At 41.2% G+C, this 72,089-nt stretch overlaps 2 protein-coding genes across 3 annotated transcripts; both read right to left on the reverse strand.

Annotated features, from left to right (window-relative positions):
- Positions 1-838: 838 nt before the first annotated feature.
- Positions 839-11,046, reverse strand: pmp22b (peripheral myelin protein 22b). 2 transcript variants are annotated; one of them, XM_034107442.2, is made up of 5 exons: positions 10,882-11,046; positions 7,710-7,800; positions 7,359-7,452; positions 4,074-4,214; positions 839-3,159 (listed from the first exon to the last, which is right to left on the reverse strand). In XM_034107442.2, the coding sequence occupies exons 2-5, from the start codon at positions 7,785-7,787 to the stop codon at positions 2,999-3,001; spliced, it is 474 nt and encodes a 157-aa protein (XP_033963333.1). In that variant the 5' UTR covers positions 7,788-7,800; positions 10,882-11,046; the 3' UTR covers positions 839-2,998. The 2 variants fall into 2 exon arrangements, with proteins under 2 accessions (XP_033963333.1, XP_033963332.1); XM_034107441.2 differs by lacking the exon at positions 10,882-11,046 and adding an exon at positions 8,605-8,782.
- A 5,059-nt stretch (positions 11,047-16,105) lies between these two features.
- tekt3 (tektin 3) lies at positions 16,106-24,330 on the reverse strand. Its single transcript, XM_034106694.2, has 7 exons — positions 23,761-24,330; positions 23,014-23,097; positions 22,856-22,926; positions 22,611-22,754; positions 17,732-17,954; positions 16,738-16,892; positions 16,106-16,338 (listed from the first exon to the last, which is right to left on the reverse strand). Exons 1-7 carry the CDS (start codon positions 24,328-24,330, stop codon positions 16,122-16,124), a joined length of 1,464 nt encoding a protein of 487 aa, XP_033962585.1. The 3' UTR covers positions 16,106-16,121.
- Between the last annotated feature and the right edge of the window lie 47,759 nt (positions 24,331-72,089).

The following is a 72,089-nucleotide window of genomic DNA, read 5'->3' on the forward strand; positions in this document are numbered from 1 at the left end:
AATGATGTGTTTTTCCATAAAAGCCTTCATAATGGGTCTGGAGGAGGAGCATCCATTAGACGGACTGAAGGGTAATGCACAGTAGACAGGTTGGAGAAATCACCTCTCTCTATCACATGCATGCATACTAATGGTGAGAGTATCCGCCCTAACAAACAAGCTCTAGACAATGCTTAATGATCATATATAGAATTAATGAGGTTAATATTATCAGCTGAGCCCAAGGGAGACATTGAAAGTCTTATATTAGCATTTCCTTACATGACATTAGATTGGATGGCAAAACCCACACTGGCCATTTTATACTTGTACTGTATACTATCAGATTTGACTGTAGTACCTATATTTCACCACATAGAGGCAGTATTTGCTAACCAATTGTGATATAATAATGAAGTTGCAGTTACTATGCGTCCACCAGATGGCGACATTACCCCAAATATGATAATCTATCTAAAAGTGCATTTTACGGATGGAATTACACCTGTATACCCAACAAAAGATGGATATTTTTGAAACATGGGGAAAATGAATGATCACACAGACTTTCTCAGACATTTGAAGTAACACACTCAAACATGCAGCCTAGAATGCAGTGTCCCAATTTCAGTTCCCAAAGTCAGGGGGGGTACTCATTCAATGCTGGAGATTTATATACCTATCATCAGCTCGGTGCAGATTAACTGCTGGTTGTAGACTGACTGTCGTATTTAAAATGAATGGATATCATCGTCATTTGAGTCTTGAACAGAAAGATATTACCTCTGTGGGACATGGATTGGACATGTTTTGCATAATGTGTAGTGGTATTAAAAGACACAAAAAAGCTCCATCGTGGTTGTGAGAAACATCCTTTAATGAGTTCAGTCAAATTAGCTTTGGTAACATGAAGAGCATTTGGAAGTTTAGGTGTAAACATAGCATAGACAATTGAAAGGTTGCTTTTACAGAAAATAAAAAGGGCAGTTGTCATTAGAGACATTCTCTTCTAACTGAACCAAATGATGAACATACAACCACAGCAGACTAGCTAGTGTAAACTCTGAATTAAATACTTTAATCCACCACAACATAGCTCGGTTTTTTTGGAAGGCTACAGTATGGTACAAGAAGATGTCAAGTGGAGGACAGACCCCTGCTTACGTATTCGAAGCACGTCAAAGTCGTCTTATTTCTGATGCCATGAGTCTGAAACACTAGCTGCATGTTTTACATAACTGGCATCGGGTGCCAACGGCCATGCCTCTGCACCAGTGTGTCTAACACAAGTCACGTATAGCATTTGCAACCAGGCAGCTTATTTGATCTCCCGTAGTATGATGGCATACTCTAAGGTGGACTAGAAAGTACACAGGAATTTACACTGCATTTCAACACTTTTCATCCATCAGATATTTACATGCAAAACAAATTCATAAACCACAGTTGGATCAGAATTTGATGTATATTCCCATTAACTGGCAGTTTTCTTATACCATGCTTTTTTAGCCCAGAGATGTGTGTTTTGGATTTTACAGTTTGACAGCACAACAGCCTAAACAATTAAATTCTGCATGCATTATGATTAGCGTGAAACCAGTCCCTTGTAACAGTTCAATACACAGTATTAGATCATGTGAGAGTAGTTTTATTGAGTGAGTGTTTTTAGGCTATATTGTAATCCCTATCTGTTATGCACAACACATGAACAGCGTTTTATACAGTGGATCATCGTGTAGACGTCAGTGGGCAGGAGTGCGGCGTGCCACACTTCAAGTATGTGAAACAGACATTTGAATCATCACTGCAAACCCTCTCTGTCCTTTACCTTGTGTTGAGTTAATCCTACATATTATGTTTTCCTATCATCTCATATGGCTTTAACTCAGTGGCACTTCATTCTAATAATGTTAAATGTAGACTTTAAGGCTATAATGCCCCACAGTGTTATTTGTTTATGGTACTCTACTTAATAGGCAATTTGGCTTCTTCATCTGGAGACTTTATCACCCAGGTGAACATGGACATCAGAATGACAATTAAGGCAAACAAAGGTAAAATAAAGCTAATAAGAAGTATTGTTGTCTAACTTTACAAACTTACAGAATAATACTGACATTACACTTTTGATTTCTTCAGTGCACCACCTCAATTGCATTTTAAGTACAGTTATAGATGAAGAATAATGAAATGGTCAGACACTGCTGTGTGAATAGACTGTGTTCCCTACAGAAGCAGTCGGGCCCTGTATGTACAGGTGCACCTCTGTCTGATTCTTACTCTAATGAATGGCTGTTTGACTCTAAACAATTACAAAGTGACTCTGTTGTAAATGCTATCATTAATAGGAATGATAAATACATAGCACCATCTTTTGTTGAAAATAAGAAATTAAAAAAATACTGAAAATAAAAACACTGAAACTTGAAATGTCACAAAATAGAAAAAGGATCCAATCTATACTTCCTGGCTATGCTACATTACCGGATGTTACCACTCTGTCTTTGTCGAGCAAGCCCATACAAAACCCTCTAACCCTTCTATTTCTATACATGCACTTTGGTTAATATACCTTTATAGCTTTTTTTACTAATTCTTTGGCAGTTACCAAAACAAAAAAGGCAACAAAAAATAAAGGAAAACATGACAAAATAGCATCTAATTATTTCATCATTACAAACAAACAAACACTGAGGCACTTAATCAGCTAAAACAAAGCTCTTACACATATCCTTTGACAGAGCAACACAACTATGTACATATATGTAAAAAGTGTTATAAATAGGTTTTAAACCATAGATACTATATACATATTTTAACTGAGACAGTATTGGTTGTTTTTGTGTTGGTTTGCTTGTTGATTTTTGGTATTACCCCAACTCGCTGTGATTGGGGTGAATTGGCCTGCTGGCTCCAGCGGCCATTGCTACTCAGGCATCAAATCTTTAACTTCAGTGGAACTGATGACACTTGCAGTTTGGTAGAGGGTTACTGGGAAACACTGGGATGGAGTGATGGCTCATTCTCGCTTCCTTAAGATGACATAGATGAGTCCGCTGATCAGAGCCAATGGGAAGGCCACCCACGCCAGGATGTAGGAGTACCCGAAGGCCTCCGTATCCGGCACCCACTGCGGACTCATCACCGTGTAGATGATGGCTCCGCTCATCACGAACAAACCTGCAGGGGAGGAAAAAGTGAGCACTTAGGACATAATCTCCATCAATTATCAGATCATGTTTCTCTGCAGTCTTGTGTCCTGGACCGAACCCTGTCTGGCAGAGCAGGTTTCCCAGAAGGCATCCTTCCACAACAACACAATGGTTCATGCTTATTGATCTCGGAGCCAGCCATAGAAAGATTTTCCGGCTCTGCCCACCTCCCTGGTACGACATGACATGATGTGTTTGTCGGACCCCCACACGGCCAGCCCTTCTTGACATTTCAACTTGCACGGCTGGCAGTGTGCCGAGCGCCAGTCCCTTTTGGCTGAGTGGGCACCTGGAGCCAGTCAAGGCCCACTATAGAGAGCCAACCTGGGATGTTGGAAAGGGCTGCCAAGAGGGGACACAATGGGCTGGCAGTGGAGCCACTCTCTGGCCAAAGGGCATGGAGAACAATGGACAATTAAACCATTAGCTACTGGCTCAGACTTCATCTAATTCTCTTCCACAGTAGATGCAGTGTTATCATCTGCTTCTGATTTTTTTTCAAGGAGGAGGATTTGTTGGAGTGCAGTATTTTGAAGACTACTCAAGTCTTACTGTTCGAATTAGAGTAATGTTGAAACTGTATTTAGTGAATTGTAAAGTGGCTGAGAACTCATGTGTACAACTTCTCAAATGTGAGTTGTTTATGTTATTGACAATGGAATGCCTTTGGGTTCAGGACTGTTGGTCGAACAAAACAACTCATTTGAAGATGTCACTTGGAATCTGGGATATGGCCATTATGATATTTAGTTTCCCAAGCTGGAGTCATACCAGATTCAACATAAATCTCTTGGGACATTTTGTGTTGACACTAGCTAATATAATGTCCATCTGATATTCATTAATTTGGGGAGAAGACGTTAAAGGGAGAATTGAACTTACTGGCAAGGATCTGGAAGGTTCCAGTGAGGAAGAAGCGTCCGCCCTTCTGCAAAGTGAAGAGCTGGCAGAAGAAGAGCAGGAGAGAAATGCAGCTGAAGATGATGGACAAGATCATGAGAGCCTGGACTGCCTGAATCCATTCTGCAGGAGAGAGGAAGAGTGTTTAATTTATTACAATTGTCCTAAGGAGCGCATGACAATGGAAGGCTCGTATAAAAAAACGAAACGCCAAAGCCTGCTGGTTTTGTCCCTGCTGAATTGAAGCATCCTCTGAAAGTAATGTTGACTTCTGAGAATGTGTAATGGATCAATAACAATGAAACGTAGGTATCTTGTTCCTAAAAGCTCCGTGCTACCCTCACAGCAGGACCTTTGACTGAATGTACCATCGATCGGCACTGCTAGTTCTCCAAGGCTATAAGCCCACTAACCCATTAGACACCTGTGTTGATGGGGGAGACCATCTACATGTGCTCTCTTTGGAGTGTGTGTTTGTGCTACAATCGTGCCAGGAAACCAACGTTTTCCAAGCAGGGTCTATCACTTATCTGAGGGTCATCCATGGTGCCTTGTTGTCCTCTTTGGTTTCCTTGGCATTTACTTTTACTCCTCTGTATCTATCTAACTCTTCTCTTTTTTGGTATCTGCTACTACTGTCATGGTTTTGTGGCACAAAAAGCTGCCATGTCACAAGATATTGAACAGCAAACAACTGGCTCAATGTGGTTATGCGTTGGCGTCCACCGTCTAGCATTAGCAATTATTCCAGACAAGCCCTATAAAAAGAGCGGTTTTATTATATCTCCATTTGTATGCACGCCACTGCTGATCTCTGACATCCATATTGGATGTGATTGCTTCAACATTCTCAAGCATCTTTGGTTTATCGATCCTTTTGCATTATGTTAATCACAGGCGTGTGGTGGTTTAATGGGGGGCACTTACAACATGTTGTAAAAAAAAAAGGCACGATGGATGATTTATTACCGCTCATGTTACAAAAATAATGATTAATGAATGATACGGCTGTGTGATATAATGACTTACACTAACCACATTGTAAGCTTAAATGAAAACATTTAATATCCCTGAATGTGTCTATCTGTTCACATTTATAAAGAATCATGCCGTTTTCCTGGAAAACAAAGAACTGCGTTATAGATTTAAAAGGAAACAAGATCTTGAATGATGGCACAGGGTTACCAGGATAGAGTCAGGTTACCAGACATAACAGCGCTATAATATGTCCTGATGATCATTGGCTCGAGGGGGGACGAGATATGGGAGGAAATACGACACGCTGCAAATCTCCATCCATAAAATGCAGCCAGCAGAAATACCACACCGGAGCAACAATTAGATTCCCTTCTAATGATGCTGTTTTCAGATGTTACATAATACTCGGTGATAACACTGTGAGAAATGGGTGAAATGTTCCATCCCTGCCCCTATGAATAGTGCTCACCTATAAATACCGACAATCCATCACTGCTCTCCGATAAACAGACATCTTGTTGTCCTTCCTTCCTTCCTTCACTGACCACTAGTAGGAAACAGTGACATGGGGCATTTCCTAACAAGGGGCGCGGTTCAGGACTCACTGAATATCACTGATAAGCAAGTCTGACTCATATTTAAAAAATGTACTTGAACGCCATGGTGTTGTTATTGTGTTGTTATTACAATGCAGACACTTAGTTCTTCTACTCAAGCGTTTTACTGTAATACCAAACGGGACACAAACTGTTGATGGTTTCTGTATTCTCTTCTGAGGCCCTACACCCCATTGGCCGCACAGCTCAACAACAAACCACTGTAGTATTTACTTCACTATGTTTATGTGTAGTTGAACTGCATGGAAGCAGAAGAGATTACATTCTATGAAGTAATTTCCCTGGCTGTACGGAAGTGATATTGAACTGGGATGTGATAACTGTGACATGTGCATCTCTCACCTTGGCGTCATCAAAAGTAAATGGAGCCAATATGTTGGTAACCAAGGCACCTCACTATGATGATTATGATTCACTTCAGAAGGAACTTGACAGCTCAGCAAAGCTTCAGAAAACTCTATTGAACGCAGGCTTGGCCGCCACGTCAGGAGAGTCCACTATCTTCCATCTCCCACAGCCAAAGCGCAGACCCAGACCTGCGGGGGCCTTCTTGAACAAACACTGTGCGTCAGTGCAAATAATGAAAGCAAGTCAAACAAACTGGCCGTGCCATGAAACTACCTGGCAGGCGCTGTGTGTGTGTGTGTGTGTGTGTGTGTGTGTGTGTGTGTGTGTGTGTGTGTGTGTGTGTGTGTGTGTGTGTGTGTGTGTGTGTGTGTGTGTGTGTGTGTGTGTGTGTGTGTGTGTGTGTGTGTGTGTGTGTGTGTGTGTGTGTGTGTGTGTGCGCGTGCGCGCGCGTGCTGCTGCCCCTGACAAAACACACACTGGCTGAGCACGGCTCATTCTAGACAAATGACATCACCTACATGCAGCCAGTACCTCCTGCACCACTGTGACGGCACATTTAGTAGCAAAGCATACAGCTGCCAAACAGTGATCTCACGTTTATGCTTAATAATACATTTTAGGAGAATTAAAATGTTATTAGGTAAGGGTTTTTAAAAAAGAGTTGAATCTTATGCCATCTAATTCAAACATGAGGGGGCTGACTGTCTAAATAAATATGTAACCCTACAGCTGCTGCTGCCTTAGATTGTCCCGATGATCCCTGCAAACTAACACTGGACACTATGATCTGACACTGGGTGGGACCCACCGTCAGAATGCTATGTTCTGAATGAGGTAGTCCAAGGTCTCCCTGCTTTCAAAGACTCTGTCGCAGGCATGCCGACGCACACACGTACATACATAGATGTAACACTTTAAATACTCTCTGCAGCCCCACCCTGATCCTCCACAACTCCCAGGCTCCTGTAACTATGGACTCCCAACACGGGACCTGAATATGGACATCACCCCACCCCACGACTATTTATACAGTGGCAGCCTATCAGCTAGCACTTGAACACAGCACTGGCACATTCTCTGCCCTAGATGGCGCCAGAGTCCCATAGGAGCTGTGACACACCCACCATCATTAACATGGCAAATGTTGTTTTTCAAGTCATTTTTACAAATGTACCATTTGGATGGTTTAAACTGGTTTCAGTGCTATTAGGGGAGACTATTTTGCTCAAAGTAAACTTGAAGGGTGACTTATCAGTGGGAAACAAATCTTGAGATGTTTTGTAACAATAGTTGGCCTAAAGGAAAATAGTCAAATGAGTCTTACCTCCAGCTGATCCTGGATCACAGTGGGATCCCACACTGATAGTAGAGCAGTTTTGCCAGAGGTCTGAGGTGCTAGTTTCACCTGATATCCATACCTGTTGTCAAAAACATACAACTTGATCAGTTGTGTGTGTAGAGCGTCAGAAAAAATATATGCCATATTCAAAGACACCACTATAAAGTGTGGGAGGCAAACAATCTATTAACCTGTATTTATTTCTGATGGTTTTACATTTCAGTAAGCTTCAACACTGATTCTGCAGCATATGTGTTTTCGTATATTCATCTTTAATCCTTACAATTGCATCTGAACAAAAACGGGGGGGGAAAGCATAATAACAGTTTTACTCACGCTGACAATTGTTGACACAAACAGGAGAACCAGGCCAGCAATGTGCAGGAGGACGATTCCCAGGAGCAGGAGCAGCATCTTTTCAGGCGGTCTGGGCAGTAATGAGAAGAGGAGACGGTGTCTTTTAGTGTGTGCGTGTGCGTGCGTGCGTGCGTGTGTGCGTGTGTGTGTGTGTGTGTGTGTGTGTGTGTGTGTGTGTGTGTGTGTGTGTGTGTGTGTGTGTGTGTGTGTGTGTGTGTGTGTGTGTGTGTGTGTGTGTGTGTGTGTGTGTGTGTGTGTGTGATTATTGGGACATGGGTGTGTCGCTGCAGCACGTTAAACACTGACAGCCTTTTTGGAGAAACTTCTCTGGATGTTTCACGTTTATGCAGTATGTCAATTACCAGTAAACATATCACCATTTAAAAAAAAAAAAAAAAAGTAATTGTTGGTCATCTGGAAAGTTTGATTTACGTTTAGCTAATTTTAAGGATCTCATTTGTTGTTTTTATCTATAATAATAGAAACATTTCTTAAAAGTTTGATTATTTTGAATTGCGGTGATTTTTCATGTTTTAAGTTCTGTTCTTTTGCGATTTGCCTGAAATTGACGGTTTATCTAGTCATGGAAAGAAAATGAGTAATAAGAAGTCGATCTCATAATTGTATAACAAAGCAATGAAGAACCACTTTAAAGAAGGTAACAAAGTAGAACAATATTCAGTGCATTTATTGAATAAAATAATTTCTAAACGACCAAATAAGCTTATTTTCTGCGATGACAGCCCAATCATCCAGTCTGTGCGCGCAATGGAGCGTCGGGTGTCCCAGCGAAAGGCGCGTTCCCTTCTTTAATCCGCCAGGACTGACTGAGTGCAGCTGAATACAAGGAAGTTAGGAAAAAAGGTCCACTTACTTTGAGCGGCGAGCTTGTATTTCCACAAAAAAAAAGGGGTTGAGGCTTACAACAAGCAAAAGCACGTCTTCACAAACGAGTCCAACAGCGGTAGTTCCTCAGTCCTAAAAGTTGCTCTCAGACTATTGATGCCAGTACTGACGTTCTGTTATAAAGTGTCTCATTATGGGAGAACAACGCCCTGCGTGCGTCGCTACGTCATGGAGAGTGACCCTCTGGTGCACGGCCAGGGTTCCCAATATAGATGCGCCGTGCGCAATAGCGCATGGGTTGCCTTAGTTACTAACTTTCTGTATCTGTACTGACCCGACTGTTCATTGTTAAGCTGTCATGGTAACTAAAACAGCTGTCTGCTTTCTAGTATTTATTCCTGTTCTCTTTGACGGAAACACATTTTTATAGCACTTTAGAATAGTGCACTGTACTGGGGAATTCCTTTTTTTTTTGCTGCTCAGTTTATGTTAAATAAAGATATTTCCATATAGATATTATTCAGAATAATATCAAAAATAAATGTAAACATTTTAGAGAATCATATAGTGGTTTTTAATGCACTCTAACAGCTTGATTTCGACCGTTATATGTTTGCTTGTCATTCAAGATAGCTGTTTTAGCAAAACAAGCATTGTCATGCATTTCATTGCATATATCTCACAGTATAGAATACAAAATCTTGGACTTCTTCCAAGATGCAATGTTTCTCTGTAAACGTAGCTTCTCGTTGCCCTGGCAATTAGAAACAAAAACATTGTTGTGGTGTGGGTCTTCTCCCTCTGGTAGTCATCTAGTCGGCTTCGTGACTCACAGTATGTGTCGAAGTGTGGATGGGTATGCCTCGGACAGATAGCATCTGGGGCTCTCCTCTGTTTGACATGACTAATTTGCAGTGGGAGTGAGATACCGTTCTACCCTGACCTGGGACTGCAGCCCCTGTTGGTAATGTGTACAAAAAAGTATCCTCTGAGGTTAGGCCTATACATATGGGTGGTGTTGCAATCAAAGGAATTCCAGGGAAATGTATGCAGGCAGGACAGGGAGTGGTCAAAAGTGTAAATATTTGAAAGTATGAATCTACTACCTTATCTTTTCAAGGGTTAAGAGATACAAAAACCACCTGCTGTAAAAGAAAACATTCTGTTGGTGATAACTTAGCTGTTGTTGGGCTTCTTCATTCTTTAGCATTTTTGAAAATACACTATAATTTTCATTTGGTCATAATACAACTGGACTTATCAAGGTCATCGAAATGCAAGCTCCTTCACTGATTGTATACTCTTCACAGCAAAAATACTGGGCTTCCTCGATGCTGCAGCAGATTTTGAAACATACGTGTTATATGCATTAGCCGGCTTAAGAGCTGTCCGATCTCAGATAACCCCTGTCAACATCCACTCTCTCTATTCTTCACCACTTAGCTCACACTTCCTGGATGCCTCTGCATGTGTTTCTCACACTCACATGAGACCAGAGGCCTTTCTGCTGGGCTCGTGCACACACACACATGAAAGGGACAGTTACAAGGCCATGAAGTGCTCCGAGTGGATGCGTTGTAGCTCAAAGTATGTGACATTCTCAACTAGTGCAGCATAGAAGAACCTCTTTGTCTCTCAGATATTTGTACTCGTGTAATATGTTTACTGAATTATCAGGTCTTAACCCTGATCATATGTGTTCTGCTCCAAAAAAATATGCGACTTGTACAGGAGAACTCTGCCGGCGCTCCCCATCCCCATCCCTTATATGTCAATGTTTGTAAAAGACCTACAATGAGTGGACATGGGAGTGTTAAGTTTACTGCGTTTGTGAAGCCCGGACTTGCGGCCAAACTTTCCAGGGAGAACCACATAACAAACATTCAGGCCGAGATACTGAATGTTACATCTGGAACGGCGTCTTACATTTCACCTCTGTCGTTAAAACGCTCAGACTTATCTTCAAGTTAGTGCGGCAGACGGTACGAGTGCATACCAAAACCATAGATAAGACCTCGGCCAGGAGGGTAGATTAAGTTACAGTGACACCATCCACATACCAACAACACGGATTAGAGTGTAAGAGCAGATGCAAGCGTGCATAACTGATGTTTTTGTTTCTACCAAAACCAAATGAATTCAAGATTAGAGATAGCAAATGGACCGGCACTTTGCCTTGGCATTTCCATTGTTGCTGATTTTAAAACAATGTGACAGGCTGCTTTCACTTGATTCCATTGAATGTAATATTGCTTATCTAGACTAAGATCCCATTAGCTGTGATGAATGAATGGCTCATACTCACAGTATATATTATTCAGCTGGACTTTGAATCAGTGGATCCAGCTGATGATATGTCAGAGGGAAGGCCTGTCTGCGTCGCTGTTTGTCTTTAAGCCGTGTCGGTCAGGTTCTGACAGCTGTCGGTCAAAGGTGGGTCAGCCCTGGTGTCCTGTCATCAGCATGGGAAGTGCCGCTGACTGTCGGACCTCTGAGTTGCAGTAGTTTAATAGCTCCCCTCCTACTGCAGCCGCGACTGCCCCTCTCTCCTCTAACGTCAGATGTTTCTGGCCAGAACTCCCTAACTGTTTACACAAACGCACACATACAGCATAGTTGTTAAGCAATATAAAGCAAGCAATTGCATGTAGGACAAGAAAGTTGGGGATACTAGAGATGAGAGGTAAATATTTTGTGTTTGTTTATTCTGATAAGTATTAAGCTACTCACAATCCTTGTCTTGTCATCACACTTTAATCAAGAGACACAGAGTGATGACAACACATGTGGAAACCAAGCCCTGTCCCTTAACTAAACACACTCCTGTGATGTGAGTACAGACGTCTGGGGGCCGAGCTCAAAAGATAATGATATCATTTCCGGTGGAAACATTAAGGGTTTTACTACCAACGCTTTGTTAGGAAATCTATCAAATAATGAAGTTACCTAATTATAATGTTCAGCCTAGAATATCACTGTTTGTGGAAAGCCTCATGATTGCATCATTGCCTTGCTTGTCAGCAAACTCTTGCATTAATCTTGAATAACCGTCTCTTCTGACATGACTGAAATCACATGGCCCTGATTCACACATCACCCTGTGACATTTAATTGGTCAATAGTGACATATGTGGTTGGAGTAAAAGTATGCAAGGTCACCATCCATGAGAATAGGCAAATTCTATTAATACAAACAGCAATTTGGACCAGTTACGTTTTTGTATTATGCTGTGCTTGTTTCCTTGGTTCCAGAGAAAAACTCTTTAAAGATAAATCTAATAAATGTGGCTTTTAGTCTGACCATAGTGCATAACTCACAGTCTCCCTCGCCCCACTATGATTCAGCACAAAAGACTGCAGTACTGTGTCTTGACGTCTGTGTCGCTCTATTTTACTCCCACTCCTCTTTCGGACAATGTGAACAATTGGACTCACAGTTAAACGTTATGGATTTTTCCAGAATTCAACTCAATATTACATATGACCCAAAAGACCTTTGTCTTTTCCACATTGTACTGTGTGTGCCAGTCTTTGTGGCGGACCCCTGAACTTTGGTTAGCAGTTAGGCTCCTCTGGTTTATTTCCAGTGCCTGATTGGAGACACAGTTATGTGCAGAATGCTGGGGGACACAATGTTGATTGGATACATGTTTAAGGAGGCAAAGATTTCTCACATTGGTTATCATCAGCCACACAGAGCCGCTGCATGTGAGGATGGCCGTTGGGACGGAAAACCACACAGACTATAAAATGTTCCTTATCTGTCCGTCTCCAGCTTCCTCTCTCTATCCTCGTAGCTGTAACTTGGCCGATTACTCAACGGATTCCTGCTTAGTTTATTTTTCCGTTTTATCCTTGCTTACAGTGATAGACACACTTCATAGTCCAATAATGGAGCAGTGAAATAGCCTCTTGAGAAAACTCAGAGCTTTGGCACGGATCCAGAAGCGGCAGGAAGAGCTGGTTCCCATGAATGTTTAGTGTTCAGTCCAAACTGAGCTCTGCAGCAGTTTTCAGAGGACTGGAGATTAAGTGATAAATGTTTTATATAATTGAGCGGTTTAAAGAAGAATTTCCAGTAGAGGCCACATTTAGGTCTTTTGGGGGTTTTATCCATCATATATCACCCGAAACATTTGTTCATGATTAATTTGTGACTTGCATGTAATCAAGTTTTGTTTTGTATAAAGTCCAAAATCACAAAGCAAATGGTTGCCTCGGTTCAGCATACAACACCCTCTGTCCTTTTTCAGCCCTCGCTTGGATATGGAAAAAATGCCCCAAAACTCTATTATTTAATAAGGAAAAAGATGGAAGAAGCGTCAGTTAAAGCAACAGAGGAGGCATCGCTCTTCCAGAACAGACAGGTGAGCCTAACATTTAGACTAACACTTAAAAGTTACAATACAAACAATGAATATGACAAAAATGATGCACAGTATTATTGCCATTCCATTCAGGTTTTACGTTTCTGTGTAAGATTGAAGTTAAAGCTGCGAGGAGAGGATTCAAATTCAATTATACTTTGTTACTATGGTTACTGCAGCAGGGTATAAGACAAACGGCCCTAATTGAATTTGGACAAATTATATACTTCATAAATCACCTGTGAAGAGTTTACACTTTGAATAGTGTCTGAAAAAGAAAAACATGGTACAGCTAAGGGAAATGTTTTTTAAGAATAGTTTAGACTGAGTTGAGCACAGATTACTAAACCTGCATTCATACATGTTTATATTAACATTGAATACATATTACTATGTGATATGGTAGGGGCTAATCCTAATTATTAATACATTTTAATTATCATATACATTTTCAGTTCTTCAAAGCTTTGTAATTCCTTATTTTTATTGTAAACACTTAGTAGACATTTAATGTAAAGATATGGTTGACTTTCAGAACTCTTAACAACCTTTTTGCAACTTCCAAAGTTAGTTCTGACATTTCTTTCAGTTGTTGGTGGAGAACAAAATGGAGCTAAAAAGGAGGCTAAATATTTGCACTTACATGTGTCTGTCCAGACAAATTACTTGTGTAGGATGATAGTAATGTCCTGTTATTGCTGGAAGTGTAAATAGGCCATTTTGCTAACACATAAACTTACAAATGTGAGGATATGTCAGGGTTGTGTTTTACTTTTAGAGATCTACAACCCAGTAGCCAAATGATAACCCAATCAGCAGTAATACAATCAAGTAATGTTTTGGTCTTTTGAGAAACAATTTAGAACCAAATTCCCCAAATGGTGTAATCAGTGGTCATTAATTGTTGAACTGTCATACTTTGAGTAAAACAAATAGTCTCCATGACATCAATCACTTTTCTCCTTCAACGATGCACTCTCAGTCTAAGTCTGTAATTACAGCGCAGAGTAAGAAACCCTGGGCCGTTGAACACACCAGTCTCAAGTGATCTGCGATCAGCTCTTTAGTATGGCATGGTGGTATGTAAGAAACATAAAATAACATGGGGCACAGGGCATCTATAACAAGAACGGGCGTTAAGAATAAACCGCCAATATGTCTGGACTGCGGTAAGAATTCCAGAGTACATTCCCCATATGTGGGGGTGGGAGAGGAGGTAAAATAGGGAAACCTATTTGTGTCCCATGCAAACAGAGACCCTAACCTCAAAGGGCCATAGAAAGAGGGGTTCATTCTACTTAAGTGGCATTTCATGAGTATATCCACGATGTGTTTCTGAGCGGGAAAGCAGAAAGGACAGATTGGGGGGTTGGATCTGAAAAACTCAACTCTGTGCTATCTGTCAGTGTGTTTAATCACAAGGTGATGAGAGCAGGCAGTCTTTTGATGTGAGCTAGACAACAGGGGGCCTTTCTTTGCAATACAAGGACTCAGGAATGTGCCTGGGCACAGGAGAGGGACTACACGTTAAACACACACTGCATGCAGGAAACCATGGCAGAGACCTCCTGCCATTGACTTGCTCCTGAGGGTTACAGTCAAACACAATGCTGTTTGCTCTGCAGACAGCCCACTGTGACGGTGACTTGTAAAACTTTACACCTAAATCAAAGTGCAAGTTTCACACAGACACAGAGTGGTTTATCTTTATGTCCACTCCCTCCCTCCTGTTTGGAATCTGTATAATGAAACTGTGTTCATGCTTTTATTTAATGCCTCTGAAAGGATTTAGGGTGGAAGTAGATTCTATGATAGATCTGAGAAAAGCACATACGCCTGTTGCATCTCTAATCCTTAAGTGTTGCCAGTGGAGCTAGCGACTGTCGTCAACTTCCATTAACTTTGATTAAAGAAAGGAATAACTGAGACGTATACCATCTTCTCGCTGATGCTACAAGATAGCAAGGATATTGAACAGAAATAAACTGCAGGGGAGAGAATGACCAAATGAACACATGGAACCAGATACAAGTCAAATGATGTCGTCTCTTCTTTGTTCTGATAACGTTGATCAATGTACTGATTGGAGACGTAGTGACTATTGTGCGGACTATGTTAGAACTCAAACAGTATTTGTGTTTGCACATTCCTCGGTGAAGCCAAAGGTTTGGGTCAAGAAGTGTGATCGTGTGTTTTTGTGTGTACATGGTTCAGGCTGCAAAAGGTGTTGACTGAATAAACAAAATGGAATGAAACAACATCTTTAAATGTGTGGGATCAAGTCACGGTTACATCTATAGTAGCCATGAAGGCATCAGGGACGGAGGGGTGCATAAGAAGGGGAAAAGAAAGACGCCAATGAGAAGCGAGTGGTATGGGTCTCGAGTCCTGTAAGATGGGTGTGGGGTTTCATACATAACTTAGAAGTTGTTTGCACAGCTTCTCCTATGGGCGAGGCATTGAGTAATGGCTCGTTAAAGAAAGTTGGTAAAAAAGTCCTTCACAGTCCACATCCATAGTCAACTTTTCTGTGTTTACCAGACCGACCTGACAAAGGGTGTATCTCCGTGTCACCATTCCCTCAGGGTCGCATTTGGGTCAAACTGACAGCTCTGATTGTGTGCATAAGATAATCTCAACTATTTGTTTTAAAGATTACTCGTCACACGTGCTTCAGGACCACCGTTTGTGCAACACTGTCCAAACGGTAAAGACAGATCAGAAAATACAAGTTATTTGAATGCCGTCACAGAACATATCAAGTGATTGATTTTCACGGCAATGCTCAGCTTTGACTGTTGAGGGATCTTTTCCTGTACGATATTATTAGATTTACAGTAGACGTGAGGGTTGTATATGCATTGATTTCTTTTGATCATCAACTATTCTTTTAATTTGCATTTGGTAATATCTGCCAGCATTTTTAAAGAAAAACAGTTAAAAGTATGCAGTGAAAAGTGCAAAATGAAAGCATCAGGCGACAATGAATGGTGTTTATTGTCTTTTTATACATCTGGTTAATAAATTGTTTATAGCTACATTTTGACATCTGTGCCTGTAAAGTTGAGTCATTTTGTTTACATTCACACCACCCTTAAAATCACTCCAAACCCATTGAAACAGACATCGTTAATTATATTGGTTCTCCAATATAGACTCGCTTTTTCTAGAACCTTCTTTAGGTGTAGCCCACCAGACGGGGCATGCTGGGAAAGCTCTTGCGCATGCTCATGCACTTCTCCTGGTCCAGGAAGATGGAGTTGGCCTTGATGGACAGGTCGTGCTCCAAGGTGACTTTAGTCTTGACCAGAGTCTGCAGAGTGTTCTCAGCCTCCATCAGCCTCTCCTGGAGCCGATGAATGGTGTCCTCTATCTCTCTCACCTCACTCACAAGTCTGGAAGGATAAAGAGAAGCACCTCAAGAAGTGAAATAAATAAAGGTGCAGTCCCAGGAAACATGTAATGAGTGACACTTAACTACTGAACTATAAATTACATCTCTGTTTGTCTGTAAGTCAGCAGTAGAACGTTAAAGTCGCCTGGCTGGATTTTGATGAAACTTGGTGAAAGGGAGAACCCATAACATTTTGCAGCATATGCAAATCATGGGGATGGATACATTGGATGGAATTATTTATCACTTCTGAAAACGGCTTATCGTGTTTGCTAGCCAGTAATATGGAACCACCAGCAGTGTACTCATAGTATTACCACAATAAAAAGAACGACCAAATAGTATTTTACTCCATGAATTATATCGAACAATGAAGGAAGGCATTCTAGCAGCAGAGTACCTGTGGTGTGGGTTGTCCCTGCAGAGCTCCACATTGGGCCTGCGGGTCCTCTCCTCCAGCCTGGTTTGGGCCACTTTCAGCGGGCACTCTTTGTCTCTGAGGGCCTTCTTCAGAGACTCAATCAGCATCTCCGTCTGGAAGATCTCCTGCAGAGTCTACATGATGAGACAAAACAAACACAGAATCAAATGACATGAAAACAATTCATCGTTAAATGATAAAAGTAACAACTGAGTGTCTCATTCATGATAGAGGTTCATTATGCTCGAAAGAGGAAGTATTGACTAGATCAAGAGAACGAGATAAAAATCCCCCTGGTAGGAGCACAGAGCCAACTCTGTACACTGCAAGCTTTCAGCTGAGCACAGTACCCTACTCTGTCCAAACCCATTTAAAGTATATTTCATTTCAGAACATCTAGTTTTACAACTGACGGTGACAGAGGATTATTAAGGACTGTGTGTCTCACATCACAGCTGCTGTCAGTGTTCAAACCCATCCAACAGCTGATGTGGCTCCAAGCAATTAACCGGAGAACAATGAGACCCAGTGTGGAATATGGCGCAAGCAATGAAAGGGACATTTATCACCATTCCAGTCGCTCTTTTGACAGGAATGTTTTGCAGTAAACATTCACAAAATCCACTACAGACAGGAACAATGTCCGCTACAGGGAGTGGGCAGTCAGTGAAGGTGTATCTTACATTCCACAGTTTTAAAGATATATAGCACATATGGACTGTGTGTTGTGTAGAGAATGGAGAAAACACATCATCCCCTTCTCTCATAAGTGGCAAATGTAGTTAACCACTCAATGGATTGTGTCTTCTTCCTTAATATAGAGCCATGTGACTGCTTCTTGGAAACTACTTTCTTAGAATACAGGTGGTTTTACTTTTCATTCTTACCTGACAGCCTGTTAAAAATCATGTCACCAATATGTCTTCTTAAACAGCATAACAAGAATGAATTGTCATGTAGAAAAGGGGATGACCTTAGCCAGGTGTGTCTGCAGGCTGTTCTTAGCATCAGCGGTTTCTGATATGCGGTTTGTGAAGGCTACGTTGGCGTTGTTGAACTGGTTCCACATCTCGTTGGACGTGGTGTTCAGCAGGATCTCGATCTCGTCCCTGAGCTTGTGGGAGGAAGCCCTTTCGCTCTGGGAGTGCAGGATGTTGTCGTCTGTGAACTTCGACCATGAGTCCGGCAGGGAGAGTCTGACAAAGGGAAAAAATAACGACTTATGTATTCGGAACTTTATACTTTGATGAACATTTAAAACAAATAATGCTTTAAACAGTAAACATGCTGGATTTTAGCTTTGAGCTCATTTCCATCCATAGTCCCTCACATACAGCATTTAAGAACATGACATTTATATACATAGCAAAATAAATACATGATATGCAGAAAGAGCGTGAGCAGCATACAAGCATTTACCACATGGCAGTACAATGTAGCAGCTACGACTTATAAATTACAGGAGAAAATAAAAGAGCTACATAAAGTGCAAGAGGAGATACTCCTGTATTAAAGTGCATTTAGCGTGATTGCATGTTTGTTTGTTTCTCAACCATTCTTTTAGTTGACCTTTAAAGCTGTTCAAAGTGGGACAATCCCGTAACTCAGTTGGGAGGCTATTCCACAAAGAGCTGCCCTTAATTGATAGTACATTTTGACCAAGAGTGGTCCGTCTACGGTGTACTTCACAGTCTCCTCTGGTTTCTGACCCAGTGCAGCGTCCAGTGTGTCTTTTGTGGATGAATTCCCCTAAGGGAGGGGGGGCAAGTCCATGTAAACATTTATTAAAAAAACACATACTTTTAAAAGACTTGAAATCGTCAAAACTCAAGAAATTGTGTTTTTCAAGTATGGTACAGTGGTGGTATGAATTTGGCTTTCTGTCAAACACCTTGATAGCTCTCTTGTACAGCTGTTCTATTGTTTTCAGGTTTGTGGCACAAGCAAATGACGAGTTTGTCAAACAGTATTCAATATGGGATAGAATCATGCAGTGGAGGTATGACTTTGCAGCATTGACAGTTAAGAAAGGTCTAATTTGTTTAAAATGTTGCAAGTTGAATTTAATGGTATTGGATACTTTCTTAATATGTTTCTTAAAAGTCAAGTTCGAGTCCAGTATGACTCCAATATACTTGAACTGGGAGACTAGTTCTATGTCTGCTCCATTTAAAAACACATTGGACCCTTCGATTTTGACTGGTCGTTTACTGAACATCATGCATACTGTTTTTTTTGCATTTAACTGTAAGCAAATGTTGTTCAGCCAGTGTTGAACCTTGTCCAAAGCCTTTGAGATACAGGATGAGATAATTTCAGTGTTTTCCCCATGTACAAAGATGACCGCATCATCGGCACATTCAACTCAGGAGGACATACATTAGGCAAGTCATTAATGTACAGTGAAAACAGTAATGGTCCAAGAATGGAACCTTGTGGAACCCCAACAGGGTTGACAACAGTGTAGGATTTCCACGGCGGCCATGACGGCCATGGCCGTCGTAGCCCCTCTGTCTGACCGTTATGCCCCACAAATAATTGTACGTCCTACAGCCACCATGGCCTTTGGGCCCCTCACACTGTTAAAATCTCGAAGTTGCTTTAAAAGCGACAGAACAGTGTTTTCTGAACTGCATTATGCTGCGTTCACAACGGACGCGATGGCATGTGAATATTCTCATCGCTCTAACCGCTGGAGTTTCACCTCGGCTGTCAGCTGTGTTTACTCCTGTCATTCAAACAGAACGCGCTGGAGAGGGGGCGGGGCTTATTTCCATGTAAATACTGCGGTGGAAACCAACTACGACAACATTAACGTATTTTACAGTGATTTAATTGTAATTTAATTGTAATTTAATTGTAATACATATATCATTTGTAGTACCAAATCCCCCTACCTTGTCAACTTAGGCGCATTCACACCGCAGTACTTTTCCCACAAAGGTTAATCAGAACTTAGTTCATGAGAACTCTTTAGTTCTCATGAACTAAATACAGATCGCGTACCAGAATAAGTCCCTGGGGGAGGATTAGGCAAATGAAGCCGCTGACGTCACTTCTTCTTCTGCTTTGGGGTTTACTGGCAGGCCGCAAACCACTTCACGGCATATACTGCCGCCCAAAATCCCCGGCCGGAAGTCCCCGGAGATGGGGACTGGCTTCAGTAGAAGCTGCTAGGACTCCCAGCAGCTTCTACTGAAGCCTTCCGAGTAAATCGCCAGAACGCCGACACCTCCTCATCTCCACCGCTCCCATGTTTTATTTTGTGTTGCCATAAGTTAGTCTCTCTGCGTTTCTGCGCTGGGCTAATGCTAATAATGCTAATGCGAGGATAATAAAATGGCGGCTTCACAAAACTTTTTGGGAGTTTTACGGGGCGTGGTTTGCATTCCGCCCAGCCAATCAGACATAGGAACCTTTTTCTCCCACGAAAGTCCCTGCTCTCTAGCAGGGACGGAAAAGGGGGTGAAAAGGTTCTCATGAACACATTTTAGTTCCGGCTCTTTTTGGTGTGAACGCAACATTTCGGAACTATATCGGAACTAAAGTGGGAAAAGTACTGCGGTGTGAACGCCCCTAACGGCCCGTCCACATAGCGGCGTGCGCTGACGCTTGCCGGCGGGCGTGTCTGAAACTCGACCAACAACCAATCACATGAATCACCCGCCCCTGACACACAAGCAGCGGTTTGATTGGCTAGAGCTTGTACTGGCATATGATTCGATTGGCTGACGCTTCTGCCGAGGCGTCAAAAGTTGAACATTGCTCAACTTTTGCAGCGAGCCACGCCAGCTACACTCCGCTTCGCTTCCCACTATGCATTTCGGCTAAACGTGACGTCACCCCATTCAAAGTGAATGGTGAAGCGTCAACGCACGCCGCTGTGTGGACGGGCCGTACGGTAGGGGGATTTGGTACTGTTGACCAAAACACACTGTTTTCTGTTCGATAAGTAAAACTTAACCCAATGTATTGAATCTGCCGAAGAATTTAAATAAGTCAGCTTTGTAAGGAGCACTTGGTGGTCAACAGTGTCAAAAGCCTTCCTGAGATCAAGGAAGACAGCACCTACATATGGGCTCGTGTCCAACATACATTTAACCTTTTCCACAAAGACACAGTTAGCTGTCTCAGTGGAGTGGTGAGCACGAAAACCAAACTGCATTGGGTGGAGTGGAGCGAAACCTTTATCTAAATGTTTGGTGATTCGTTTTGACACCCATTTAGAGAGTTGGCCAACACCGCAGGGTCTTTTATCAGGGCATCATTGATTTTTAATTCTAGTACATTATTTTCCTGTTTGGTATGTTTACCTAAGTTTATTTAGGATTTGCCAAACGTTTTTACTGTTACCTTTCGCACATGTTATGTTGATGAAAAAGTTTGCTTTGGCCTGTCTTATTGTTTGTGTTACCTTGTTACGAGCATGAGTGAATTTCTGTCTATCAGTGAATAGCCCGAATTTCAAGCTCTGCTTTAATAGTTGATCTCTAGATTTCATGAGATTCCTGCATTGTAGATTCAGCCAGGGAAGATGATGTTCCTTCCTGTCCCTAAGGCACCCTCTCCTTGAGAAGGAAGGAATTGCATCGTTAATTTTAGATATAAACAGATTACTGTTTTCACCAATGTCTTCAGAGGACAGTGTCTCCCCAATCAATCATTTTCACTGCCTCCATAAAACGTTGTTGCAGGTTTTTTTTGGGATGAAGCGAGAACCGAAGGCAGGGGTTTTAGGTGTGGCCATGAACCTTTTTTTTGTGAGTTTCCTGGCAAAAAGAACAATATTATGGTCAAAAAGACCAGTCAGGAAGTTGTAGGTTTTACCTATTCTATCAGCTTTGTTTGTAAATAATAAATCTATCATAGTCTTGGACGTTTTGGTTATTCTAGTCGGTTGATCCATTAGTTGTATTAAGTTGTGTTTATCCTTGATCCGTTTTAAGCTCTTTCTATTTTGTTTGTCATTCCAGTTGATATTAAAGTCTCCTACAATAATTAGCTCTTAGTTGGAGTCACATGAATTCAGCAGGAGTTTTACCTGGTCATAGAAATCCACCATGGTGAGGGACATTTCCTCAGATAGTTTTGATCATACTAGCAGCGCGTCTTAAACGAAGGCAACATCGTACTGTAAGTTGACCACTTTAGCCCAACTCAAGTATCTCAACAATTATTGGATGGATTGTGATGACATTTCTCATTTGTTTTTCCTAGAGGAAGAAGGTGACTTTGTTGATCCCCTGGCTTTTCCTCTAGCCTTCCATCATCTAGATCTTTACATTATATTTGTTTCTTTTTCTTTTAGTGAAACATCTTGGAATGGATTACCATGAAGTTTTCCAAACATTAATTTCCCTCTCAGAATGAATTGTCCTAACTTTGGTTATATCTAGCACCCTTATCATGTCAAAACTACTAGACAAATAAAACGTTTCGAATTCCAAAATCAATAACATTTCAATCGGCTTCAGCTCGCCTATGTGTAATTAAAAATGTCAGCAAACGATCTTGCTAAAGTAAGTTGGTGATAAAAAATTCAATAACACACCTATACCTGTAAAACATAAGAATTTTAGCATTTTCATGTTAGCAAGCTGATGTTAGCAACTGGCTAATAGCACCTAGTTTGGCCTGACTGCGTTGTAGAATAACTGCAGATTCACTATGGTATGTTTAAACCTGGTGTAAGAACAAAAAGGGGCGCTTTTTTATGATTGACAATTAAACTAAACAGCCCTGTCCGGTATTCCAGGCTGGTTTAAACAAACATGAGAGATTGTTAACAGCCGTTTGACGTGATGAAACGGAGCAGTTAATACATATATTTGATGACATAAAACTGTACTCACGAAGGATCTAGTCTTTCAATCCCTCTGTAGTAGCCGATACCATCTGATGTGTTCCTCAGATGGTGACACCTGTCATCTATCCTCTGAGCTGTCACTTTGTCACCGATGTCTCTTTCCAGTTCATGCTGCGCTGCTCTGTTTGACCTGAGAAACCCCACACACCAATGCAGAAACAAAGCGATCAATCAAGCGCACGTCAAACCCTGGATTTAGTAATGATTCATAAATTGATTTTTCAGACTCACGCCAGTTGAGCGATGGCTCTGTCCAGATGTCTCCTCATCCTTTCCTGACATGACTTAATGACTTCCACTTCCTTACGGGGAAGGTAAATAACAATTATGATTATTGCTTTACCAAGGTTTCTATCAGAGGTCACACATTACGTTAGCTTTAATGTTACCCTTATGAGGTCTTTCTCCACGTCGTCGTGTACCAGATCGATTGACATCCGCTTCTCTCTGTGGTACAAACACTCTTGAGACACCTATTGACGAAGTGATCGTGACTATTAGGAGTATATATAAGTCACTCAATTTGCAGCATTTTATTGATTGTGAAATTCAAGGTGAGCAGTTATGACATAAAGTATATATTCCGAAGTATAGTATGACTTGAACCAGCTGCATTCTCCAGTTTCCAGTTTCCTGGACAAGGCTCCTGCCATCTGATCTAAGCCTAGCAAGATGTATGTCATCAGATCTCCAGTCAAGTTGACCCACTCTAGGTGAGACAATGACCAGTGGTTCTTTACCCGGGGGACCTAATTAAAGTTTGACTAGCAAATAACTGCATTTTAAAGTAGTTTGAAGAACCAGGCAGACACTGTTGCTACAGCTAAACTAGGAACCCTTTGTCAAAACTGTTTCACCACGGATTGTGCACACACAATATGATATAATTGTTAATATGAATGCATGAACACAGCCCTGACCAGAGAATTGAAGGCAAATGCAATTTGTCTTTGTAAGGATGTAAACATTTCCTGCAAACATTTCCAAAAACACATTAAAAAAAAGACGTATGTACCCAACCCAGTCTCACGGCATTTCGTGTTCACCAACACGATTTTTAATCTATTGACTGGGTTGAGTTACCAGACAGGAAATCTTCAAGGTAACACACACTCATGTCTTCCTTCCAATCTCACCTGAAGGGGCCCCTCAGTCTCTGCCAGGGCTCTCTCTAGCCTCCTCTTAACATCAGTGAGCGTTGCTATCTCTGTCAACATGTTGTCAATCTCATGGCTCAGCTCAGACCTCCAGAAGACAACGTCATTGAGCCGCTCGCCAATGTTCTTGCTGGTACTCTCCTGGGTACGTCTGGTCAGCTGATCCCTGTCCTGCATCAGCCTGATGGTGTCTCTTCTCAGCCTCTCCGCGCTGTTCCGGGACGCCTCGGACTCCCTGTAGTTGCTTATGTTAGACTTGTACCAGTCGTCAGGAGTGTAGCGGGTGGACAGCGCTGTCCTGTTCGATGGGTAGAACATGGTCTTTGCTCGAACCAGATCTAAATGATCTCGCTGCATGGAAGAAGGGGTGGGGACAGTGCTGCTGCTTTTGAAATAGGTGTTGGTCCTCCACATGTTGGCACTGGGATTCATGGCCATGGCAGGCTGGGGGTTGCGATAGCTGGATGCCATGGTGGAGATGGCCGGGAGGAAGTGGCTGGTTTTAGGGCGAGCATATGTGGCTGTCAGAGTGGATCCCATCAGCTCCATATTTGAGTCGCCTCAGGGTGCTCCTGGTTTTCTGAGACCAGATCACAAAATAACTTTTAACTACAGTTATTTACCATTCAGTTTAATTTGTAGACCTAAAACTCTTGACATTAAATGCAGATATTATTTTACTTATGTTGACCCAAGGCATAGTTCAAAGGCATTAAAATAAATGATTCAGACATGAAATATAGTATTGTGTCATTAGATTCAATAGGCAAAAGGAAAAAAAAACTTATATAAATGTCTTACCAGGATGAGCAAGTGGATACTCCAGGTCTTGATGCTCGCAGACTGCCTCTCAGCTGTGCTTACCTGGAATTGAGCTCAAGAACACACTAAAGGTAAACTGACATGCATTATAGATGGACAAGTTTTCATTCAGCCAGCCAATGGGGTTGCACGGTCCTCGTCTGCAGGAGCTGGCCCGTCCAAGATTTCTGTTGTCACAGAAGCAGTTGCCATAGGTTACTGAAACACTCAACCCGGGATGTTAGGATTAATGGTGAGCAGGTGCTTTTACTTTGTTCATGTAAATACATTGAAATGTCACTAAACTGTGAATGACATTTTTATGTTTGTAATTTTTCTTATTTGCTTTTGTATTCTCTGTGTGGCTGCTTTTGGCTGGCTCCAACTCCAAATAAGACTACTGTGCTTTTTCACCTCAAACGGATACATAACAAATCCTCGGCATTACTGTTCCCAATTACTGTTATACATTTGTGTATATGACCTGTACTTGATTCTGTTCTGCAAATGTGTCCTTCACACTGCTAGGTTTGAAAATATATTTGGCAAGTTCACTTTTCAGAAAGGTCATCGACCTTAAATGTTCTTGTTGGAAGTTGAGCAATCTGAGCTTTGTCTTCAAAGCAGAGGAGTTCAGTTGGTCGCCAGGCAGCATCAGATAGCTCACCCTCACCCTGAGAAGCTATCTGTCTGTATGGATTACAGTCACCTGTTTAATGATTCATGCCACAGGAAGAATCCACACAAACCCCCTTAGCACAGAATAATAATCTGTGTTGTGTTACCTACCATTAGAACTGAGGATCATTTACACTAATCAGTTCTGACGGGGCAGGGCCCGACAGATGATAGTCTGGTTTCCACTACAGACACAAGCATAGCTGTAGCCAGGAGTTACTCAGCTGCTCTATCTTTATCACAGAATAAACACAAATTATTCAAAGCTTACATGCTCATTAGTTTGTGTTGTCATCATGTCACAATACTTTTGAGCCATTCTTTCTTTAGTAAAAAAATCCTCCTTCCACCTACTTTTTTTACCACATATACTGGGGGATAGGCTGAGTTAAATATTTGATTTATAGTAGTGATTTTAATTGCTTTTGTATCCACCAAGGTGCAGTTCTAAATGTATACATACTGTCTGTTTAACTACTTGAAACTGCCAGCCATATCATCTCAAATATACTGATGATTGTTATGTGATTGGCTTTCTGGTCTGTGTTTCTTGCCCTGAAGCTTATATGTATCCAGTATTTTTAAAGGTCAAGGCTTCATAGAGGCCGCTCTGTGAACTATTTTGCAGTGGTCAGGCTACTATCGTCATAAACATGGAGGCTTAGATTTAGAATGGAATGACATGCGATTGCTCCGCCCCTGTGGCCTCAGCATATTAACATGGCGAGGTCGAAGAAGACATGCTTTGCCGCCATGAAGACATGCTTTGCCGCCAAGACCTCAGCCGCTATAAATATGCCACAGAAAAACATGAAAAGCCAGCCTACTGTAGGTAGGTATTAAATTCATCCTTTGGATAGAGCTGAGAGTGTCCTCTGGACCAGTGGTTCCCGGGCAATCTCCCCACTGGCCCTTAAAACATGAGGGCCTATATATATATACTCCTTTCTTGTGGCCCATGAGAGTGTTACTGCATAGTGGAAAGGTCTGCTGGAGCAAGCATGCTGTCCAATCCACTAACAGCCAAATGAAACTGAACCAAGGGCTGTAATACCCACAGGAATGAAAACACAATAAATAAGAGCTTTTTAATTAAATATTGGCCTGAAATGTCCAGTATTTAAGAAATGTTTCCCCTTTGGTATGGTACAGCTTCATTTCAAATAAGCAGTTCAACTCTACAGTATATCGTTTTGGGATGAAAAGTGACCCAAGCAGGAAAGTAATATGCATTCTCTTATAGATGTCATGTGGTTTGGCAGAGGTGTTAGGCCCTTGGAATGTTCTACATTTTGGCTTGAATTAGACATGGTATGAATGGTCACAATTTGGGGACAAAATAAATGATGCACAGTGCTCTCAGGTGACAGCACACAGGGGCTTGGATTTCATCGGTCAGTAATTGAGAAAGGACCTTGGACTTTTCTCTTTCTCAAATATGTACTGCTGTGTGTCTATGTCCTTTATTTACAATCTAAATAGTAGAAGACACAAACTGCCACCTATACATATACATATACAGTATGTCCCCAAAGCCACAGGTCAATTATGGCAATTGCCAATAACTGCACAAAGAACATTCAGCCATGTGATACCAAACCCCTCAGTATCTATCCACTCACATTTTAGAGGCTGCCGAATATAAAAACAAGCCGTCTGCACTCATACGATACCAGGCTGCATCCTGCAACCCACCACCAAAACAAACAATCTGGTGCGTTAGCTGTGACATTAAAGATTGTACCAACACGATGCAAGAGTGACTGTTCTTTTTCCCTGATGAAACAGCATGTGACCTCGTAGAATTAAAGTTATAATCCGTATGTTCTGGTTTTCAGCACTCTTTGTTTACATAATAACCGTTTTTCAAGACAAAAAAGAACAGTGCACTGCTTCACACACAAGTATGTTATAGAGGAAATTGAACCAGCCACTACTGGATGATGGAAAATAGTCACTAATTGTGTGCCACTTGCTAGTTTTTTTCTCAGGAAGAAGACACCCAGTTTGTATAACTGCCAATACAAAGGTTTTCATCATCGTTACCTCATCAATAAATAGATAAATGCTTAACAGGCATTGATTTAAATGACAATCTTTAATATTATTACTTTTAACTAACACTTTGACAATACTGTCCTTTTTTTGACACGTACACATGCTCCCTAAGGCCTTGACACATCCTTCACTTTTCACCATTGACCTTGAGTTTATCAGGTAAGAATAGACCAGAAGAGGAGGTCAGAAGTGTTCTCTAAACATTCACACCAGAGAAAACAAGTCCCTTTTCTGTTCCGTCTCCGGCCCCTGGTGTTCACTTCTTTATACCCCCCACCCATCCACCACCCACCCGTTTTCTATGTGAACCTGGCACGCTTCCTACTAAATCTAGAGCCCCGGTCAAACCACAGCTTCCTCTTTCAAAATCAGTAGTTCAACATGAAGTTCTAACTGCGCAGTTTCATGGGTTAACCAGAATAACCTTTCTCTCTCATTTCCCACAAAAACAATTAGATGTTATTAGCCAGTTAACCAACGGTCTCCGATTGTTTGGTATTCGTCATATGCCATGAGAATTACATCCAGCTTCTGTCTGTCGCCCCAAGCCCATTGGTTACCAGTATATCATTTCTTTAAAATAGCTACACAGTAATAGCATTGCATAGTACATTTGATGGGGACTATTTTAAACTGCAGTGTTGGTTGCCAACGAGTACTCATGGTAGCAAGACAGTGTAAAGTGTATGGTAAGGAAGGAACTTATCACCCAATGCAATAGTGTGGCTTGTTGGTATTTCTTCTAATAGTTTTTAGCATATAATTGAGCTCTTTTGTACAGAGGAATAAAGCTTTCGATTAACAGCTCATACTTAGTGGTCGGTCTTTCTATGGTATTTGTTGACAGAAGAGATGTATTGAATATCACCAAATGTATTTATATAGGAGCCAGATCCATGTGTACTTATATAACAGTGTAGAATTGTATGTAATGTATAGCAATAATATAGAGTTCATTTCGCATTGCAATAAGTGTCCATTAGCATGTTTGCATGCCTTTTGCATGTTTATGTAGCGTTGCATGGTAACTACTGTGTTTGCAGTTGTGTATAAGTTTAGAGGAGAAGCCTCTGAGGCACTCTATGGGCTCTATTATATTACCTACACAAAGCAGGCAAATGGATAGTGTATTGGATACTTAGGCAGAGGGAGTAGAGACCGACCGGCAGGCAGCAGATGATGTATGATATAGCTTTGTTTATGTTATCTGGTCTCGAGGGATTATCTCTGAACCAGCGTGGAGGTAGACATTTCCATGCAGACAAACACACGGATATATCTTTCCTGAATTTTGTTCCCCACACTACTAGGAATCAACTGCTCTTCCTCAGCCATGTTGGAGATATTTCATGCTACCATTAAGCGTAATAATACACTGTACTGGTATAGCACTTTAATGGTTACTAAAAGCCACTTCACAAGTAATACATCCACTTAAAGGAACAGTACATGAATATAAACACAGATAATTATTCCTTTTCCAATTGCTTCTCACATTACATTACATTACATGTTACTTGTTAGACGCTTTTATCCAAAGCGACTTACATACTCAATACTGTGGGCAATCCCCACAGGAGCAATTTGAGGTGAAGTGTCTCAGGGACACAACGACATGCTGACTGTAGTGGGGTTTGAACCTGTGCCCCCCTGATCCGAACACCAACGCACTAGCCCACTGTGCCACACGCCTCCCCGCAGACATAAACAAATTAAATGAACAGAACGTTTTCTACCTCATTTCTTTGTGGGTGTTAACTGTAAAGGGTATCATCTACAACAAGCACAGCAGTTAGAGGTGATGGCTGGAAGTCATATGATGGGCAACGTTTGTCTGACAGGAAAGGCGAAGGGTGCATGGACTCAGGCCACCCCAACTCCGTGATCAAGGCTCCCAGTCGCAAACTTCTAGAGTGGGATGGGGGGGTCATGAATGCAGGGCTTTGTCCAGTCCATGGTCATCACATTCCACTGGAGCCACTGTGCGGCACGCAGCAGAGCGGAGGAGAGGGCAGGGCAGGGCAGGAGAGGACATGAGAGGAAACACTGACCAGTCTCTGATTGTAATGCAACATGGGCATCAAATATATGGTTCTGCACCATCTATGTAGACCAGGGGTGTCCAAACCTTTTTTACCGAGGGCCACATACTGTACAGAAAAATATACGAAGGGCTGGGCCACTTAGGTAAGTTAAGTTATAATTTAGCAAAATATAGGTAAATTAGGCTTGATACATGAATATGCTTTTAGAACAAAACAGCCTACATCACAGCTCTCTATAGGGTTTCATTTATCTTGTTGGCAGCTCATCCCTTAAAGCAGAAGCCTCAGAGTGATTATAATAAGATTAAATATGAAGGGTCTATTTCAAGCTTGTTATGTAAATGAGTCAGATATGTTAGAAAATGTTTCTAACTTTAATTGACTGAATGTATTTGAAAAGTGGTGTTATTAACACATGAATACTGCTGTGTAATATATGTATACATTTATATTAAAGACGTACAATATAAGACAAGCACAAGTTTCATGTGGGCCATATTCCATTATACTTTTTAAATTTGATGAGGGCCGATTCAAAATGGTCCGCGGGCCGCATTTGGCCCCTTGGCCGTAGTTTGGACACCCCTGATGTAGACGTAGCATCTTGAGTGCATCAAACATGGGCTGAAGTCGAATAGTCCATTTAGCTTAGGAACCTTCCTAAAGGAGTGAAATGACCCGGAAGTCCCTCAGGGGCAGCCATGATAAGTGCCTTTCGAATTCTCTAGAATGATGAGAATGATAGGAAAGGAGGTTTCAAACTTCCTTTATAACCTCCTTTAGCTTAGGAACCACTGGACCTCCCTAACCGACAGGAGAAGCGAAAATGCTGCCCCACAATGCCTTGCAGCCGCAGCATTTGCCGTCACTCAACAGTCGGCCGTTCACGGAAACAACCGATTATGACCCGAGAAATTATATCATGAAAGTTACGGTGCTTATTAAGCATTTTAAAACATAGGTGGTAAGTTGCCAAAGTGCTTTGTTTTTAACGTTCATCAGTATTATAATCAAAAAGAGAAATATGAACGTTAGTTTTCACTGAAATGATCAAATAAAGTCTTCACTGAGCTGTGTGGGGTTTTTCAACTTTTAAAAGATGTTTGAATGGTGATATACACAGTGATAGATGTTAAGGACTAACGTTTATAATAAATACATCTGTATTGATTTTAAGATCTTTAGTTCATACAATCATACGTATTGGGATCATTTGTATTAATGTGGACCGGAGGGAGAGGGTGACGAGCAGAAGTTTCACTTTCCTTTTTTATTTCAATTCCAACTTTGGTCATGAAGAATCTGTTTCTCTGTTGTCCACGTTCATAAAGCAAAGCAGCAGCATCAGAGCACGGTGCAGAGTCTCTAGATGAGTTTACAGTAGTCCCTCGTTCTTATTAAACATCCATGTTGTAGTCCGCTGTATAGAAAACTGTGGTTTCCATGGTTTCCCCACAGCAGCAGACGCACATTCAGGACGTCCGCTGGCGCATCATAAACACGTCGGATAGTGAAAGTGCATTCGGATTCTCTAAAGTACCGCAGTCTCTTCTCCTAAGTCCTTTTGAATTCTCCTATCCACTATCCCTTAACCCCGTGACGTTTCACTCAGAGGTCAAGGAATAGACGATAGGGTTAGAACTTAGGAGCTGATTTTTAAACTATCCGACTGCAGCCATGGAGCTCATGGTATATGAATGTCATTTTTGTAATCCCCTCTCCATGAAACTTCAGAGCATTCATAAACCATGTCAGAGATGTTCCTGCTTGAAACCCACAAATGTTTTGCGGTTCACCAACACAGCACCTCTACTGGTCAGCCACAGGAATTGGGAACTTCTTTTTTCACATGAAGTCCTTAATGTTTTAATCCCTGACTGTTTTGGAATTTATGAGTCATTTGCGTTGGCGGGGTGCTTGCTCCTGACACAGAGAAACTTTGGTCCAATTGAGTTAACAATGTGAGGTTACAACTGCCTCGGTGCTTGTATTTCTAGCTATTTTGAGCCAAACGTTTATAAAGGGGAGAGAGGTCTAATGTTTCCGTGCTGACTCAGGAGTTGAATTATTCAGCCTGGGCGTGTGTATTTCTCTCACACACAGACCTCCACCCCCAAATTAGGGAAAATGCAGCTTGTGCTTGTCATCTCGGCAAGACAGGAAGTGAACATGAATGATAGAAACCTCAGATCGCTGCACGGTGACTCACGGTTTTGAAAGTAATGGTCAGGAGCCTTAATCATGAGGGAAGGACCCTGCATTCCTCATGTTGGTGTCACTTAGGAGTTAGAGTGTGAAATTAGGCATATTCAACATGTGGCCGGCTGATGTGCAAACTGCATCGAGCATCAGAGCCAAAAAGACAAATAAAGAAGGGAAGACATTTAGAAGTTAGCGCCTGTGCCTTAATTCCCATCCTTCCCTTGTTTTTTTCCTCACGCGGTGTCTCCCACCGCTTTCCCTCCACCATTCCCTTTTAATCACTTTTTAAATGTTCCATTTGCCACAGATCTCTCTGTACCCTTTTTATAGCCGGTCGTAATCTTATGTCCTCTGCACAAAGAAGTGTCTGTCAGTGTTGATGGGAGACTGTGCACAGCTGGACCTTGGCAGCATGGGAACAAGGGTTGGAACATGGGGGATTCTTGCTCCAGATGGAACCACTATTAACAGCTTTCAAACACACCGTTGTCTCCCAGAGGAGAGGCTTGCCACAATAACAAAAAGTCAGAATCTCTTTCTTTTTCGGCATTGATTTCCTGAAAAGGTTTGGCTGATGTGACAGTTTTTTTATATAACATGTCTAAACATTGAGTCTAGGAGTTGCTGCCAACAAACTATAGAAGCTGAAGCTGCATTTGTTTTCTTGTTTTAAGTTTTAATCCTCATTTTTCAGAAAAAGTTCAGTTCCAAAAGCTATTGAACACCCGCTCTAAACTCCTATTTCTAATTAGGAAAATAAAAAGACACTGCACTTAGTTTTGATATGAACTATAGTGACACAAGGCATGCCGTACAAATACACTCAACATATACACAGCTGCGGCTACAGCATTCCCCAGCCCTGCATTCTGTTTGCGTACTGCCAAAGGTCAGAGTGCATCAAATGAGATATCGGATGGATTCAAAGGCATGTTCTCATGTTAGGCCTTCAGAGAGACACACCCTGCTGCAATGTAACCCTGCTGCCATTTAGCAGCTTCTTATTGGACTTAGTCGTGCCACTATTTGTCACAGCATGTGTGGAAAAAGTGAAACTTAACCCTAAAATGACCTCTGTAACAAGAGTGGTTGTGGTTTTCTTAGGTTAATTGCATTAAAGGGCCATTGTCCATTGTGGTTGTGTTTTCCTGGGTAAATATTCAGCATGCACTTGATGAAACACATTTTTGTATAAAACATTACTGACCAGTTCTCATTTGCACATACACCCTGTCTGAATTCTTCTCTGGTGGCTCGCGATGGCCAAACAAAAGGCCAAGGAAGATTCAGATGTACTGCAAGAAGGCGGATAAAGGCATTTAAAACCATGGCTTTGTTGTTCAGAGGCATTTTCCAACCCCTGCACCCTCCCTCTCTCTCTGAAATGCCAAAGGCATCTGGTTGACAGTTCCTCACAAGCTTTCAAATTGTTCCCCTTTTCCCAAATTTGGTCCGAAGTATAATGGGGCTATTGTGCACTTGTTTAGCGGGCTTGAGAGAATTTCATTTATCTTTCCTGGCAGCTTTACCTTCTCATAGATGAAGCAGTGGAAAATCCTGATTTTGCTTAAAAATGTTGTTTTGCTACTTTTTTTTTACAGGCCCAAGGATGTAGGATGTGTTATCAGATTCAAACCGTGGGTATGACATTCATTCAGTAGAGATGCCAAACATCATAAATAGAGTAGGCATTTGACGATTATGGTCACATGGGTACCAATTTGGGCTCCACACAGAGAACCCAGCTGTAAAAATGTCTTGCAGTATTTCAAGTGGCAACGTCTGCGGCCTCATATAATATCATTAAGTCCATTCTGACTATTATGAGGATGTTTTATGAGGAAGTCTGTGTGCATGTATGGCAGGTGTCTGTGCTGCCATGAGCTGTGAGTTAGCCGGTGCATTGCTCTGGTGGATCTGCAGCAACTATACACCCTCGTCTGTGTGAGGACAGGCTGCAGCAGCTGAGAATGCAACATTGACCTCAATGGGAGGAGTCAAGGTCAGCAAAAGTGAGGGCAGAAGAAAGATCAGACCTGTTGGACTGAGTTCAGAGGTCAGGGTCGTAGGGTTAAGCAGGTTTGATCCTAAAACAAAAAGTGGAGGAGAAAATCAGTTTTAAATGAATACATACAACCTATAGCTGAACACATTTTTTGTTTGTAATTCAGACTATTTCTACAACTAAGCAAAGCAACAAGTCCTCCAACTAATACGACCAAATAGGCCGATTGTTCCGACCCATAATACGACCCACAGGAGCGTTTTCAATCAACGGGAGCGTCTACCTATCAATATGGAAGCAAACAAGAGACAGAAGTATTTGAATTTTATTAGACACCGAATTTATAGCATTGAAAATAATTACTTTGAAAATCATGTATCTGAATGTTTTTGCTCCGAATTTACCTATGTGAAATAAAAATGTAAAAATTGAAGTGAAAAAAATTCGAACGTCAAAAAATTCGGTGTATAAAATTCGATGTCCAAAATTGCGATGCAGCATCTTCCGGGCTACTCAGACAGGATAAGCAATCGAGTCCTAATGCAATCAAACCGACTTCTGGCCTATCAGAGCATGGCTTTGTCAGTCATGTGATCACAACAACCCGGGAGAAAAATGACGGCGAACAGTGGTGCTCCGGTAAGTAGTCAGTTTGTGCTCTTTATTTTACAAGCAGTGAGGGCTCGACAGCATTTGTATCTTACATTAGCTAGCTAAATGAGTGAAGTAGCCTTGTGCCTTGCTGTTAGCAAGCTCCGTAGTTATCATTAATTGAAGTGGATCACAACGTTACTGTATCCTTTTGTGTGTGTGTGTGTGTGTGTGTGTGTGTGTGTGTGTGTGTGTGTGTGTGTGTGTGTGTGTGTGTGTGTGTGTGTGTGTGTGTGTGTGTGTGTGTGTGTGTGTGTGTGTGTGTGTGTGTGTGTGTGTGTGTGTGTGTGTGTGTGTGTGTGTGTGTGTGTGTGTGTGTGTGTGTGTGTGTGTGTGTGTGTGTGTGTGTGTGTGTGTGTGTGTGTGTGTGTGTGTGTGTGTGTGTGTGTGGGGGGGGGTGACGGTTTGCAAAGTAACGTTACGATCACCACGGTTAGATAAGTCAAGTAGACCATGCTACACTATACAAATACTCTTACAAAAGCCCTGCATTTAAACATGTTAATGTTACTTTAGTAAAAGTATGCTAGTATAATTAGGAAAGTGTTGTTAAAGTATTTAAAGTAGACACAAGTTATACTATTATATTATATCATTTGTTTTATTGTTATTACCGATGCAAGAGTTGACTTAACTGTTGTAGTTGGAGCTCATTTTGAACTAATGATTACTTTCATAATGGTTTAATGTGCTGACTATTTTCTACATTAATAGATGAAGGTCTGGTTTATTCAAACCCTCAAAATAGTAGGACATGCTGTCATAATTACCCAGAGTCCGAAGTGACACCTTTACAATGTTAAAGCTGTTAGATAAATATAGTGATGTAACAACTAAAATATTCAAGATAGTGTAGTGGAAAAGAGATAATGTTTTAAAAACATGTTACTAAAACAAAATCTCTTGTTTTGGACTGACAGTAATGATTCAAGAAATAGTAGATAAATAAATACACACACATCAATCTGTTGTGGATGGAACACAACAAATGGTGCTCTTACCTGTGATGCCTCCTCCAAACATTATAACCAGACTGTATCATTCAAACTATAAGTAACAGTTCTAGCTACTTGACTTTAGACAAACAATTCAAAAGACAAAATCAACACAATTTATTGAAAGACCAATCTTTATTTTACGGTGCCTCTCCTTTTGTTTGTATTATTAAACCCTGTCAATCTAAAAAACTGAGCAACTCAACAGTTAACTTTATATTTCTTATTGTCCAAAGCATCTATTACACTATTTGTTCCCCTCTCATATTCACAGAATGGATGATTAGAGACTTTGGGGGAGACCTCAGCTTTATGAACGTCCTGTCTGTTGGTTTGGCCAGAGAGGGCTGAGGGTCTTTCCCTGCGAGGAGGAAACGTAAAACACAAACAAACAACACACAAATGAAGTTCCTGTTAGACTACAAAACTAGTCAGTGTGCAGGTCTTTGTGTTACAATACAAGTGTCTCTTAGTGAATGTCCTGTACTGCTCTTAAATCTCATCACATCAGCTCTTGGATGTTCTTCTGGACCCTCGGAGAAAGAGAAAATGGTGAAGCAGTCCTGTCTCTCAGGCATGTCCTTTCCTAACAGAAATATCAAAAAACATTATTGCAGAGCAAGTGTGTTATTTAAGAAAGAGGTGTGTTTGTTTGTTCAGGGGCTATACATATAATGATTTTTTTATTTGAATGTGTTTTTTAAATCCAACAGTGTACTACAAAGATACTCAGATTATGAATAAACCGTTTTAAAAATTCATCAACATTGAAATAAATGTATTATTAAAATAATATTGAACTGTTATCAAAACTTAGTGCAACTGTAGAAGCTTGCTATTTTCAGTTGTCTCACTGAAATAATCACTTTTAACATGTTTTTTACAGTCAATATGCAGAGACAAAGGGTCGTAGCTCTCACTATGTTCAATCATATTTGCCTTAAATACATTGAAATGTATCTAGTCATGTTTAATGGCATGTATATTAGAGTCATTACTTTATGCATTCTTTGTAAAGTATGAAAAAGGTGTACCTTGGAATCCGTGCTGAAGTTCTCTTCTGTTAGGAGTCCAGATCTGTCTCTCCTCCTCTGGTCCAGCCTGTCTGGATCACCTTAAGGAGACTTTGAACAAACAGATGTAAAGTTAAATGCGTGGGTTACAGACTTCTTTACATGCAAACAACGTTTTATCTTCTTTTAAAAACAGGTCATAATCTTATTGTTATATTTAAGAAATTGCTGGATATCACAGTCTTATACTGTATCAGTTTGATTGAGTATTATTGTGTAGGTCCTTTTTATGTTACTGTTACTTTGGATGAGTTTTTCATGAGTCAGTCAAATTAATTTGTTTTCATATGCCATATTCATATGTATCTCACACGTAAGGGTAAGACACAAACCTATTTAACAAATGCAATGCAATGGATAAGCTTGATTTTCACTGAAGTCACAGATAACGTCATATCTAATATTTAAACAAATAATTTCCTTGTCACTAGGCATTACGCTATTCATCGTCCTTAAATGCAGGCATTAAGTTACATGTTCCGTTCTACAGCCACGATGAGGCTGTTTCTCAAGTGTGATGATAATAAAATTAAAAGAGGCATTGGTAATAATATTAAAAACAACAATGTTTGAGTCGGATAGGCGGTTAGCTGCAATAAATAACTCCAGTTCAACAAACCATATTACAATATCTAAGGGAGCGTTATTTCTGGGCCATCTTGAAATGTGACGTTCATATTTTAAAGATACACACATTTTATTGTGAGGTTGATTTAATATACACTAAGCCTCACTTCAACAATACGTTGACATTAGCTAGTCTATTTTGTGCTATAGTAGAGCATAGCGAATTGAAATTAACCTTAACAATGCATACAGTAACCTAACTAGCAAACTAACTATCTAACGTACAATAATAATAATAATAATTCCTTACATTTATTATAGCGCATTATCAATGACTCAAAGCGCTTTACATATACACACATTGCACATCATACATGCAATGGTCAGAAACTGTGGACAATACCCACAGGAGCAAGTTCAGGTGAAGGGTCTTGCCCAAGGACCCACCGACTTTACAGACGCAGCAGCGGCGGGTTTCACCCCTAGATCTGATGATCATTGCACAGCGCACTGCGCCACACCGTCCATCTTCACGCCTCGAGGTCATCGAGGCGCTTTTACAAGTATACATTGGTATTATACATGTACTGTGGACAATACCCACAGGAGCCACAAGGATGACCTTATTTTAGCAACCTCGCACAGAAGCCTTTTGGTATACAGTAGCATCCCACTTAATGTTTTACACTCTTGGATGCTACGCATAGCATCGTTAGCACAGATGGAGCTACGATTGCTCAAATGCTAACCCAACTCTAAACATTTATTAACGTTAGCTTAATAAAAACACCAGTAACATAACTTAAAGCACGCAGGGTTGACTTACCGAAGAAACTGCATTCATTGTTTTAACCGCAGATAAATTCTATATTTGCATGACGAATAGTCCACCAGGAACCAACACAACAAACACGGTCGAGTTCAAGTAGTGTTCTCCTCATGAGCTGAGCCGCTGTAGCATCACGGAGCCAATGGAGCTAACGGAGCTAACGGAGCTAGCAGTGAGACAGAGGAGCTAGGGGCAGCAGTCCCGTTGTCATGAAGGGGGAATCTAACTATATACAGAATATGTTTTTGTGGATCCAGGCTAGAAACATGTTCATTTTCTGATGTTAAGTTGGACATTTTAACATAGGGTCTACGGGAATTGCTCCCATCTGCATCCATCGCCTACAGTTTGCAGCATTGGGCTTCACCGCACTGTCCCGGGGTTCGCTGCTTGGCTCTGATAGGCCAGATGTCGGTTTGATTGCATTCGGGCTGATTGCTTATCCTGTCTGAGTAGCCCGGATGATGCTGCATCGCAATTTTTGACGTAGATTTGTATACACCGCATTTTTTGACATCGAATTTTAAACACCGAAATATTTGACGTCGAATTTTTTTCACTTGAATTTTTGGGATCTGAATTTGAATATTCAAATTTTTTTAACTTGAATTTTTACATTTCTATTTCACATAGGTGAATTCGGAGCAAAAAAAATCAGATACATGATTTTCAAAGTAATTATTTTCAATGCTATAAATTCGGTGTCTGATCAAATTCAATTACTTCTGTCTCTTGTTTGCTTCCATATATCAACCCTGTCTCCAAAAAATTACGTTCCCACAACTAAACTGCTTTCTCAATTACGTTTAATTAGAAACGTATTTTCACCCACGTTACGTTTATTATGAACGTATCTCAAATACGTTTATTTTCTACATATCTTCTAGAAACATATTTTCTCCCACGTTACGTTTGTTATGAACGTATCTTAAATACGGTTATGTTCTACATATCTTTGCCATTTATTGTCTTGCTTATAATAATGATAATTTAACAAATATCATTTTAGAGCACACATTTGAAATCGAGAATCGGGCTCGATATATGGTTAAATTAAAATCTGTTGGCGAGGCCGTAATTTTGCCAGCTGTTACTCTCATGAGCGAGGCAGAAAATAATAGTTGTATCATGCCAAAAAGCTTCTGTGTCGTTTATTGCACCTCAAACATTAAAACAAATCCAGAGTTACGTGTTTCTGTACTTCCTCTAAGAAGAAAGGACAGTAACAGAAGTTCAATCAGGAGAGACATGATGTATGGAATACATATTTATTATCGGTCACATTATATCAATGGAACATAATGATGACAGTTCATCACAAATGAATGAATGTTGTTTTGGCGATTAGGCCCAAGTTTTAGTAGGATATCAATCGGGAAGGGAAGAATCATTTCCGATGAACCCCCCTGGGTCTAGACACTGGTGGTGGTTATAAGTGGTTAGGTCCGGTTGGAAGGGAGAAGGTTAAGCTTGGCCCTGAGTTGGAAGCAGGAGGCGAAGGGGTGGAGGAGGGTTGCGCGTTGACACCTGGAAGACAGCTGATAGAACAGGGGAGAGCATATATAGAGGGGTTAACAGGTGCGATGATTAGCCCTGTAATGAAGGGGCGTGATAGGTTTAGCTGAGGAGAGGCGCTCCCTGTCATTTAGATGCAGGGAGCAAGTATTGCCATGACGCGCAATACGGAGTGTTAGGTCTTCCTGTCTGAACTTGCGCTAAGCTTCATTTCAATCAGGAGAGACATGATGTATGGAATACATATTTATTATCGGTCACATTATATCAATGGAACATAATGATGACAGTTCATCACAAATGAATGAATGTTGTTTTGGCGATTAGGCCCAAGTTTTAGTAGGATATCAATCGGGAAGGGAAGAACCATTTCCGATGAACCCCCAAAAGAATGCAGGATGAAGTACTGAATGTGAATCTTACCTTGCGGGATGCGGCGGAAATCTATGGATGAAAAGGAGGTTAATACATGTGAGGATATAAGCGACTGATGCCTCCCGGGCATCCTTCCTGGACGTACAGGGCTTCGCGGCCGTACGGGGCATCCCGGACAGACGGGGCAACCCGGATGGGGCTTCCTGGACATACAGGGCGTCCCGGAAGTACGGGGCATCCCGGAGGGGGCATCCTGGCCGTACAGGGCGTCTCGGACGTACGGGGCATCCCGGGTGAGCGGGGACTACCCGGACGCACCGAGCGACCCGACCAGTGCCCCGGGTGCCCGGAACGTGCGAGGCTTCCCGAATGTGCGGGGTAACCTGACTTTAGCAGGGAAACATAATACGGACCGGAGGTTTCACGACCCGGACATACGGGGCTTCCCGGAAGAACGGGGCATCCTGGACATACAGGGCAACCCGGACATACGGGGCTTCCTGGCCGTACAGGGCATCCTGGATCGTACAGGGCATCCACACAGGGCTTCCCGGACGTACGGGGCATCCCGGAGGGGGCATCCTGGCCGTACAGGGCGTCCCGGACGTACGGGGCATCCCGGGTGAGCGGGGACTACCCGGACGCACCGAGCGACCCGACCAGTGCCCCGGGTGCCCGGAACGTGCGAGGCTTCCCGAACATACGTGCTGACATGCTAAGAACCACCACCAGTTATATGCATACGTACCAATTTGTTTAAGGTTGGAGAGACCTTTGGATAGCCAGCACGGCATTGAGGTCAGGGCGGATGTAGGATGAGAAAGCGGAGGAGGACCACCGTCCGAGTTGTTGCAGGGATGAGGACGAGACGCCTTGATTGGCAGCGGAAGTAGCTGCGCCTATTCTGAAGGAGTGCCCCGTGTGTAGAAGGGGTGATAACCCGGATTTAATGAGGACTTGTTTTAAATAGATGTTGAACTGTCTTTGTGTTAAAGGAAAATTCCCTGAGATGAGGAATAATGGCGAGAGGGGGTTCGAGGTAGGTCTAAGCCGTAGAAACTTGATCATGGCTTTATAAGGGCAGAATTGAGAATCGATGCGGGCGGCGATGACGGAGCAGGCGCCGCCGCATTTGGAGTGTTTAAGATATAAACTAAGATGGCTGGCGTGAAAGGATAAGTCAGAAAAGCTGAAGTCTCTATTGGAATTGAAAGTGAGGGAAGCGGTGGTAAATTCGCCTGGTCTAAGAAAGGCATAAAAAGCTAGGAGAAATAGAGCGTCGAGTAGTGCATCGATGTAAGGGGAGAATACCCCGCTTCTAAGCTTGGAGAGCATGAGGTGTAAAGTGGAGAGTGTAATAGGGCGTCTCCGGTCTAAAACGGGGGGAGAAGTTTAATGAGACCTTTGAGGATGAGTTTGACTGACTGGTTTGCGAACAGGCTGGGAAAGCCGGGATCGGAACAGCGAACGTTAAACTGAACTCCTGCTAAGAGGCCCCGGATGTATTGGGGTTTGAGGTGGCGATCAGTGGCGCAGTAGCACATGAAGGCACACACGGTGGAGATGAGAACAGTTTTAAGTGTGAAGCCTACGGAAAAGCAAAACGTCGCAAACGTTCTCCAAGCGAATCATATGTTTTGAGGGTGGACGCGCTAAGCCCTTCCTCATAAACCTGCTGATTCTAGGTGCCTTTCTAGGGGGCTTCTATTTAAGAGAGAGAGAGGAGATGCAGGGGAGGAATCCTGACGGATTGAGCGCTGGCTCCTGGGCAGAGGTTCCGGAACGTCTTGCGGGCTGACTGCGGTGATCTATGGATGAAATGAGAGATTAACATGTGGATTAAACAATCGGCCGGAATCACTGCCGGGCTTACTGTACATCATCAGATGCTGACCCGAAGGTCGACGGCCGGAATCAGCGCCGGACTTACGAGAACACTACCACTAGACAACGGTCGGAATCGCTGCCGGGCTTACTGTTCTCTGCTGGGCTTACTGTACATCATAAGATGCTTGACCCGAGAGCCACCGGCCGGAATCAGGCCGGGCTTACGTACTACCACTAAACAACGGCCGGATCAGCGCCGGGCTTACGTACTACCACTAAACAACGGCCGGATCAGCGCCGGGCTTACGTGAACACTACCACTAAACATTGCCGACACGATGGTCGATGGCCTGCGATGCAGGGTTAAACATGCACAGATGAACACTACCACTAAATGTATAAATACCAGGAAAGAGAGATCTTGGATGGCCGTCTGGTTGTTGTAGGGATGAGGAATAATTACCTTGATTGCGGCAGGGTTGCTGCACCTATCCTGGACGAAGCCCTGGAATGCTATTAAGACACCACCACCAGTTATATGCATGTTTACCATAGGTAAACTGAGAGATCTAGGATAGCCGGCACGAGTCGATGTCCGGGGGAAGAGGGAGATGTAGACAATGTAATGCAGCTGTTAGCTTGAGTACGATGATACATGAATGTTATACCCTGGCTTATCGTAAGCCATGTGAGCATGAACCAATATAAATGAGACAATATGCGCAGCATAAAATGATGTATGCTTAGGTAAATACTGAAGCATGACCCATGATATGGGCCTAGCTTAATTAGCAGTTTAATTACCCCACGGTGAGACATAGATGCACTTGATTGGGTGATTAGACTGTCTTCTATCATTTTACGTGAACTTCTCTTTCTCCCTGAAGAAACTCCCCAAAACCCCCACGGATGGGCAGCATCCGTGAATAAAACGAAGACTCATTGAGTGTCTGAGTGAGTAGATACGCCGCTGCTAATGTGTGGCGTTAATGCGGGTGGGGGGGGGGTTTGAAAATTATTTTCCATGTGGTTCCTGGCGCGAGGTACCGGCAAAGCTGCGTTGCGCCTGGGGCATACAGACCTCGGATGAGCGTCCTTGCAGGACTAAGGTGTGGAGGAATGTACGATATGGGTGGTAGCAGACGTTTTCGTTAAAGTTATGACAAATCTTGTCGTCTTGCCTATGCTGCACCTGACGGCTTTGACTATTATTCCCGGAAAACAGCATGGGAAAGACTCTAGCCCAACAAAATAAAATACTCAGTTACCTCTAATCATTAACCCATGTTTGTATAATTTAGTGAACTCTGTGTATTGCTGCTAGCATACATGACACCTGACGTGGAAACGTTACTCGTGGATGGGGCTACAGAGCTGCTAGACAGTCGAAAACGGTGCATTCCTCTGTCTGAATGTGCTGCACTTTGATAAATGTTTAGACAAAAGCTCAACTCTTATTGCACTTTTGGCAACGAGCATTCTCCACGTCGAGACGGGTAAAGTTTATCACACCTCGGAGCGCGTTCTCTCCGCCACCTCCGCAGAGTGCTCCGCTGCATGTAGCAGCTGCGTGTGTGTAAACTGCCCCCCCCCCTCGCACGCAGACCGGGGAGAGAGATCTCGTCTGATCGAAAATACATCATAGACGCATTTGTTTGTCTTTTGCATATTAGACATGAGTTGGCACCATTCATTTCAGGTAACGCTGTGTTGAAGCTTGAAACTGCGTTAGTTACTGAGCATTGTAATGGGTAGTAATTACCCGACTGCATTAGTAATGCAAGTAATACGTTACTGAAACTCCATACTGTAACACGTTACACCCAACACTGCCTGGAACTCACCTTACCCCTCTTGCCAGCGCTACTCAAACGCCTATTTTAGAGTGAGGCGCAGGGGGAAGTAGCTTCAATGGGATGTAGCTTGAGCCCTGCCTGCCTGCAGGAGGGGTTGTGGTTTGAAGCCAGAATGGGTAAAGCTTCGAATGCGATGAGGACCCGTTCCGCGTGAAGCCGGAAGCGCCGCATTTGAGCGGCCATGAAGCCAGTGATACCCTCTTGAGAGACTGAAGGCGTGCGTCAATTGTTTGGGTGAAGTAGCCCGTTTCCATTAAGCTGGAGGAACTTCCGTGGAGCCCGATTTCCTTGTCTTTTCCTCCCGCGTCCGGGTTTGCGGGGCGGCCGGCTGGAACCGCTAGCCGACTGGGGAACGCCGCCTGTAGCTTAATCCGCCAGACTGCGGAGATGATGAATAATGCCTGGAGCTGGGACGAAGCCCTGCTGCTGGTTGCGCGTTGACACCTGGAAGACAGCTGATAGAACAGGGGAGAGCATATATAGAGGGGTTAACAGGTGCGATGATTAGCCCTGTAATGAAGGGGCGTGATAGGTTTAGCTGAGGAGAGGCGCTCCCTGTCATTTAGATGCAGGGAGCAAGTATTGCCATGACGCGCAATACGGAGTGTTAGGTCTTCCTGTCTGAACTTGCGCTAAGCTTCATATCTCTGTGGCTTCAGGCTTGATCGCCGTTCAAATGACAGCGTTGGTTTCTCCAAAAGTGGGCGGGGCTCTAAAGTGACGTAGATTTTACTCCTCTATTATTCAAAACCATTCTATTTATTCTAACGTAAATTACATGCCAGTGTTTTATCTTTTTAGTTAGTGATTTGTTTTTGCATGTTTAACTGGGAATGTTTTTACAAGAACAATACCGGAAACAGACGTAGGAAAGATCCTCAGCTCGGTGATTGGATTGTTTAGCCGCAATGCACGTTGGGATATGGTGTTTATGCAATGTGAAATCCGAAAATATATATATTTTTAAATAATACTTTATTCCGAGTTTTTTCATTTATAGAGCCCTGATGAGAAGACTTCTGGATAAACAGGAAGAAGTGCCGCTGAAACTGAATTATGTGACATGAATCATAAATATATCAGCAATTACACAACATCTTACATTTATTCGGCTGACTTTTATATTTGATCGAATTGGTAGATAGGTTACATTTACACCATAATGGTGCACAGCTGATAGAAAGGGACACCTAGTGGTTAAAAACGTTATTGAATTATTTTTTGTTGAAATTGTGTTATATTTTGTTGAAATTGTTATATTTTGTTGAAATTATGTTATATTTGATGAAAAAAATATTAAGAGTACATACTTTCATAGGGGGAAAGTAGAAGGTCAATGATAGAAATATAGAATAGAAAATATCAAGAAGATACTGTTGTGATCTCTACAATAAAACAGTTTAGTGCAGGACGTCCAAAGATATTAATAGGATGATGTGTAAAACAGACAAACTAATAAGGCTTTATTTAAACATTAAAGAATACTTTGAGTTAAGGTCTTCTTTTGGATAAGAAAACAACGTTGGGGGTATCCACAGATAAATGTTAAGTGTGACAAAGTACAATCACCTTCCCTGAATTTGACTCAGGTGTAACTAAAGTCTGATTTAAGGGTTGTTTATATTTCGCATAATTAATCAGAATCTGCAAAGTAACTAAAATAAATGTAGTGGAGTAAAAATACCAGGTTAACCTCTGAATTGTAGTGGAGTAGAACAAGCAGAGATGGGGACTCGAGTCTGCGACTCGGACTCGAGTCGCACTTAAGTCGCACACACAGAGACTTCAGACTTGACTTGGACTCGTGACCAAAAGACTTCAGACTCGACTTGGACTCGTGTGTTGGGACTCGTGAACAATCATTGTGTTTTCTATTTTTGGCGTATTAAAGGTGGGGTAGGTACATTTGAGAGAAACCGGCTCGAGATCGCTAGAATTTGAAAATACACAACCGGAGATACTCTGCTAGAGGCTGCTACTTCCTTATAGAGCCCGCCTCCTCCAACACACATGAACGCGCACATGACCAATGAGAGCACGAGATAAGTTTGTGCCCAGATGGAAGGCTGACAGGCAGGTAGGCCATCCAGTTATTTTAGCCGGGCTCATTACGCAGACGTGCGCACCAGGGTTTCCGCTAGGATTTTTTCTCGCCGGTCAAATGTCCGGGCAGAATTTATTTTACCGGACTAATTTGAAACTTACCGGTCATATTTCAATAATAATAATAATAGTTGTGTAGCAGAGTTTCCGTTAGCAGATAATTACCGGACTATGAGCAGATATGCTTCAGTTTAAAACTCAGTTCACGGGCTCATTTTTATATTGATTCAGTTTATAATCGTAACAGATCGACAAATTCAGATTAATTTTCAATAAATGATTCCACAAACAACAAACAACATAATTATTACATTCAAACAAACTACTTGTAGTAGATAACGTACATTATTCAGAAGTTTACATCAACTTTGAATAATAACACGGGAGAAACGGATCCTCTCTTTTCCTCTCTCTCTCTCCTGACAGCACGTCAGTTTCTCATGCAGCTCCTGCAGCCCGCTAAACAGAGGGCGGGGCTTCAGGTGATTATGCAGAGCTGCGTGTCTCGGTCAGACTCAGCAGCTGATCTGATCTCTCTCTCGCTCCGGTTGCACTTCACTCGCGTTTATGTCCATATCGATCAGATCCAGCTCTCCTGATCGGCCTTCATAGAGAACACCGATCAAACTATTAAGAGTGAATATCGGCCGATAATGACCGGCGGCCGATCGATCGGAGCCTCCCTAATTATTACCAGACATTTTGACCGTCAGGTTTTGAATTTACCGTTTTTTTATAAATTTTACCAGCTAAAAACCGGTAATTACCGGCTAACGGAAACCCTGGTGCGCACCTCTGTTGTTACTACCTCGTAGTAACACAATAGCGACCGGCGGCACACCTGCGGCTGTACCACTTGTAATTAGGTTCAACTACAAAAACTTAGAACAAAACGCCGGCGGCACCAACAAAAGGAGCGCACACTGCAAAGTCTGCAATATCAAAATCAAGGATGCTGGCGCAACAACGTCGAATTTCATCAGGCACTTGAAAACTCACCCGGAGAGGTCAGTCACATTAACGCATATGGACGGTTAGCATACATGTTTAGCTCAGCATCAGCTATGTAATGTTAACTTAGCTTGCTACTAGCTTTGTAACTGAATATTTGAAAAGATTAGTGAATTGCTTGTCACACTTGTTTGAGTTGAGTGGCGTTGACGTCCAACTCTTAACATAAAAAAGGTCGGTAACGTTAATCATTACCCGCTTTTAAGTACTTTTAACAGTTTCTAGGGATGTCCCGATCACCTTTTTTTGCTCCCGATCCGATTCCGATCATTTGATTTTGACAATCTGCCGATACCGATTTTTCCCGATCCGATCTTTATGCAATGCATTAAGAGAAAAAAAAGGTAACAGATAACGGCTGGTCATCCAACGCGATAAATTCAGCTATCTTGGCTGTTATTGTGTTGGCCTTTTCACTGTTCTGGGGCCAACATTTCTGGTTGTTTCAGTGCCGTTACCTGAGTGGCCGCTGTGTACTCGCCGTGTTGTTGTTGGTGTTTGTTTCTCAGGTAGCGTATTAGATTGGTCGTGTTGAACATAGCTCTGTTCTTTCCACCACGCGGAACCTCTGCCTTGCAAACATTGCATCTGGCTGTTACACTGCCTTCGCTTTCAATTTTATAATACTTCCAAACTCCTGACATTTTCTCTGTCCTGACTCCCGAGTCACCAGCTGAACGTAGCCTCTCGTTAGCTTACTGCTACTATTAGACACTGCGCCCACTCTGTTGCCAGATTTGAGAGAAATAAGCAACCAGGTCTGAAAACAAGCCCAAAGAAAGCAACACATACATGATGTTGTGTAATTTTAAACCAAAACTAAGTCCTCAGGATGACTTTAAGACGTGAACATGGTCATTTTTGTTTTGTAACATTAAAAAAAAAAAAAAAAAAAAATCCCGATCCCCGATTTTTTTCTCCCGATCCCCGATTTTTTGAAAATCACGTGATCGGCTCCGATCACGTGATCGGATCGGGACATCTCTAACAGTTTCCCTGCGGGGGATTAATAAAGTATTTGTGATACTGATTTCTGATTCTGAAGTGTTTTGCTTATAAGTTGTTTGCATTTAGCTAAAGTGTGATGTTTTCCTCATATTGCATTGCGATAGCCTGTTTAAAGTGATCATATAACAAACAACTAATCAGTACTGATACTGTATGCTAATAGATATAGGAGTGATAATAACACAGTAAATGCTTTGAATTTCTTAGATATAGCTGTGCAGTATTCTTAACAGACTGGATAGCAGCAGACAATAGAAGGCTTATTACAACCAGAAGAGAGACTTGAGACTTGACTTGGACTCGTGACCAAAGACTTGAGACTTGATCAAGTCTCACCCCACAAAGACTTGAGACTTGACTTGGACTCGTGACCAAATACTTGAGACTTGACTTGGACTTGCAAAAAAATACTTGTGAACATCTCTGCAAAGTAGTACATGCTGCTGTAACAAAAACATTTCCCAACTTGGGATCAATAAAGTATATCTTATCTTATCTTAAGATGATCGATGGCTACTGCCATATTTGCAAAATGTGCTTCTGAACCTTGACAAGTGCATGTTTTAGGCTTATCAATGAACAACAGAAGGGGTCACAGACATATGACCAGCTGTTAAATAAAGCTCTTCTGACCTTAGCTGTCATGTGGGTATATTAATGCTGCCCATTATGGACACAAGCAATTTTCACCCATTTATTAATTATATGTTTTAAATGTGATAATCCCACTGTGTTTGGACCCGTCCAATTCCAGTTTTGGAAAGTCTGCCGTGGTTCCATTCCATTTCAAAGAGCTGTTTGACGGTCGGCGTAACCTTGTCGCACTGCCACTCCAACATCCAATCACAGGGCTTGAGGACTAATCACAGGGTTTGTAAAGCAAGGCGAATGTTGTAGTCCCAAATGATAGCTGGGGATTCTGGGTAGTGTAGTGTCTTCGGAAACTGTATTGTCTAAACTCTGAATCGAAGGTTAAAAACACAAAAGCATTGTACACAATTTAAACCAATCAATATTGTGTAATTAACAACGATAAACTGATGTTTTCTAGTGGATGAGTAATGCAGATATCACTGTGTAATCATTTGACAGTGAGGGGAATACGTCCGGTTTTATTATGAAAAGTTCGAGACCGGAAAAACTGTTTTCACCCTGTGAGGGTTGACGCTAACTTTACATGGAAGCTGCATACACGTTATCCTGGCGAGACCTCAAATCATCTTCATAATATCTATCAAACTATAGATCCTACACATCGACTGGACGTGGATTCTAAGAGTACAATATACACTTCTCGCTAGAAATCTAATCAAAATGCATTTTAATGGCCAAACTATTCCACAATTTAGGATTTTCCAGAGAGGGTTTTTTGTGAATAAACGTCCCTCCGGAGCGTTTGCAATCAACGGGAGCATATTGGTTCTTACACGACCACTAGAGCACCTCTAGTGGTCGTGTAAAAAACAACATACACTTTAAAACGTGTCTCTGGGTCGTTTTTTGTAGGAGGACAGGCTGAAGCAAAGAGCTTGTTTTCTCTCAAGTTAAGAGTTCTGGAGTTTATGTTATGAAATATCAGTAGTAAACCAACATAAACTCATTAGCCTCGCTTGAGACCTAAAATGACAACAATTTGCAATATCCCAAAAATATTTACCTCTAGTAAACACTTTTTCAGTCACAATTTGAGTTCCTCATGTCTCTAATCCTCTCTGCAAGTGCTGCCAACTTTCCCGCTCTGGCTTTGTGTCTTTCACAAGCTGCTGTGGTGAACCTCTGCTGTTTCACACAGTTTATTTCCATGCAGGGTTGTGAGCGACCACCCAAGGCCTCTGACCACACTGTAAGTTTCTCCCAACCAGAGCAGGAAGACATTTAACGTTTCACCGCCTCATTCTTCTCTCCCTCATTTACCCAGTGCCGGCATCACATGCCCACATAGTTGATCCTGGCTGCTGTGGACAGCATAGCACAGCTGCACTGGAGGCTGGATTTCACCCTCCTCACGTTGGAAAACCTCTTTACACTCTCCCCTGGACAGCTGCAGTCCACCGGTGATGTCTGCTCTCATTCTGAGGCTGTGAACACTCAGTATGTTTAAATTATATGAGTGCCTCTGCCAGTTCCATGCATTTCACCATCTGTTTCACTGGATGTTTCACTGGATGTATGGCCACAACAAAACATTCCTAGATGTTTTAACATTCCGCAGTCACACAGATTTATAATTTAGTGTTGTGTTCTCAATGCTTTCTCAATGATCTCTTATCCAATCAGAGTAAAACACCTACTTGGTACATGAACAGATTCATGATCAAACCAGATATATTTGCTTTTAGATTCTCGACTTCAGATCGCTGATGTTAATCTGCCGACTTGGTATTTTTTACTTGCGAGTGGATTGAGAGCTTGAGGGCTAAGCGGTCCTTGTGTGACCCCGATCTGTGTACAAAAAACCTAATTGTAATCATAGCGTCTTCTCAGGAAATAAATCAAATGTTATTCTCTTGCCCTTAGAAGGTCTGCAGAAGAGGAACTGCTGCACAAGTGTTTTCATGTATGCTGCTGCATTGTTTAATAGGTGTATTTTATTAGCCATGCTGTGTTGGCTGCTGTCCACCATCGCAGCCCGGTGCCCTCTGTCTGCTGAGGCAAACAAAGACCTTCTATGTGTCACACATTTTAACTGTCTCACCAATCCAAACCCCCACTATGCTCCGATCTGCCAATGCTGAATGGAGAAAATGACAAGCCTCCTACATTTCAGATTGATATCATTCCACCAACCTACTGTTGTTATGATTATGTTTGCACCCTGCAAATCAGTGTGAATGCATGTGTGATGATCTGTCATTTCAATGCAAACACGTTGTTCATCACAGTTCAATGAAGCATCTACAGTATGATGTAATACTACATCTCTCCTCCACCCCCCTGTCTGCAGACCACAGTCCTGTCCACTTAGGGGTGGGAAGAGGCTTTCTGGAAAATGCTCTTTGGAGAAAGTGTAGGAAGAGCGAGGGAAAAGGGCATGTGTCGGCTGGAGAGGGCTCATCATCTTATAGATTTAGACAAGGTAGGGAGGAAATACAAAGAAGAGTTATACTTAAAGAGGTTAAGCAGGGGAAGGAATATTATGCAGATGGGACTGTGCCAGAAAGAGTAAAAATAGTAAGACTTACAAAGCCACAAATAAGAGGATGCAAATTGTCAACATTTCAGATGAGGGTTCAGTTCACTTTTTCCTGTCAAAGGTGCTCCCTGTCGCCCCCTGTGTTTGATACGTGGGAATGAGTAGAACAGTATGAGAGGCCGTCTAGCTCACAACCATAGGCTCACAACTCATACTTGGTCTTACAAACAATATCAGAATCTCACATGTACACCACCAGACTCTTTCACACAAACAATCATATCGTCTTTAACGTGCTGTCATTCCTTCCTTCATTTAATATCATACTATCATACATAAATAACTATTCTCTCTCACACACAAAAACAAAATCTCTTAAACGCACCATCATACTCTCATACACACACCACTATCGTCTTCCACAAACAACTATAATCTAATGGAACATTATAATAGTGTATGTGAAAGAGGATAGTGTGTAATCGGTAAACAATGTATGTAAGACAGAATAATAACCTATGTAAGAGGGAATAGTATTTCATGTTAATAACAATAGTCATATATGGAAAACAGAAAAGCAGTGAATGAAAGGCTGAATAATAGCTTATATAAGAGGTAATAATAGTTAATGTGAATGACTATATAATGTGTATAAAACAGAATGATAGGGTGTGTGCATAAGAATAGTTATGTGTGTGTGAGAGAGTATGATTGAAAAGGAAGTGAGTTTGATTGAAAAGGAAGTTGGACTACATTTTCAGTTCCTGATTGGCTTTATGTTTTTTGTTTGACGGACACCGCCCAAGCATGGCAGTAGACTACTACTAATTTTCCCTATGCAACCTGAAGAGTAAAAGGGTCAAGTCTGTCAGAAAGCAATGACTGTAAGGATTAGTAACATGTATTGTGTTTATGTTATGACATTTGGAGATGTGTAAACTCGATGAGAAAATGCGTTAGCATTCACGCTACTGTTAGCATACACACTAGCGTTAGCCAGCCTGTATACCAACCCAGTCTCACGGCATTTCGTGTTATAGTCACAACATTTAATCTATTGATTTGTGTTCACCAACACGATTTTCCCCTTTTTTTCGTGTCACACAGAACGATTTTAAAAGCAATGTATTTCTAGTAGTGTGTTTCGTGCCTGCACCACGTCTTTTTGTCCGGTCGGGTCTCGGAAGACCGGAAGCTGTGTGGTTCATAAAAACATGTTCTTACTCAATATCAAGCCACGATTATTGTTTTTGATTTTAAATTGTATAATGTCGGACTTTTTTTGCCGTCCGCGAGGAAAAGAAATGGGGCTCAGAGCCTCAGAATACTGAAATCTGTAATTTTGTAATCTTTTTTTCCTTCTAATTTGTTATTCTTTTCTAAATAACACACTGTTATTTACTCAACAATAGCACACAATTATCCTTGTTTTTATTTATTTGTTTAATTCTATAATCTCGGGCTTTTTTGGCGTGCGTCAGGAACTGAATTTCAAAATAAAATATACACGAACGTGTGCCTAATTTGTTCATGTACTGTTGAGGTTCATTTCAGTAGTAGCGTGCTATAATGTATTAACAAAGTGTGAAGAGGAGGCAACTTTAGAATAGGGAACCTGTTCAGGTCAATTAGAGTCAAACTACTAGCTTATTGGTTATGAACAAGACTTCACTTTAAAATAGGGAACTTATTCTTCGATGGAAATACCTAATTTTGAGTTATTTAGACTTAATTAACACTTATAGTTTCATGTCTTGTTACATAAGAATATATCATTTTGTTAAGTGTTATTAACACTTCAGGCTTTGTTTTCAAGGCTGTAAACCAGTCAAGGAATGAATATTTAAACTGGCTTCCTGTTGGATCAACCTGACTTCCTTTTAAAGTATACTCTCTCATAACCAGTACAATGTCCTCTCACATAAACTGTCATACACTCTCAAAAACACAAGCATTGTCTCTCACATACACTATCATTCTATCTCACACACACACACACACACACACACACACACACACACACACACACACACACACACACACACACACACACACACACACACACACTACTATACCCTCATATATACCAAATGTGCACAATGTAGTGACTGCTTTTGGCCTTTTTGTTTACTTTGTTGTGTTTTCTGTATTTTATATGTCTGTGTTATGTGCTGCCTTCTTGGCCAGGTCAGCATTGTAAATGAGATTTTGTCTCAATGTCTTCACCTGGTTAAATAAAAGGCGCTTTCACATCGGAGTACTTTTCCCAGGAATAGTTCCAATAGTTCTTGGGATTTTGCTTTCACACCAAAAAGATCTGGAACTAGAACCTATAGTTCATGCGAACCTTTTCAGTCTCTGCTAGAGAGGTGGTACTTTCTTGGGGAGGAAAAGGTTCCAATTTCTGATTGGCTGGGTGAATTGCAAACTACGGCCCGTAAAACTCTGAAACGTTTTGTGAAGCCGCCATTTTATTTTCTCGCATTAGCATTATTAGCATTTGCCCCGCGCACCAACAGAGAGAGACTAACTTATGGCAACACAAAAAACCGTGGGAGCGGTGGAGTGATGAGGAGGTGTCAGCGCTTCTGGCGATTTACCCGGGACTTCGGGTGTTAGTATACACCGTGAAGTTGTTTGCGGCCTGCCAGTAAACTCAAAGCAGAAGAATAAGTGACGTCAGCGGCTTCATTTGCGTAATCCTCCCTCAGGGACTTATTCCGGTGTGAACGCGATTTACTAGGACAGTTCCGGGACTAAAAAATTTGGCGGGACTAAGTACTGGGGACTAAGTACGGCAAAGTACTTGGTGTGAAAGCGGCTAAAGGTTAAATACAAATAAAAACAATTCCTCTCTCACATACACTATCATTCTTTCTCACACACAACGTTTTCTATCTTGCATACACTAAGAGTAATATATTGTAGTATGATGTTGTCTTTAAGTGGGAATAATAGTGTTTAAGAAAGTAGAGTTTGGTATGTAGCTAGACAGCCTCTCATAGAACAGTGCTACCTTTGTGTGTTGCCCCCTTGAAGCTTTCGGACATTTTCAGACACAAACTGTAGGTTATGTTGGCAGGCCATCCTCACGGAAGGATACAGAATGACAGGCTTTTGAAGATCTTGTCACGTGACGTCATGTAAAGAGTTAAAGCAGGAGAAACCCAGAGGGAAGGATGTTGATACAGTATATACAGTACAGTATATACATTTGAGGTTGGATTTTGAGCTGACTGAGCTTTAGCTACCTGGTCTATCACTAGTCATAATGAAGAGCAGAGTAACGCTTTCACCCTTCAAAGGCAGATATTGTTTCAGTGTCTTTTAGTACACTGAAAAAAACAGGGAGTAAGATTTACTTAGGAAAATCGAGGTAAGAAATTGCATAACGTATATTTCAGTAGCATCTACTTACTTACCTACTTACACCTACTTAAGTGTTTGTTACTAAAGGCACTCAAGTAAACTTTAAATTTCAGTTTTTGTAAGTACATTTTACTTACTATTGCATAGTAGATTTTACTTAAGATTACATTTGCATCTTATTACAAATCTCCAGTAAAAACTATTTGGCTTTTCAGGTTGTTTTTATTTGCTATTCTTACCTTTTATTTAATAAATATTTAGGTAATATTTAAATATAATTATTAAGTATCATCAAATGCAATTCTTATTCAATAAAACTGTTTTACACTAAGGCTACTACAAAATATGAAACAGTAGACACTTTTAAACAACACATTTATTTTTGTTCTGTTGTCTGATAGATGCCATGATTAATCTACAGTTTACAATGATTTTAACAAATACTGCACAAAATTAGGTAAAAAAAAAGGAGAAGAAAAAGATAAAGTTGTATTTTAAAAATCTAATTTCCTGACTCTAAAGCCAGGTCTTGCAAATTCCTCCACTGTGCACATAAAACAAAAGGAAGGAAGTCACCAGGCATCCTGGACTGTATACACCACATACTGTACTGTACACTTTGCCCTACACATGCACAGGCATATCAATATTATGTTTCCTGCATTGCAGTTAAAGTTATAATATAGTGCTAGGCATTTAGCCCACGCAATACTGGATCTGCTGTAACAGTAGTGTATTCATTGCCATAAGCTTGTTGATTAAGTTGATGGATGACATTTACAAGACAAACCATGGCTTTTTAGAGGGCATTTTGTAATAACAGCAGACATGTTATCAATATGAGCTAGATATATTGAGTCGGACATCTAGAAACCTGATCTGATTAAGATTCAATTAAATGAAGATTTGGCCTCAAAAGAACCCAGAGGGACCTCCTTTCAGACAGACCGCTGCTCAGACAATGACAAATCCATAACTTTCCACTGTGTGCTCTCTTTGATTATAAGTGCTTTCAAATTATTAAGACTTAAGCTGTTGTCCTGCATTAGAGTGTGTTTTTTGATGATGTGTTGGTAGACAAAAAGTAAGCACCGATAATGTTTTTATTTGAAAACGCGGATGGAGAAATGGAAACTTTGCATGGCCAGAGCACTGCAGCCAAATGTGCCTCATGTTTGTGTTTGAAATGAGAGGGAGAGTGAAAAAGCGAGAGGGCAGTTACATTCTGGACATGCTAAAGAGGAAGGTGCTGGCCCTGTGACCTGACATATACTTATATCAGTCAACATGGCAGACACACCCAGTTACTCTGAATGTGAAAAAGTGAACGTTTCTGATAAAAACCTCGATATCATGCCTTTGTTTTGAAAAGAAAGACGAATTTCTGCGAAAAAATATGTGAAAAATCAAACATATGTTTACTTGGAAGTGGAAAAAAAACGTTGGCTCTTTTGCATCTAATGTTGCTAGCTTTAGGAATGCTGCCTGCCTTTTATTGATGCCAGTTCTGGTGACAGCCAAAGCATCTGAGGCATGCCAGGCAGGGTGGGCTCGCCATTTATAAATACACCCCTCTAAACGTGTCTGAAATTCACTGTGTGGATTTTACAGCCACGAGGTTTGCCGCTCAAATAAGATGAAGAGGAGGCTTACGTGTATTTGCATTCATCATGTGCTTGTATGTCCGTGTGCAAGGAAACCAGTCAACAAGATATCGGACAGGTCGCTGCTACAGTTGGAGTTTTCACGATGTATACTTCCTGGTGATGTATTTAGAGCGCTGAAAATCTATCCTGGATTTATGAAAATATGTTTCACATGTAAACACTTTCAATCAGCTCCAGTTTAAGATGTGTTTATGCATCCATAGGTCACATCTACGCATTTCCTGGGACAACTCAATCCTTTTTAAAGGACGAGTTCAGATGTTCCCAAGTAAAGCTCCCATTTTGTAAAAAGGGACATTTCATATTCATTTTTATTACATGGCAGGTCTAGGAGTTTTATCACTGGTGTGAAAGTATAATACATGTTCAATCCACAGTGAAATGCACAAACCCACTCTTCAAACTGTGCCCTTAAACAAGGCATAGGAATTTGTGATGTCACAATTATTTAAGCATATATAAATTATCCATAAAACGTCATTCGCTTTCTAGCTCAGATACGGAAGATCTGATCAATCAGAGACTTGGCCTTTTTAGGGATGGGGGTTTGAAGACAGGTGCTAAAACACACAACCAGTAGCTCTATCAAGATACCAGGGTGGTCACCTTTTCAAAAAATCTAGTTCAGACAAATTCCAACGAAAATTTGAATGTGCAACCAATATAATATAACCCTGAAAACCTACGAGCATCTGGCAAGGGTGAGTGTGGTCAAAATTATTCAGGTAGATGAGGTTGTTGGTTCAACTCTACTACACCTGTTTCTGGTCAGACTAGCTGGTGATTGCTCTGATTTGTTGGTGTAAGATTGGCAGCTGCTTTTTATAAAACAAGCCTCAATATTCTTTGGTTTAAGACAAAAATACTTCCACACACGTCTTCTCAGATGATTCTGTGTAGTAATCATCGGATTGGCCTTTCTTCTGTCCTCCTTCCTCCATTTGTATTTACTAGCTTAGTTTAATTATCAATAGTTAGGGGATAATGGTCAAGCTTATTGTGAAATTTAAGAGCGGCCTCTGCTGGACCACAAGGCACATTTTAAATCTGAACAGTTTGTTACTCCTGTTTAAATATTACATTTTGAACCAAAATAAAACACAAATGTACATTTTAAGGGTGACACTGAAGGGCATTTCTTTTAACTAAAGGTTAAGTCATCATTGTGTATAATTCCAATTAATAAAACACAATGAACTTAAAAAGTATTCTGCTCTCGAAATCATATGTTAAATTGCTTGCTGCCTAATGGCGCATTTCCAATGCAGGACCTAGCCCGGCGTAGTACGGTATGGTTAGGCCTTGTTAGGCCAGGCTCACTTTATGCTGCGTTTCCATTACAGTTTAGGAACTGGGGTAGTAACTATAGTAACGCAGTGTAGGCGGGGCGATCGGCTGTTCGGCGGGCGGAGCGACGCTGCATAAAACTGCTGTGACGTCATCTTCGATGCGAACCACAAAACCAAAACATCAGCCGTTAGCTGTTAGCACTCAGTGCTCACAGCTCCTCATCTGTTCAGAAACTAGACAAAAGTTAAACAAGTACAAACCACAGACTGTCTGTGTCATGGCGAATACAGTCGCTGGTGTATTTATGTCTGTAGGTAGGCCGTTGTTGTGAATGTGGACAGAGCATACAACGTTAGCTTAGCCTGATCGATCCAATCTCCATTCAGAAAACACGCATTTTAAAAGATTTTGGAGGGCCAGAAAAAAGGTGAAAAAGTAGCCCTGAGCCGGAACTACCCCTAGTGGAAAAGCAAAAAAAAAAAAATGCCAAACCCGGCCCGCTAAAACCGTGCTACGTGCTGCAGTGGAAAAGCGCCATAAGTATCTTAAAGTGTGTATTAGTGAGCCAACATTTTAGTTAACTGAAAATGCAGTGTGAGATAAATATCCCGCGTCTACACCCACATGGTTGAGGGTGTACAATAAATTCTGCAAGTTCCACCGAACATGTTTCACTGCAGCTCTGTTTTCACGCCAATCCATCGGTGGCCCTGTGACCTTCTGCAGCAGCGCTAGGAATGTGCTGAGGTGTAGATTTAAGTCTTCTGAGTAGAGTTGGCCTAAGTAACACCTCTGTCAGATAAGTTGAGTGGACAATTGAAATAAGGTAGATTGCAGCTAGTGTAAGAGTAGTGAACTGCAGAGACAGTGTCTGGCTGTTTTCTTCTACACTCAACATGTGACATTTCTCTGTTGAAGTCATTTTTAGAAGTTGAATTTCTGCCATTTGTCTTACTGAGGTCATGCAAACCAAGCAGTGCCTCTTTTTCCTGAGATGTTGCGTTTGTTTTACTCATAAGAGAAATTGTTTTCAGATGTATTGGTTTTTGATTCGGCGAATACATGCCCATGTATGCCTAAAGTGGAGGCGTTGGATTTCACTGTGTGTGGTCCTCGTGCAAGCGTCTCTGCCGTTTGCATGCTTCACAAAAACGTTCCTGGAAATAAAATGGATTGGAGTTGATCGTCTGAATTCCTCTATGGTAAAAGAAGTGTGTGTATCACTCCTTATTCATACCATCGGAATCGTGACCCTTGTAGAGCAGGACCAATGAGAGTGCTCGTTCCAGGCATTGATGTCAGTCTCAATTGCAATAATAGTATAGTTTTCCAGAAAAACTCTTCCTTTTCTGCACCAACTTAAGTGTTCTACTGCCACTTAGCACATGGAGAATGCCCCTTTTCCATTGCTAGGGAAAACCATCCAGAGAGCCAGCAGTTTTCCATCCAAAGAGGCCAGTCGGAGGTTTGAGAATGGCTGGCTAAATGGTTCATTAATCTGACAGTGGCTGTGACCGCTGTCTGTCAACCTAGGACCAGCTCATTTTGATAAAATAAATAAAAGGGATCCTGAATCAGGCCTTTAAAGGTCACCTATTATGCAAAATCCACTTGTTCATGTCATTTATAAATAAACATGTGTCCCCTCTGTGTAAAGACATTCTGAAAGTTTCAGGAAAAAATATTCGCTCACTTTTGGTCCTGATCCATTTATATAAAAACCTGTCCGAAAATGAGCTGATCAGATTTTGGTCACTTTACGATGTCATAACGATTTTTTGGCTTGTGTAACCATATAACCAACCAAGGTAACACCCCCCCCCCCCCCCCCCCCTCACTTTATCACCTGAATCTCCTCCTAGAGCACCACTCTCAGAGGGGCGTGGGGAGGGGCTCCTTATTTTCATCTAAAGTAACAGACAGAGAATCAGCACTTTTGAAACAGGGCTGAAACAGAGGGGTTTATGGGATGCTACAATGCACAATATGTTTGGTATTTGGAGCCATACACTTCAGAGACATGTTTTGTATATATCTGAGACCTATGATTGATGAAAAACAGTATAATAGGAGACCTTTAAACTGTCACAATGTCATTGTTTTTTAAGTTTCTAAAGCACATGAGATAAAGAAAACTGGATTTACTGCTCAAATTTAGAGGATTCAAAAAATCTAAAAATGGTCCAAGCCTTTTGGAGCAGACCCAGTGACTACAGGAAATTCCCCGGTGAGATTCAATGAGGACTTAATTCTCAGGCAGAGGTCCAGAATGAAGATGCAGGTTCCAGATGTGTGAGATTAACCAGTTAGACTCAGGAATTTCAATATCTCTTTCTTACTGTCTCATGTCAACAATATAACCATAGAGAAATGGAGATAGTAGCCTTTTGAGCTATTATATTAGCAATTTCTTGGAATGTATGGAGCAATTGATCTTCATCTAAATCTTTATTCTGGCGTCTGACTGTCTCGTATCAATTTGTCTGTCCTTGTAAAGCACACCACAGACCATTTTAAAAGGAAATGATGAGCAATAATGCCTTGTTATTATAATCTAGCTAAACCACTGTACGTTTTAAAGCTATGCTGTATCTCAATAGTCGCCATTAAGTTAAAAAAATATCAGGAGCACTTGATGCAGGATGAGGGGGGCTATCATGGAGGAACAGGCTCTTCTGAGCTGGAATCCACACAAGGCTGCTGCTCTTCAAATCCCACAGCTGGCTTAAAACAAAGGTACACACACACACACACACACACACACACACACACACACATACACACACACACACACACACACACACACACATACACGTCTGGTAAAAAATAAACACTAGAAGGAAAAGGGAGGTGCAGATGATGGAGTAGTGAAGTATCCGTCCAGTCCATTTCCTCCTCTGCGTTTCGTTGTGAAATCTGTCTCGGACCCCGCCCCGGCTTTTTCATTCAGAAGGGGGGAATGTCAGGGGCACGCCTGTGTTTTCTGTAAATATCTTGGGTCTCCTCTCTGTCACCTCCTCCCTCCCTCCCTCCGTCCAAGCCTCCTCTTGGGGAAGGAAGCTGACCCTCTCCACCCTGTAAGAGGTTGAATCCCAGAGGGGGGAAGAGGTGTCGGCCCCCGGACCCTGGGACTGACAGCAGGAAACAAGAGGAGGAAACTCAAAGGAATTGTGCGTCTGTGTGTTTTTCAATAGTAACAGACAGGATGTGTAACAGACAGAGCTGTGGCATGTCAGGGCTCTACAACCGCACATTCTGTGAAAACACTCACTGTCTAATCACTTTGTATCTCTGGTGCTTTGAAGGTTCTGGCATTTCAAAATATTTGACATTTAGGATCGCCATGACCCACAACATTTAAGCTTCCAAAGTTTACAACAAGTCCTCCAACTCATACGACCAAATATGCCGATTGTTCAGGCCCAATTATTACGACCAAATATGTTGTTTGTTCAAGCGCTTAATACGTCCTATAATTACGTTTTAAAGTGTTCGCCCTCTAGTGCTCCCGTTTAATGCAAACGTTACATATGGTCGTTTATTCACGAATAACCCTCTCTGTAAAATCCTAAATTGTAGGATAGTTTGGCCATTAAAACGCTTTTTGATTCGATTTCTAGCGAGAAGTGTATATTGTACTTTTAGAATCCACGTCCAGTCGATATGTAGGATCTATAGTTTGATAGATATTACGAAGATGATTTGAGGTATGCGGCAGCCTCCATGTAAAGTTACGGGTTGAAAACAGTATTTCCGGTCTCGACGTTTTCATAATAAAACCAATGATCAAATGATTTAACAGTGATATCTGCACAGGGTTGGGTTGTAACGGAATACATGTAACGGCGTTACGTAATCAGAATACACAAATCAAGTATTCAGCTTCCGTTACATTTGAAAAACGAGTAGGCCTAATCTCAGACCCGCCGTCATGGGCGGGCCACATGGGGCCCGCCCATCCAGGATTTGGGCCCGCCCATCCAGGATTTGGGCCCGCCCATCCAGGATTTGGGCCCGCCCATCCAGGATTTGGGCACGCTGTTTTAATCAGGGCTGAATACAACATTTTAATTGTTTTATTATTATGTTCAGTGGCGACGCCAGGATATACTGGGGTAGGCTACAGTCATACCAATAAATGGCTTAGCCCCACCATGAAAAATGATGTTAAAGTAAGCAAAATAAAGTCTGCCAACTAGCGCGGAGTAAATTGCACAGACAGCAGTTAGTAAGATTGATTTCAGCAGTCACTTGTCTGGAAATACCAGGGAAATACCGAAGACTAGAAACGGTTTTGAAAACTTTTGTCACGTAGTGATCGTCTTCTTAATAGAACATCTTTGATAATGTCTTCTGGCCAATCAGAATCAAGATGACGGCGTGGTGTTGTTGCAGGAAGTCCCGACGGAGAATACTTTTGCTGTAGTACATCTCTATATACATCGATACAACATTACGTGTTGATAGAAATCAAGAATCGATGTCGATGTCGATCCCCTCAGACCCCCCTGCAGGTGTTGGGTTTTTAGCATGTCAACTCTTTCACCTTTGGGGAAATTGCAGGATTGGCTCCAGGTCGCCCTTTTTATTTACTACAAGACAAATGTGCCTTTTTATTTCATACAGTTCAATTTGGATTGAGACAGGGAAATAATCTAAACCTCACGCGTGGCGTTTCACTGTCAAGGGGAGCGTGTATGTAATTACATTGCAAATACTGATTTGAGCCCCACCACTGGGTTAGCCCTACCATAGATTACCCAACAAAAATACTCTGGAGCCGCCACTGATTATGTTTATTGTTGTTATTTGTAGGGCTTTGTCCTAATATATATTTTTGTTTTAAACTATGTTGAAAGATTAGTTTAATATCATTTTTTTATTTCGCTATGAAATGGTGATTTCATAGCGAATTTGACAATTCAGATTTCCCGGGAAATGTAAGTGTCGTGGTGGGCCCGCCCTGGTAAGTCAAATGCCCGCCCAGAGACGTATGTCTGCTGCCGGGTCTGCCTAATCTGATTACAGTTACTTTCGTAAACCTGAAGTGAATACATTTTGGATTACTTATTGGAATTATTGGTGGAAAGATTTCCTCACAACATGTAATATTCATTACTAAAGGTACAGCCGAATCATCACAGTGCACAAAACCTATTACCGCCGCAGATGGACCAAAAAGGGCAGCGTTTGAAAAAAAAAAAAGGGGCGGGTCCGCTCGGTGAAACGATAACAACGAAACATGGAGGAACAGAAGTGTGTGTGTGTGTGTGTGTGTGTGTGTGTGTGTGTGTGTGTGTGTGTGTGTGTGTGTGTGTGTGTGTGTGTGTGTGTGTGTGTGTGTGTGTGTGTGTGTGTGTGTGTGTGTGTGTGTGTGTGTGTGTGTGTGTGTGTGTGTGTGTGTGTGTGTGTGTGTGTGTGTGTGTGTGTGTGTGTGTGTGTGTGTGTGTGTGTGTGTGTGTGTGTGTGTGTGTGTGTCACAGACATGAGATCAAGGCAGACTTGTGCACATACTCTCCTGTTTTGCCAATCCGGTGGTTAAACAAATATAGCTCTAAACCCCTGGCCGAAATGTCCTTAAAATGAAGTCCGAGTTCGACATTTTAATTCATGTCCTGCCAACATTGGTGACACGCCCGTTCTAAGCCGTGTCCCTCACTCCTCACATCCCAAGCTGCATCCCCAAAAAGTTTATTATGTTGTTGCATCGTTTCAGATGTTATGTTTCAGTTGTGCTCTTGATAAGCCATTAAAACAGTAAAAACACGTTCAGTTTCCTTTTGCTTTTTGTGTCTCCTGTTCACCAAAACATACCCATCTGTGATGGAAAAAGAAAGTAATCTAAAAGTAATGTGAATACGTTTTTTTATTCCGAGTGTTCTTGCTTTTCTCTTTGGAAGTCATCACATAACGGCATTGTAATACACGGTTCGGCTGCATTAAATATTACATATCTGCCGTAGATATTTATTTATAGAGCCCTGATCAGAAGACCTTTTGACAAACTGTAAGAAATGCCGCCAAAACTGAATACGTGACGTGGATCATAAATATATTACAATTAAACAACATCTTCCATTTATTTTCACACAATACGTCACCTTACGGTATCAACACTAATTCGGCTGACTTTTATATTTGATCCAATTGGTATATAGGTTATATTTACACCATAACGGTGCACAGCTGATAGAAAGGGATTTTTTTTGTAGTTTTTAAAGATATTATTTACTACCTTTCCAACTCCTCATGACTGTTATAGGTCTATGCAGGTTCATGGTACAATGCATAAGCTTCAAATCGAGAGACTGAAACTGTATTTTCCTTTACCGTTCTGTTTTAATTTCACAATAAAGTTAATAGTCATATTATGTTTGATATTATTATGTTTTAACTACACCACTGGTTTTTTAACCCGCGCCGCCTAGTGGTTAAAGCACGTTATTGCATTTTGTTGTTGAATACGTTTTATTTGATGAAAACATTTAAATATTATGAGTAGCCTACATACAAAATTGAAAATATCAAGAAGATACTGTAGTGATCTCTACAATAAAACAGTTTAGTGCAGGACGTCCAAAGATATTAACAGGAGGATGTGCAAAACAGACAAACTAATAAGGCTTTATTTAAACATTAAAGATTACTCTAAGTTAAGGTCTTCTTTTGAATAAGAAAAAATAACGTTGGGGTTATCCACAGATACATATGAAGTCTGACAAAGTACTTAACGTCCAATATATTGCATAGTTTATTTTGGCACTTGACAATCACCTTCCCTGCATTTGACTCAGGTGTAACTAAAGTCTGATTTAAGGGTTGTTTATATTTCACATCATTAATCAGAATCTGAAAAGTAACTCAAATAAATGTAGTGGAGTAAAAATACCAGGTTAACCTCTGAATTGTAGTGCAGTAGAACAAAGTAGTATGCTGCTGTAACAAAAACATTTCCCAACTTGGGATCAATAAAGTATATATTATCTTATCTTAAGAAGATCGATAGCTACTGCCATATTTGCAAAATGTGCCTCTGAACCTTGACAAGTGCATGTTTCAGGCTTATCAATGAACAACAGGAGGGATCACAGACCAGCTGTTAAATAAAGCTCTTCTGACCTTAGCTGTCATGTGGGTATATTAATGCTGCCCATTATGGACACAAGCAATTTTCACCATTTTATTAATTATATGTTTTAAATGTGATAATCCCACTGTGTTTGGACCCGTCCAATTCCAGTTTTGGAAAGTCTGCCGTGGTTCCATTCCATTTCAAAGAGCTGTTTGACGCTCAGCGTAACCTTGTCGCACTGCCACTCCAACATCCAATCACAGGGCTTGAGGACTAATCACAGGGTTTGTAAAGCAAGGCGGATGTTGTAGTCCCAAACGATAGCTGGGGATTCTGGGTAGTGTAGTGTCTTCGGAAACTGTAGTGTCTAAACTCCTAAAAAACTATTTGTTTCTCTGAATCTAAGGTTAAAAACACAAAAGCATTGTACACAATTTAAACCAATCAATATTGTGTAATTAACAAGGATAAACTGATGTTTTTTAGTGGATGAGTAATGAAGATATCACCGTATTTGACAGTGTGGGGAATACTTCCGATTTTATTATGAAAACTTCGAGACCGGAAATACTGTTTTCACCCACGCTAACTTTACATGGAAGCTGCATACACGTTATCCTGGCGAGACCTCAAATCATCTTCGTAATATCTATCAAACTATAGATCCTACACATCCACTGGACGTGGACTCTAAAAGTACAATATACACTTCTCGCTAGAAATCTAATCAAAAAGCATTTTAATGGCCAAACTATTCTACAATTTAGGATTTTCCAGAGAGGGTTATTTGTGAATAAACGGGAGCATGTTGTTTCTTACACGACCACTAGAGGTGATACACTTTAAAACGTGGCTATGGGTCGTAATCTAAACTGCTTAAACAATCGACCTATTTGGTCGTTTTTTGTAGGAGGACAGGCTGAAAGTTTAACGTGTTCTGTCTCTGTGTTTATGTTTCCCTCTCAGTCTGAGTTTACCTAAATTCTGACTCTGCACATTCCTTTACTGTCAAGATTATAAATTAAAACATTTTTAAAACATAGATTGTTGATAGTTGTTTTGTTTTTTTCAAATGGATATATTTGCATAAAAGCAGACTCTGGTGTCCGATCTCTTGTTTTATAGTCTACTATACTTTTGAATTGTTTTTCCTTTTTAATAGACTATACTTACTTACTTTTTCATTATAACTTGGTATAGTATTTAACGACGTAATGGCATAATACTGATTGATGCAATTTTTTATGACAAGGTATACTATTCACTTTCCTGTATTTCTTCAGACAATACTATACTATGACTTTATTATTTTTAGGACATACTACACTGACTATTTTCTCAAGATATTGATGTCATTTTGACTTATATTATTATTATACCTATACCTATATATGTTGAACACACTTCCTGGAGACCTTTTTTCTGGCCTCGGGAAGGATGAAACGAAGGTTGGGGTCCTCTTTATCGTTTCTGCCACATTCGTTTTACTCCAAACAAACAAAATACACATGGACAGTATTTTTGTATAGGCCCCAATATGTAACCCTGGAAGATAATAACACTGTGACCGAAACCCTGCCTTTACATGGCCTTTATCTAATATACCAACACCCACCTCTTTACTAAGTGTATTATAATCACATCCACATCTTTTCTTTAACATTTAACTGTTATTTCATGTTAATTGTATTCTATATTGTTTTGTTTGCCATCACTTTTGAATACACATTATTGTTTTTCTATTTTACCTTATGTATTCTATAGATTCAAATAAGCCTAGAGGTTTTTCTTCCTCTTTCTGCACCGTATATTATGTATCTGTTATATTTGTGGATTTTACTTTTTTGAGTGAGCCACATCAAGATATTTTGCTGTTAACCAGTCAGGATTTTGACTTAAAGATTACATTTGCATAACCCTTGACTGTGTATACACTTTACTGCTTATTAATATCTCTATGAAGTTTTTGAAACCTTTTTCTCCAGTCACCAGCTGTTGGTTTTTCTTGAGTATTCTGTTGCTCCACAGCAGCAGCAGTTTATTGTTGCACTATTTTCTGTTCCAAACAAATAATGGCATCTTTATATCTCCACTACAGATGTCCTAGAATGGTGCTCTTTATAATAGTTTGTTTCTAAAATAAGTGTACTGCTGAGTAACTGCTCCTGGGCAACAACTGTGTACGTTGTTATCTTTACTTTAGCCTTGCAGGCTCTGTGTGTTTACCTTATCAATTATTTGCTTTGTTAGCCAAGTGCCTGTGTGTTGTGGTGATGACTTACAATAAGCATATGTTTCTCTGAAAGATACCGAGCGGTTGAACAGCTTCTAATGTTGTTCAAAATACCACTATACTGTACTTCACTTTTGTAAATCTCCTTAAATTTCACCATACAAAATAATTTAAAAATCCTTTGCTGTTATTCTTTAGAAATTGAACTTTTTCTGATTTCTAAAAACAATAAATCGTATTCCTTTTATTAAACTATGTAAAGCTCCACTGATTTTTGTTCTCATTGCATTGCAATCACACTTACAATTCAAGAAGATTTGTGTGACGGCTGTATTATAGATAGATAGATAGATACTTTAATTAGATTGATCCCAATTTGGGAAATGTTTGCGTTGCAGCAGCATAAAAAAACAAAGAAATTTACAAAAGAGAAATTAAGACACAAGAAATAAACAGTCCATAAATATTTCTGAAATAGAAATAAAATAGCATTAAAGTAAAACAAAAAGATATATATGTGGATGTGGAAAATATACATATGGAAATACACATTTCCAATAGCAAATATAATGCAGGATATTATTGTGCAAGAAATTGATTATTCAATATTAAATTGATTATAAATGTAAAATGTACAGTGGGAGTTTAAGTCCAGTTATTAAGAGAAACTATGGAGCAGAGAGTTCTCTTCCGGCCAGATTATGCATTAATGAAAGGTTAAATTATTATTCAATGCGTATTCATATGTATTTGTTACTGTATTGACCCTGGTCGGCACCTTTTGTCGCTGACATCTCCTTCCATTAACGATGCATGGGTTATACCACAAAGATTGCTGGTGGTCAACACCCATCATTAAAGACCACGAGGGATGCCTTTTTTCCCTACTGAGCAGTTAAGCAACAATTAATCGGGCCACCTGGACGAACTTCCATCACAAATATTCTCTTGCGGCTGTTATCCCTTCACTTAAATGTGCTTTGCTCAGCTGAAAATCACTAAATGGATGAGGAAAAAAAACACCTGCCTGCTCATTAATTATAATTTATGAGCACCAGACCTTGGACCTAAACTTGAAGGATAATTTCAAACAGCTTTCAAAATCAACCTTTATGACGACTGAGGATATAAACAGAGCTGTTTCAGAGGGAACAACTGTAGCTATTCTTCTCTGTAGAACATCTCTCCCGCGTGTTTAATTGGATTTCCTTTGCAGTAAGCTGAAGTACAACTCCACATACACTCACACACATTAAAGGACGGCTTCATTAAGCACCCATCTCCGTTTGTTTCTCATGTGAAAATATTCATTGGCCGGCTCGCCATGACTAAACTAAATATTTAAGTGTGTGTGGTTGGCTGATGGTCTATACTTGAACCTGGATTGTGTTTTTTTAACCTACCCTGAACCCACACCTTCTGCAACTCCCTATCATATTCACATTTAGAGGGAAAGAAAACGGTATCACATGTGTAATATAGCTTCAGTGATGGGCCAAAGATAACTGACCAGCTTGTGTTTTTACTGAGTGTGCACATGAATTACAAAATGTACACAGATTCCTTTTAATGCTTGCTTTTGAATACAATGTTGGACTCATTACAGGATCAAATGATGGATGACAAGGAAAACAGGACTGCTCAGACTAAATAAAGAAAGAAATGATTAGATATGTCTAGGAAAGATTTTCACTGTTTGCTCAAAGGTGTATTTAGGGGATTCTACATTAAAGGACTCAATGTAAGAGCTTCTTCTCAAGAGTCTCTTCAGAAACACGAGCTGTATTCAAACACCCAAAAATGACAAACGCCAAAGTATTTTAGGAAAACTTGGGAAAACCCTTGATATGAATAGTAAACGGTGAATCAAACTTTTTACAGCATCAGGGATTTTCCTTATTAAACAGCTTATAGATTGTATTACATTAAAACCCCTTCACAGTTGTTTGATTTCACATGTTTGATGAATTATGTAAAATAAATACTAATCTACATGCAAGTTTGTTTAAACATCTGATTTCCAAGTGTATATTTCTGCAGACGAGGGGAACATGTGCATGTGCACAAGGCCGGCCTAGACTTTTGGGGGCCCCAAGCGAGCTTTGGCGCGTTCTCACACAACACGGAACCAACTTTTGTCTTATGATGTTAGCATAAGCACACATATTGTATAAATAAGCATGTAAACACTGTGGACCTAACCTCCTCTAGGGGGGTCCAGGGGCATGCTCCCCCGGGAAGATTTTTTTTTTTTAAATATTGAAGTTAAAAGCATCAATCTGGTGCACTTTGACAGCAATATTAAGAGATCTATGGATACATCTCTCAACACCCATATGAAACAGAACTGTAAACAGATTTTTCTTTATGGATATTTTACAAATCACTCCCCTTTTAAACTGTATTCTTGTTTTGTCATATAGTATTTTCATAACTGTTTTTCATTTATTCTCTCTGGCTGTCCATCTCATAATGTTCACATAGAAACTAGCTGTCAATAGGAATATCATTCAGAAGAATTATAATTTCATGCCAAAATCTGTCACAAAAAGAGGTTGCACATTTAAATATAGGTGTTGTTATGTCAACGTCAAAACAAACAGCCACTGCTGCAAATACATTCAAACATCCTGTCGACACGTAAAGCAGTGGCAACTATGCCACCATTCCAGCTGACTTTTTCTCAGAAATACTGTCACATAACATCCATATATTTCAGTTTTAGGTTGATGCTTAGCTAAGCTAACTATGAAACACTTTAACTGGACTCAGGATCAACTGTGTACTGTGATGTAGCTTATAGCTTCATGTCGAACAGTAAGTCAACATTTCCCAGAGAGCTTTCTTTGAAATCACCAGGTAACGCTAAAAAACATTACATTTAGATTGTATGAAAAAGTGTTTATTTAATATATCTGGCTAGCTATAGCTACTTGCTAACGGTTTAGCTTATCCCCGCGATTCAAAGTAACGTCAATGTAGCTGTAATTTATGCTTTGCTTACATGTTCGCAGAACTTGGAAGTTTACTGATATTTACATACCTTGTTTACCTGGCTCAAGTGGTGGCTCTGGGGTTGTTGTGTGAGCCATCACTTGAGAATTGTCGTCTTTTTTAAGAAAAACATTTCTTATATCCATCTTCAAAAACTCTGAGTCCGACTGACAGTTTATTTTAAACATTGTCACAGCTCACAGGATACCTGTAATCCAATAAAACAGATGTTTATTTCCATTCAACTTGCTGGTTGGTCTGGTGCCTTGCCTCTGTTGCATTCACTGAACACGGGAAATTACAATCCTGCCCTCTACTCTAGTGTCATGATGAGGTTCAGGTAAAGCACGGTTAATGTATTATATTATTGACTCAATAATACATGACTTTGAGAGTAGGCAATCTAGGAATATTAACAAAATTAATTAAACATACTTATCACGGTGACTGTGTACTGAGATAATTTTTTCTTTTTAAAAAAACAATATTTTTGTTTGTTTTTTTGCTAGGGGGCCCTTATTGGCTGCGGGGCCCTAAGCGGCCGCTAATGTCGCTTAATGGGTCGGGCCGGCTCTGCATGTGCACAACAGATCAGCCAAGTTGACCTTTATAATAAAATAATCTCTTAACAGGAAACAATTATTGAATATTGAACAGTGTAAAGTATGATGACCTTGAATTTTGCTTGTCCTCGTGCTTTTGCTTGAAAAAAAGCAAAAAAGGTGACACGTTACATTTCCTTTCATCATTTTGTTTTTTAATGTTTGTTCTATATGATCTATATAGAAGTAATAGAACCGTCCTTCGGGCAGCAGAGCGGAAGCGGTGGAAATACAAACACCAAGACGACCTCCTAACCTATCAGGCTCTCCTCTCCTCTTTCTCTGCTTCGATCTCTCAGGCAAAAAGCACTTTCTTTCAAGATAAGATCCAATCTTCCTATTCCAATCCCAAAAAACTATTTTCTATCTTCTCCTCCCTCCTGGACCCCCCCAAAGCCCCTTCCCCCTCCTCCCTTCTGTCAAGCGACTTTGTTAACCACTTTGAAAAAAAGGTTGATGATATTCGCTCTTCTTTCTCTGACTCACCTTTACTCACCGCTGGGTCACCAGACCCTCCTTTCACCCACACACTGACCTCCTTTTCCCCTCTCTCTCCAAGTGAGGTTCTTACCCTCATTACCTCTGCCCACCCTACCACCTGTCCTCTGGACCCTATCCCTTCAAACCTCCTTCAGACTATCGCTCCTGATATTCTACCGTTTCTCTCCCATTTCATCAACACTTCTCTAACTTCTGGTCACTTTCCAAACAGTCTCAAGGAGGCAAGAGTAAACCCTCTCCTAAAGAAACCCACTCTCAACCCATCTGATGTCATAAACTACAGGCCTGTCTCTCTCCTCCCGTTCCTGTCTAAAACACTTGAACGCGCTGTCTTTAAACAACTCTCCTGTTATCTCCATCAGAACAACCTTCTGGACCAGTCTGGTTTCAAGGCAGGTCACTCCACAGAAACTGCTCTCCTTGCTGTCACTGATGAACTGCACACTGCTAAAGCAGCCTCCCTCTCCTCTGTCATCATCCTTTTGGACTTGTCTGCTGCATTCGACACCGTGAATCATCAGATCCTCCTTCGCACTCTCCAAGAACTTGGAGTTTCAGGCTCTGCACTTTCCCTCATCACCTCATACCTCAAAGACCGCACCTACAGGGTTACTTGGATGGGGTCGGAGTCCGACCCTTGTCAATTAACTACAGGGGTCCCTCAGGGCTCTGTTCTTGATCCCCTCCTCTTCTCCTTGTACACAAACTCGCTCGGATCTGTCATTAGCCCGCATAATAATAATATATTTAATTTATATAGCGCTTCTCATCTGCCAAGACAAATCTCGAAGTGCTTCACAACAAGGGATACTGATACACTTTGAGAGATTAAACAAATAATTGTAATAATAAGAAATAAAAAAAAAAAAAAAAAATAGAGTACAAAAATAAAAGTCGGAGATAGCGATAAAAATGGCAGTACTCCAGGTGTACCATGCTCAAAGTTTATTGGAAGGCCTGCCGAAAGAAGAGGGTCTTAAGGCCGGTTTTGAAGACCTCGGTGGAATGTCTGGGTATGAATGAGGTCACAGAGTTATTTTGGGCTTTGTCCATTCAGGGCTCTGTACGTGAGGAGCAGAACCTTGAACTGGATCCTGTAGTGGACTGGGAGCCAGTGTAGTTGTGCAAGTATGGGGGTTATGTGTGCGGCATGGTTTTTCATACCACTGCTACGCTGACGACACCCAATTAATTATGTCCTTTCCCCGCTCAGAGACCCAGGTCGTCGCACGCATCTCTGCTTGTCTAGCTGACATCTCTCAGTGGATGTCTGCTCATCACCTCAAGCTCAACCTTGACAAGACTGAACTGCTTTTCCTTCCGGGAAAAGATTGTCCCACTCTTGACCTAATAATCAACATCGGCCCCTCCATTGTTTCCCCGACTCAGACTGCAAGGAATCTGGGTGTGACCCTAGATAACAATCTGTCCTTCACTGCAAACATGGCTGCTACAACCCGCTGCTGCAGATACACGCTTTACAACATCAGGAATATACGTCCCCAGCTGATCCAGAAAGCGACGCAGGTTCTGGTCCAGGCTCTCGTCATCTCACGCCTAGACTACTGCAACTCCCTCCTGGCTAGTCTACCTGCATGTGCCATCCGACCTCTGCAGCTCATCCAGAATGCAGCGGCTCGTCTGGTCTTCAACCTTCCTAAATTCTCCCACACCACGCCGCTCCTCCGCTCCCTCCACTGGCTTCCGGTAACTGCTAGAATCCACTTCAAGACAATGATACTTGCGTACCATGCTGCGAATGGATCTGGCCCTTCCTACATCCAGGACATGGTTAAACCGTACACCCCAGCACGTGCACTCCGCTCTGCATCAACCAAACGGCTCGCT

This window comes from Pseudochaenichthys georgianus, chromosome 19, assembly GCF_902827115.2.
Source record: "Pseudochaenichthys georgianus chromosome 19, fPseGeo1.2, whole genome shotgun sequence".
Lineage (NCBI taxonomy): Eukaryota > Metazoa > Chordata > Actinopteri > Perciformes > Channichthyidae > Pseudochaenichthys > Pseudochaenichthys georgianus.

Coding starts and splice junctions, on each gene's coding strand:
- pmp22b (XM_034107442.2), bottom strand. CDS start 7,787: ATGCTGCTCCTGCTCCTGGGAATCGTCCTCCTGCACATTGCTGGCCTG. Junction 7,453..7,709: donor TTGTGTCAACAATTGTCAGC/GTGAGTAAAACT, acceptor TTTTGACAACAG/GTATGGATATCAGGTGAAAC. Junction 4,215..7,358: donor TGATCCAGGATCAGCTGGAG/GTAAGACTCATT, acceptor TCTCTCCTGCAG/AATGGATTCAGGCAGTCCAG.
- tekt3 (XM_034106694.2), bottom strand. CDS start 24,330: ATGGAGCTGATGGGATCCACTCTGACAGCCACATATGCTCGCCCTAAA. Junction 23,098..23,760: donor AGACTGAGGGGCCCCTTCAG/GTGAGATTGGAA, acceptor CTTCGTCAATAG/GTGTCTCAAGAGTGTTTGTA. Junction 22,927..23,013: donor TGGAGAAAGACCTCATAAGG/GTAACATTAAAG, acceptor CTTCCCCGTAAG/GAAGTGGAAGTCATTAAGTC.